At 38.2% G+C, this 72,089-nt stretch overlaps 2 non-coding genes across 2 annotated transcripts; both read right to left on the bottom strand.

The window, feature by feature from the left end:
* Nucleotides 1-32,922: 32,922 nt before the first annotated feature.
* TRNAD-GUC (transfer RNA aspartic acid (anticodon GUC)) lies at nt 32,923-32,994 on the bottom strand. Its single transcript has one exon. It is a non-coding gene; the product is annotated as a tRNA-Asp (tRNA).
* A 70-nt stretch (nt 32,995-33,064) lies between these two features.
* On the bottom strand, nt 33,065-33,137 carry TRNAA-AGC (transfer RNA alanine (anticodon AGC)). The gene has a single exon. It is a non-coding gene; the product is annotated as a tRNA-Ala (tRNA).
* Between the last annotated feature and the right edge of the window lie 38,952 nt (nt 33,138-72,089).

The raw sequence follows: 72,089 nt of genomic DNA, 5'->3' as shown, positions 1-72,089 counted from the left end.
CAGACGTGCAAAAAGAGTTCAACTGGTATGAACCCTTTCCCTATTGTTCATTGTATTCTGAGCATGCCGATAATTAGGTTTATATGCATAACTGTTAGTGTTCAATGTATATCTTTTTTGTTTTGGTCACTGTGAAATTGGAGCGATCTAAACACGTTCACAGAACTCTCGGTATGAGATCTTTCAATTGGTATCAGAGCCAGGTTTCTGATACTCCGATTTCATTTGTTGCAACAAAATAACAAAATTTTAGAAATATTTTAAGAAGAGACCTGAATAAGAATTAAGGAAATTTTGGTGTATAGGATTTGAATGAGGTATCCTTGAGAAATCTAGGAAAAGAGATTGCGGTCAATTTTCTAAAGGAAATCTTTAGCTTATGCTTGAGGACAAGCATTTTTTAAATTTGGGGGTGTGATAACGAGCAGAAATGCAGGTTATTGCAATGCTAAGTTACTAAACAATGAAGGTTTGCATTGATAAAAATATATAAAATTGCGTCCAAAAAGCATTAAGTTCATAATATTGCGGTCGCATGCGTCCATCACATGAAAATAGTTAACTTATGTATTTTTGTGAAAAATATGTGTTGACGCAAGACGGAAAATGCGATCACAAGAAATCAATGGTCGAACGCAGCATTACCTCAAGACTTTGGGGTGATTTGTGCTCGCAAATATCTGCTTAAGAAGGATTGCCGCATAGAGCCGGAGCAACTTGGTGGGCACATCTGGGTGAAAAGCATAATAAATCACGATGGGACAGAAAGCTGATGACGGTCGATTCCGAATTAAGTTGACAAGCCGCTAACAAACTACTGTAGCAAGAACACTAAACATTTCGGTGACAAATATTTGGCGCAACAGACAGATAATTAATGCCATCCGATTAGTGCAATCATAAGAGAGAAGAAGCCTTTCACCCCCGAAGCTATATAAATACCGAAGGAACCTTCAGTGAAGGAGTTCGTCTGGTTCATCGAGTTTGGACAGTTAGATAATTTTCCTTTAGATAGAAGTAGCCTTGTTCATAGTTTTCCTTTTTACTTAGAAGGCGGAACGAGAGACGGGAAAAGACGCCAGAAGATTGCTCTGGTCAGCTCGAGAGAGAACCCAGAGCGTGGAAAAGGAGAGAGAGGGTCGACTCTCGCAAGAGTGAGACTATCTTTTGAACAGAGTAGAGAAGAACAGTGTAAAAGCCTTGGGAAGCAAAAGATTGCTACCAGGCTCTTTATTCTCATTTCGCATTGTTAGTTTGTATTTCAACTCTATATCTATAAAATGGAACTTGCTTATCTACATCTGTTCACTCTCTTAACAGCACACATGAGTAGCTAAATCTATCGAATGGGTTGAGAAGAACTAAGCTAACATGACCTAGCATCTTCATTGCATGCGGTTATCTTGTCTTATGTTGTGCCCAACACCCCTTTAGAGCTACTCGAGAGAGAGTCTAAAGAAAGAACCCAAGACTTAAGAGAGCTAGGTTAGAATCTAGACTCGAAAGAGCAAGATTAGATCTGCATAAGCGAGAGATAGGGACTTAGAAATAAGCTCTATTTGCCAACATGCATCACATGCACCTTAGAGATAGGTGATGGTATTATGTGGTCGCCTTATATGTGTGTATGTCATTTGTCATCGCATAAACAAGAATAGAGGCTTATGTGTAGGTCCTATAGACTTTATCGCATATATCGCATGCGTTCTAGAACTAGAAGCCGTAGCATTTGTGTTGAGAGATGACTTGCTATTGTATGTGTGTTGCATGATCGCATAACATGAACGCATCCTAGGAAGTGTTAGCTGAACCCCTTCTCAACCCGTTCCCCGCATATTAATCACATCTTCCGTATTATCAACTTTTTTCATAACTCCACTGCATACATTTATTTTATACTGCAAACAACAACCCAAAAACATCTCTTTGATTTATTGGTTACCGCAAAGTCTTCTTAAAAATTATCACCGCATACCGTTTTCCTTAGTCCCTGAGTTCGACCCTAGACTTGCCAGGAAACTCAGTAGGATTTATACTTGAATTATGCTAAGAAAACTTGTTGCACAACACATTCCCATCACTGCAATTCATTCCAAAACACTCAGGATTGAGGTCGTCTCACCTATGGTCGTTTAGGTGAGATGCAAGTCTCTAGTATCAACGGCATTATATACAGAGTTTAGTCATCTCGTGGTCCAGGTCTTATACAAACTCTTTTTATAAGACACCCCAACTCCACGTCTCCACATGAATGGTCAGGATCTACCATCTGTAGTAGTTTACAACACTTGCAAACCTCTACAAAGCGGGTTGTATCTGTAGTGTCACCAAGATCAGGTATCCCACATTGATCCTTATACTACAGACTAATTTAGGTTATCACTTAAGGCATGATCTACTTTTATATCACATATACATGCTTAAGTTCATATAAGATAACCAAGGAGCTTTGTTTATTGGATATGAGTGTTGTGAACGCAGAGATGTGTGTGATGTTCTATGCTCACAATGATGCGATACTACTTCTAGATATGCGTTAATTATGGATGTTCACGTAGTATGCCAAACGTTGTCACAAGTTTCCTTACGATGGAACCAAGTGTAATTCCACCGTAAGTTTCTCAGTGTGATCCGAGGTCAAACACAGGGACTGTTTTAGGTTATTGTGGTATGTTCGTGATATATGTGACTAGGTTTTTCAATCTTTAAAAATGGGTTTGTACAAGTATATAAATTGCGGTAAAATAAAGTAAGCAGTAAAAATGCGATAATAAAATAAAAAACAATAAACCTAAGCTAGATGATACAAGATATAGGCTCATGATACAAGATGCTGGGGTCAAGGCTGGCTGTGAAGGTTATGTAAAGAACGTGGAATGCGGCGGCAAGTCTTATGAACAGAATAGAAAGAGAAAGATAAATAATATAAACAACGCAAGTTCTCAATTGCATTGAAGCTATAAATACTGTTCTGCTCTTCTCTTGACGTACACCTTTCAGTGATCGGCTGCGCTCCCACATGTATGTGGTGAAATAGAGACTAACGTAATGACCACCAAGGTTGCTTCCATGTCTAGAAGTACTACTTGCTTTAGTTAACGCATTCTTCTAACCTTCTCTCGATAGATCAAAATGGCATCTTCACTTCTGCTCTCACAGGTGAAGATGCCGTCTAGCATGCCTTAGCTAAACACATTTTATACCTTTAACACAGGGAATTAAGAAAACATCATGAAGAAAGTGATTAACGGGTGGACAGAAATAGACAGAGAATGGAATATGAAAGCTATCGAAACATTTAATATGTCTATTAAGCGTTTGATACATGGTGTGTGAATGAAGAAATAAAGAGAAAGTGAGATACAATGATTAAAGAGATCGAACAGATACAAACAAGTGCCAATGTCTTGGCACCGATTCGATGGAGATCTGCTTGCCGGATAGGATGGATCTGATGGTAGGAAGAGCTTCTCTCTCAGGCTTGCTCCACCGATAGCAGAGATCTATGCACAGAGCTTCCGATCGGGTGTTTGGCAGATTAGATCTGAGACTCACCTCTCGGCCTTGTCTCGTCTTCTTCCCAGATTTCTTCATTTAAGCACTCAACTCAGCCTTTTCTCTCAACACTTTTGCAGTAATTAGCCCCTTATCAAGTAGCATGAGTTTTCTTTGAAATCTATAGGGTATTTAATGTTGCAGGTCTTTGACTCCGGCCTTGTGGTCCCCATTGATTGTTATGGTAATTACGAAGATGGAAGAATAATTATTCCTTCTGTTATGCAATCACACCGTCAATTCTGCACAACCGTAGTTGTACACGTGTCTCAATGCTCCACTTTTGCGTTGCTCAGCTGCATCTTTCGATCGTGGATTTGCATGCGGTGTTGTTTTTATTATCGCATGCGGTTGAAATACAGCTCTGGATCGACTGTCGCATTGCGCCGTCATTGCGGTAATCGTCTCTTCATTGTTGATTGATGGGCACAATGTGACAGAGATGCATTGATCAATTTCTCGTGAGCCTTGAGCGCACACAGTGACTTGGTTTCTTGCAAAACAGAGTAAAATTCGACTTGTCTTCCATCTTGATGGTGTTAGTGGGTTTAATTGCGATCATTTATAATTATTGTAATTCTAGGCTAATTTTCATACAATCGGCGCATATTCACCAACTTTTGGCCGCAATATTTAGATAAGGTGGTGTAAATAACTTGTATTTCTACAATTTATCACACCCCCAAATTTAGATATATGCTTGTCCTTAAGCATATCTTCTACTCAGGCAATCATGCTCAATTCCTATCCTATATTTTAGCGACGATTGGTTGCTCTGAATGTTACACTTAGGCACATTACTTGACATCGCAATTTCCTTCTATTCTTGCTAATTCTTAGCAAGCCCTACTTTATTCTTCTATGTAACAAAATTCTACTCAAAGATGCTTTTCTATTTTTCAAAATAGAATGTTTATGTTTTCTTTGTCAAAACAACTTGATGTATCTATATGTGGTGAGCAAAACTTTGAATCATTTATTTATTTAGAGACTGTTTATCATGGTTACACTCTTCATTTTGGCTTGTCCCCACGAGTGTCATGCGAACATCTAACTACGGTTGTGTGCCAATTTCAACTTTAACTCATGATATTTAGAGGAGTTGTCTCTTGCATTATTTTATTTTTTCTATTTTTGTTTCTTTTCATACTGCGTTGTTCTTGGAAACCCACCTTCGTTTTGGTTTGCTCCTACGGGTGTCATACAAACATCCAACTACGAGCAGGCTTCTTTCACAACTAAACTCTTATCAGGTTGGGTACAGTTTTAAGGTTTTTCCTTGCGCTGACATTGGAGTTTTGCATAAATTTTTTTTTCGAAAAATGGACGCATTTTCTTAAATACTGCATATTCCTGATCTCATCTACTCAGACCTTCCCCACCCCCAAATTTAAAGATGAGCAAGGTCCTCATTGTGTTGTTTGGATAGATTAGACAAACACTTTGAAGAAAATTTCAAGAAGAAGATTTGAGCAGAATTTTGAAAGATAAAAGGTAAAGTACTGCTAAACTAAGAATTAACTAAGTGTTAGTCAGAATTTACTAAGTATGGGAAGTGTTTCTAAGTACAAACATATAATACATCATAGCAACGCAATGAAGATCGTAAAATAAAAGATTAAGAATGTCACAAAAATTAACAAAGGAAGATAAAGAAAAAGGCACAGACAAAAAGTGGAGTGAATATGTACTCTGATTGTATTGAATATTAACAAAGTATATAAATAAAGTACAAATGAACGCAATACAAAAATTTTTTATTGCCTGTACAAGAGTCAAAGAATTTGATTAACTTACAAAGAATAAATGAATTGAATACAAAGTATAGAATGGCTGCATAAAAAAAAATAATATTGGAAGAAAGTGTAAACATTAAGGTTGAGGAGCGGGGGGATCCGACGGGGGATGTTGAGTGGTGCAACAGAAGCGTCATCAAACAATAAGTGTTGCCTTAGATGCAGAGGCACCATTGGACCATGTAGATAGGCGGTGAGAAAATTAAAATACTCTTGATTACGCTCCACTATTTGTCTTTGGTGCAGGAAGATCCTATGTATACTACGCTGCACATTGATGAACGCCTCCCTTGAAGTCGCAGCACTATGTTGAATCTCATCAATGCGCTCCATTACTACCTCAATCACTGATTGAAGATGTTGTTGAGAGACAAGCTCTTTCTGTTGAGAGAAGAGGGTTCTCATTTCAGCTAACTCAGCAGCTATGGAAGTGAAGGATGGTTATGCTTGCGATGTCTCACCAGCATCGTTTTAGGGTTGGGCAGAGGTGCTTCACCCAAATCGTATGGGTCATCAATATGCGGCGGTGGAATGGTGGGTTGTGGTGATGAAGCTGATGGTGAAGTGGGGGTTGTTGGGTAAACAACAGGAGAGTTGGGGACAAGAAGAAAGTTTGTAAAATGTTTGTGTGAAGAGGAAGAGGGTTGCGCTAGCGGGCTCGGAGGGCTTGGAGGCCGGATAACTAAGGGAAGAGGGTCCATAGGTTCCAGATCTTTCGTTGGTGATTCCTGGACCTTCTCTTTTCCCTTATCTTCTCTTCCTTGTCTCTTGGGCCTTGGTTCTTGAGGCGCATTCAAATCGATCGAAGGCCTCTTTGCTGGCAGATCGGGGCAGTGTGGAGAATCTTTGAAGAGCATCCTCAAGATTTTTATGTTGATGAGGCCGTGGACTTTTGGCATGGGCTCCTCATCAACGCCTACACCCATAGACAGGCATAGACTTGAAACGATCCACGGGAAGAAGTATTGCCTCCGAACATGCCCCACTAATGCTATGATCTGCCCCGTGATCAACTGCCCAACGTCGATAGGAATGTCGTTGGCTATATATGCGGCCATGACTCGATCCCTTAATATAGTTCTGTCATGTGTCGTTCGGATCAGCTGCTTCTTGACCAAATAGACCCTAAGCCTTCCCTCCGATAGCAAGGACTTGGACTTCAAGGTGTGGATGCCTTTGAGCGAGACCGACCACTTCGTGCCCAGTTGCGTTAGTATCCTCAACGCGTCCTCCATCTGCTCTTCTGTGGGATCATCAATAATCTTGTTCCCTGGCGCATCAGGGTTGTCCTTCATTTGATAAATTTCATTGATGTCCCTTGCGTTGAAGGATACTGTTTCTCCCTTAAAGGTCACCGCATCCCTATTTCCATATAGCCGCCCGCGGTAAAAGCTTCGCACTACCTGAGGTACTATGATGGATAGACACTGGCAGAATGTGTCCCACCCATGTTTCACAATTACGCTCATGATGAGGTAGTGGATTCTGCACAGGAAAGATGCCCATCTCGATCAACATATCTTCGTTCTCCTTTTTCTTTGATGAGCACTTCTTGGCCACCGTGGATTCACTACTTTCTGTTATAGCCTTGCCTTTTGCCAACGCAAGGCGGGCTGCTTGTCTTTCTCTCTTTCCCGCTCTCTGTGTTGCTCTTCTTTCTCGCACTCAGCTATTTGCCTTTACTCTTATATAATTTTCGCTTATTGGCTTTGGGCTTCTTCCTCTTCTCCTCCAACAAAAATCTGTCCTCTTTTTCCTTCTTCCTCCTCTCTTCTTCTTCTTCTTCTCTTTCTTCTCTCGTAAATTCTTCTTCGAATTACTTAGAGGCCAGCAACAGACGTTGTTCCTCCTCGCGCTTCCGAATCCCTTCAAGTCGGGTAAGCTCATTGTTGCTTCGCATCTCTTCGACCTCCAATCTTCTTCTTCTATTTCCCTCTATGATGATGAGCTTTCCCCTCTCCATCTTTTCTTGCTTCTCCTCCTCTTCTTTTCTTTTTTTTCTCTCTCTCTTACCAAAATTAATCTTTGAGGGTCGACGTTGGACCCTTGCGGCGCATTCTCCCTGCGATGCCGTAATGGGGGGTTCCCTCTGCTTCTTCTTATTCCTCGATCGCAACCAATTGAGTTGGTATGGGTTGCACCGTTTCCATCAATTGTGTTGTCTCCCCCCTTACCTCTCTCACAGAGGTTGATTCTCTATCCTTCTCAGGGCTCGCAGCCCTTTGCCTTACTTCCTCTTCTTTTCTCAGGCGCTTCTCTTTACGCCGACGCAATCTCTTTTCTTCTTTCTCTTTCTTCTTTCTTTCTTTCCTGGCCTCCTCATCTTCACCATTATCCTTTTTCTCTCTATTCTTCTTTTCTTTGCGATGAGGGGAAGATTCAGCCTGCTCAGTCTTCTTTCCCTTGGTCTTCTTCTTTTTCTTCTTTTCTTTAGCTACTTCTGGTTGTGCTTCCCTTTCAACCTCCTCCAACGCAATGTCAGGAGTCTCCAACGCAACCTTGCCTTCCTTGACCTCCCCCATTGCAATCTCTTCTTTTTCTCTTTCTTTTCTCACAATCTCTTCTTCTTTTCTTCTTGGAGGTCCGTCATAGGCTTCTACGATGGCAGTCACCTCAAGAATCTCAGGGGCCAGAACTCCTCTTCCCGTCTTTTCTTCTTCAACCACCACTTCCTCCGCCACCACTACTCTATCCTTTACCCCCACCGTCTCCTCCTCTGTAGGCATTGGTTGATTTACAACCCCTGCCTCAGGCAGTCCACCTCCTAGCTCCAAGGTACTCAGGATGTTGCCAAACACCTCCGTATCATCGCGTCTCTTCCTTCCACTTTCAGTTGAGACGGAAGGTGTTGGCGTAGGCATGCTCTCGGTGCTTCATCTTCTCTTGAACAAAGGAGGCCTAATGAGCAGAGGGTTTCTCCAGGCTCTTCTGGCGAGTTTGGGGACAGTGTGGGCTTGGGCGGCAAGCCTGTGACTGGCAGCCAAGAATGCTGCCTCTCACATGGCCATTTGGCAGGGGTGGAAGGTGAAGCGGATTGGTTGGGAGTTTGGTCAGCCATGGATACGAGCTTGGAAAGGTCTGGGAAAAAGCTTGAGCTGCTGGGGAGAAAGAAAGGTCTGGGTGCAAGGCACTTAGGGTTTCCGATTTGCCAAAGTGAGGTAAAGGTCTTCCAACGAAGAAGAAGGCCTTATTTATAGGTTGGGCCATGGTGGGCCCAACGCAATTTTTGCGGCGACAAACCTCAAGCAGTTCAACAGGCACGTCGTTCCACCTCCCTCATTTATGGAATTTCAGATAAAGCTGTCCTTTTGTCTGCCAAGTCATAATTTCTTGGGGATACGAATCAATTGGACTTTCCCCCAAATTGCCAAAAGAATTTTTCTTTAATGTTTTATTTGAATGGCCGCAAGATAGAGATTAACGCATTGTGCTCACCAACACAACTGCATTTTCGCAGAAGACGGGAAACAACGCATATATCCCTGCAACACACCCTTTGACCAATGCATTTCTGGAGGATACCTCAACATAGTGCATTTGGCTAAGGACGGGCAAAAGACATATGCGAGCGCAACACACACCTCAACTTAATACAATTGAGTTAGGTGAACGCAAAACATTCCTTATTGGTTTGAGATACGTCCATTGTCGCCTTGCATATTTGTTGTAAATTGTTTTATTATTTTTATTATATATATATATATATATATATATATATATTTTTCTATCAATGCAAGTGCTATAACTTGCGACAATAAATTTTCCTTTATTACTCAATCATTCACCATTTAAAGCTCAATGCATTAATTACAGAAAAAGTCAAAGAATTAAAGACGAGACAGAATTAAATGCAAAGAAATAAATGAGGAAATAAATTCATAAAGTCAAAATTGAATTAAATGAAGAATTGAAGACAAATTTCAGAATGAGACAGAAATTTAATAAAGCATTAAACATAGTATTGAGATATGGACCGAAAATTGCATTGTCATGAGTGATCGCAATCCACATCTCTGCAGGCGATCAGATTTGCCTGCTCAATGTCTTAAGGACATTGCTCCTTCCCTATAGATCCCGGGGCTTCTGAATTGCTGGGCAATGTTCCCGGAGTTCAACTTCTTAGCTCAGAGGCTAGCTGGCCCACTTGGATCTGCAGATTCCTTATTGAAAACGTTTGTGCTTGCATCACTGCATCATTTTTATCCATATATTGCTTCAACAGCGTCTCTAACAAGCTTCCCGATGTGTTAGATGATGATGGTTGCTTGTTGTGCAGTCTTGATTGCCCTTGATTGTGGTGAAAAGGAGGATTCCCTCTACTGCCCCCTTGATGGTTAACTGCCCCCCCTAGGTTGAGATTACCTCCCAAACCAAAGTTGGGATGGTTACTCCAGCCCGGATTATAGGTATTGTTGAAGGGGTTGTTCTGGATAGCGCACACTTGCTGAAGGTTCAATGGGCACATGTCAGATCTGTGAGCCCCTCCACAATTGACACAACTGATTGCGGCCACTTGAATTGGTGCAGCAGGTTGCGCTGATTGTGGAGCAATGGCTCCTTGGTTAATTTCCATTGACTGAAGGATCGGGGTCACCGTGGCCATCTGCGCAGCCAACGTGGTCATTGTCTCTGCAGGGACAATGGTTGTTTCATTTTTTCCTCCTCTCGGCGCCTCGGCCTCCATATCCATCATTGATCCAGTCATCTATATTCTACAAGATGCGGCCGAGGAAGAATTTAGCCTCTATGTATGTCTTATCCATAAAACCTCCTGCTACAGAGGCATCAGCAACAGCCTGCGTCCCTCTGTTCAAGCCATTATAAAACATTTTTATCAAGACGCAATCGAGGATACCAATATGCGGGCAGTTTTTCACGAGTCTCCTAAATCGCACCTAGGCGATGCTTAGGGTCTCATTCTCCTTCTGTTCAAAGTTCAACACGTCCTTTCATCGTCTTGTGTTGATGACAAGTGGGGAGAACTTCTTCATTAATCGCTCCACTAGTTGCTCCCATGAAGTGATCTCATTTGGCTCCAATGAGTAAACCCACCTCTTAGCCTCGTTCCTTAAGGTGTAAGGGAACAGATACAGTCTTATATTCTCTGGGGTCACGCCAGGTAAGGAAAAATTGTCGCACATCTCGATAAAGCTGGTCAGATGGGTGTGTGGGTCTTCACCTTGCAGACCTCCGAACTGCCTGACATTTTGAATCATCTGCAGCATGACCGACTTAATCTCGAAACGCGCATTCTCTTCCACAATCGGCCTCAAGATTCCAGGAAAAAAGTCATACAAATTGGGTGCTGCATAATTGCGCATCAGGATGTTGCGATCAGCTGCCAGGAAGACAGGATCCTAAACCGGTTGAACATCCCCTTGGTTTACAACCGGTACCACATTATCATTGTTGTCCGCCGTGCTGGCTTCCTTCTTTTGCCTAATTCGGTTCTGACGTGCCCTTGCGCGGAAAGTATGCTCGATCTCAGGGTTAGCTTTAAATTCTGGTTCAGCACTAGGACTCATAAATCGCCAGGCTACTCTCCACGTTGAACAGCCAGTACAATGAGATCTATCCTAAAAAATACCAAAAACACACTAAAACTAAACCGTTAACCAGTCCCCCGCAACGGCGTCATAAACTTGTTGTGAACCCAGAGATGTGTGTGATGTTCTATGCTCGCAATGATGCGATACTACTTCTAGATATGCGTTAATTATGGATGTTCACGTAGTATGCCATGCATTGTCACAAGTTTCCTTACGATGGAACCAAGTGTAATTCCACCGCAAGTTTCTCAGTGTGATCCGAGGTCAAACACAGGGACTGTTTTAGGTTATTATGGTATGTTCATGATATATGCGACCATGATTTTCAATCTTTAAAAATGGGTTTGTACAAGTATATAAATTCCGGTAAAATAAAGTAAGCAGTAAAAATGTGATAATAAAATAAAATACAATAAACCTAAGCTAGATGATACAAGATACAGGCTCATGATACAAGATGTTGGGGTCAAGGCTGGCTGTGAAGATTATGCAAAGAACGTGGAATGCAGCGGCAAGTCGTATGAATAGAATAGAAAGAGAAAGATAAATAATATAAACAGCACAAGTTCTCAATTGCGCTGAAGCTATAAATACTGTTTCGCTCTTCTCTTGGCGTACACCTTTCAATGATCAGCCGCGCTCCCACATGTTTGTGGTGAAATAGAGACTAACGTAATGAATGCAAGGTTGCTTCCATGTCTGGAAGTACTACTTGCTTTAGTTAACGCATTCTTCTAGCCTTCTCTCGATAGATCAGAGTGGCATCTTCACTTCTTCACTCACTGGTGAAGATGCCGTCTAGCATGCCTTAACTAAACGAATTTTATACCTTTAACACAGATTAAGTACTTGTTTAATTCATATTAACTATCAGGGAATTAAGAAAACATCATGAAGAAAGTGACTAATGGGTGGATGAAAATAAATAGAGAATGGAATATGAAAGCTATGAAACATTTAATATGTCTATTAAACGTTTGATACATGGTCTATGAATGAAGAAATAAAGAGAAAGTGAGATGCAACGATTAAAGAGATCAAACAGATACAACAAGCGCCAATGTTTTGGCACTGATTTGATGGAGATCTGCTTGCTGGATAGGATGGATCTAATGGTAGGAAGAGCTTCCCTCTCAGGCTTGTTCCACCGGTAGCAGAGATCTATTCACAGAGCTTCCGATCGGGTGTTTGGCAGATTAGATCTGAGACTCACCTCTCGGCCTTATCTCGTCTTCTTCTCGGATTTCTTCACTTAAGCACTCAACTTAGCCTTTTCTCTCAACACTTTTGCAGCAATTAGCCCCGTATCAAGTAGCATGAGTTTTCTCTGAAATCTGTGGGGTATTTATAGGTGCAAGTCTTTGACTCCAGCCTTGTGGTCCCCACTGATTGTTATGTTAATTCCAAAGATGGAGGAATAATTATTCCTTCTGTTATGCAATCAGATCGTCAATTCTACACAACCATTAGTTGTACACGTGTCTCAATCCTCCACTTTTGCATTGCTCAGCTGCATCTTTCGATCGTGGATTTGCATGTGGTGTTGTTTTTATTATCGCATGCGGTTGAAATACAGCTCTGGATCGACTGGCGCATTGCACCATCATTGCGATAATCATCTCTTCATTGTTGATTGACGGGCGCAATGTGACAGAAATGCGTTGATCAGTTTCTCGTGAGCTTTGAGCGCATGCAGTGACTTGGTTTCCTACAAAACAGAGTAAAATTCGGCTTGTCTTCCATCTTTATGGTGTTAGTGGGTGTAATTGCAATCATTTATAATTATTGTAATTCTAGGCTAATTTTCCTACAATCGACGCATATTCACTAACTTTCGGCCGCAATATCTAGATAAGGTGGCATAAATAACTTGTATTTCTACAAGTTATCAATAAGTAAATGCCATAATTAAATAACAGTTATTTTATTCATTGAACAATGTGTATCTTTACAAAACAACGAGTCTCTGGGAGAATTAGGACACCAATCCCAAACCTTTCTCCTATCCTTAAATCGAGTAGGCATGAACTCTGTCTTGCACCCTATGTCCCCATCTATCTATCCGGTCTTACCCCTGAAATGGGAGTCTTATTTAGCCTGTGTTTTTGAGCCAACCCTCAACTATGCAAATCCAAGGGAAAGCCCGAATAAATAGGAGTTCATAGTCAGATCAAGATTATGATCGAGTTACCTAGGTCATCTAGGTGAAATAGTCAGTCTTAAACAGTAAACAATGTTATAAAGTAAGAGTGACTTATTTTTGGTCCTGATCTTATGCAAACTCATTGCATAGGATGCCCCCATTTCTCATGTCATAATATGTACAAATTAGGATCACATAGGATGCCCCCATTTCTCATGTCATAATATGTACAAATTAGGATCACATCGTATGTAGCACTTTACAACTCTTTGTAACAACTACAGAGTAGGCCACATCCAATGGTGTTACCAGAATAAGGTACCCAACCTCATTCATGTACCATAGATCATTTTGACTATTTACTCGAACTTGATCCACTCTTATGTCTCCACATAAAGTTCAAGTATTCATACAATAATCGTGGTTTTTAGTTTATTGGATTTAGACTTTCATACAATTTATGAGATCAATAACAAATATATTGATTATAGAAAATATTTATTATTTTACAAACTGCGAGTTTTTAGGACATAAAACCCAACAGGACAAACGTCACCGGTGGGGTGATCAGATGCTCCTTCGCTAGGATGATAAATTCTCAACCATTAGGCAAAACCAACTCTTGGAACTGAACCTAATAGCCACTATTTTTCGGTCCAGAACTACTAATCTTTAACAATTCCACATAAGTATGACCCCTTGCTTTCGGTGCCAGAGTCTCGCCTTAATGAGCCCACCGTAGGGAAGAAGTAGATTAGGACAAGAGACTAAGTTACCTTATCCTCTCAAAGGAGATCAAATAAAGAAATGTGCAAAACTACCATCTTTTAGGGGGACACTCCTAGGATGCCTCAAGGCGATGCGCAGTACCTTTATTCAACCCAACGAGGGAGACCGAGGGATATGTTGTCGCACCCGCTCCTACTTACTATGAACACTCTCTCCATCCACCTTGATATTGACCTACCCAAACACCATCCGTTAGGGGGACACGCCAAAGGTGCCTCGAGGCCGAGGGTAGATCTTACGATGTGAACTATTTAGGAGAAACGTGAAAGGGCTAAGTGAAGCATCTCATGTCCCAAGTACCTCCCACTAAATGTTCTACCTAGAGGTTCATTAACCTAGACAATCCGGATACTGATTTTAATCTTTGTCGTCTAAGCGATCGTTTAGCTTTTGCGCCTATCGTCTAGTGCACGTTGGGCGATCGTCTACCTTCGGCGTTTACTACACGATGGAGTCTTCCTAGCAGTTCAAGACCCGGTTCGCCTGTGAACCGATTCGCTCGATGAAAAATGTAATAGATAGGGTTATTTCATTCCGATTTTTTTTAAAGGCGCATCCTGGTCCATTAATCCTTAATTTTTTACATGCGATGAAATTACCAATTAAAGGAAATCTTAACGAAGAGCATCCATGAGCGCGTTCGAATCTTTTCGATTTCATTGTGATCGAAATTACCACACACATTCTATCAAACAGTTATGCAATTTACACTAATTAATGACATGCTTCGAATAATAAAAACATAAGGGAAAGAGTTCTCATACCAGTTGAAGACCCTCTTCAAATGTTGAACTCAAACGCAGTGGAAGAACCTCTATGCGAACTCTATCGTCTAGTAAATGCTGCAGCAGCACAATTTTATACACGAACGACAGCAATACGAACAGTCATGAACAAGAAAGCAGCAGGGACGACACCACCAATTGGAGCCCTTGGTATTCTCGAAGTGAGAATCCAAAGTGTGGTCTTTGGTGAATTTGGTAGAGGTCAGAGAAAAGACAAATCGTGTAGCCTGGGAGATAAAGAGCTATCGTATAGAAAGGGTGCTTATCGTTTAGAAGAAGCTACATGATTGTGTAGGTTTTACTAAGCGATCATTTAATAAAAGGTAGATGATCGTTTAGAAAACTCGGCACGCTATGCGATCATTTAGGAAAGCTAAATGATCGTTTAGGGATAGGCATGCGATCGTTTAGGTGTTGATGTGCGATTGTTTAGACGATGAGCAACTATCGTATAGGCTCTCAAACTGGGCGATCGTTACGTTTTCACATGGATTGCAAAATTTCAAACTTTTTGTAAAATGAAACAAATTTTCATTTTATTCTTCGGTTACAATAACCGACTTCAGATTCTCCCACTAACGCACAACCAAGGAGAGGTTTTCGGCCAATTATCATATAATTAACCAATTTAATAATTAATGAATATAATCATGTTATATTCTTACCTTATAGTTTGATATCACATATCTACTATAGTAATTTATCATCCACTTGATATAAATCATATTTATATCTAATTTCCTACTAAATAATGTATATCATACAGTTAGCCAACTATATCATATATAATTAACCAGTCCAATTATGTCATATATAACCGAACTCCTTTTTGTCAATTTGAACATTTCAAACTGACCCAAACATCAATTCTCGACTTTATCCAAGCTACCTACGAGACCTAATGGACCTGTGGCTCGAAGCTCTAATGGTACGTGAATAGTTGACTAAACTCTTTAGCTACGAGATCTACCATCTGTTAACTGCCAGGCATTCCACTAAAGACCAATAGTTGAACTCTTCTTACCACAGATATATTCTTATGTCCATCGGATATAACCAATCATGACTACGATGACCCTTCACAGATGCTCGTAAGTACAGCTGGGCCAATTTACCGTTTTGCCCCTGTAGTTACATCTCACTCCTTACGTACCACTGATTCCTCTAATGAATAATACAACATAGTCTAATTATGTGTGAACACATCTCAAGCCAAGAGAAGGTGTGTAGTGCCACATCGTTCAAGTCCTAGAATCAGCCTTTAAGGGAGTTATATATCTACTTACCCCTTCCTCGGGGAAGGAGTGAATTCCATCTTGTGTAGCTGAGTTCCATGCTCCCAAATCAGATGAATCCCCAAAATTGTAGGTTTGAATCGGTGACCTGGCCATTCACACCCATAGAAACCAAAGAACCACCCTCAATGGTAGGAGTTCTCAACTCACTCAAGATTGAGGTCATATTATCTATCGTCATTCATAAATCGTGTAGGCGATAAGCAAGTGGGAGGGAAAAAATGCTACCGCATAGCAGAAATGCTTATCGTTGAGGAGGAGCCACAGATTGTGTAGGATTTATTGAATGATCATTTAGGAAAAGGTATACGATCGTTTAGTAAAATACGCACACTATACAATCACTTAGAGAAGCTATCGATCGTGTAGGCGACACTGTGCGATCGTTTAAGTGGAGAGGAGCTATTGTATAGTCTCTCGTTTTATGTAAGCGATCGTTTACTTTCACCAAAGCACGCTTCTGAATTCTCTTCAGGCGATCTGATGACAGACAATCAAAATGAAAACCTTTTTCATTTTAATTCATCGGTTACATTAACCGACGTCCCCACTAACCCATGTTCGAACGTGAAAATTGGTTTAATTATCATATAATTAACCAATTAATTAATATAATCATATTATATTTTTATCCTATAGTTTGATATCACATATCTACTATAGTATTTTCTCCTCTACTTGATATAAATCTTATTTATATCTAATTTCCTCCAAAATAATGTATCTCATACATTCAGCCAATTATATCATATATAATTAACTAGTCCAATTATATCATATATAATCGAACTTCCTCTTGTCAATTTGAACATTTCAAATTAACCTAAATATTGGTTCTCGACTTTATCCAAGCTACCCAAGGGACCTAATGGACCTGTGGCTCGAAGCTTCAATGGTACGTGAATAGCTGACAACTCTTTAGCCACGAGATCCACCATCCGTTAACTGTCAGGCATTCCACTAAAGACCAACAATTGAACTCTTCTTACCACAGATATATTTTTGTGTCCATCGGATATAATCAATCATGAGTACGATGATCCTTCACAGATGCTCATAAGTACAGCTAGGCTAAATTACCATTATGTCCCCGTAGTTACATCTCACTCCTTAAGTACCACTAATTCCTCTAATGAAAAATATAACATAGCCAAACTATGTGTGAACACCTCTCGGGCCAAGAGAAGATGTATGGCGCCACATCGTTCAAGCCTCAAAATTAGCCCTTAAGGAAGCCATCTATCTACTTACCCCTGCCTCAGGGAAGGAGTGAATTCCATCTTGTGTAGCTGAGTTCCCAACTCCCAAATCAGACGAAACCCCAAAATGGTAGGTTTGAATCGGCGACTTGGCCACTCGCACCCATACAAATCAAAGAACCGCCCTCAATGGCAGGAGTTCCCAACTCACTCAGGATTGAGGTCATGTTACCTATTGTCATCCTAGTGAAGTGAAGTCTATGTTATGAACGGTGTTATATAACGAGACGTTAACACTTCGTGGACAGGTCTTATACAAAATCTTTGTATAGGACGCCCCCGCTCCATGTCCCCAACATGAATGATCAGGATCAGACCATCTGTGAAAAATCACAACACTTGTAACCATTCACAAAGCGGGCCGCATCCGTAGCGTTACCAGGATAAGGTTTCCCTCCTATATTCATATACTACATACCATTTTGGTTATCACTCAAGACATGATCCACTTGTATGTCACCACATACATGCTTGAGTCACATATAGATAACCAGGGATTTTATGTTTATTGGTTTGTGGTAAAGCAAAAAAAAAATAAGTAACTGAGCAAAAATACAAGATGTGAAGTAAATATCATATATTAACAACACAAGCGTTCGTACAAACTATTTACAAACTATAGGAAACGAGACTTTAGGGCATCAATCTTAACATATTGGTTTATGGTAAAGCAAATAAAACATACAACTGAGCAAAATCAAGATGTGAAGTAAATATCATATATTATACAACATAAGCGTTCGTACAAACTGTTTACAAACTATAGGACACAAGACTTTAGGGCATCAACCCCAACAATAATGTATGTCATATAGTTTTAAAACCCACCATAGGTTATGCATTTTTTTATGTATCGTTTTATATTATGTGTTATAATATATTAGTTTGCATGTTTAAATTACATAAAGCATGCTCATGCATCATATAATATAAGAGTTATAATATATGCATGCATTATAGCATATCCATGCATCATTTATATATAAATGTTATAATGTAAGGTTGAATATTTGTATGGAATGTATGCTATAGTTTAATTCATTACTTGTTTATATAAATGTTATATATTAGTAATGAATGAACATTGCATGAAGCATGACACTACCTTAGGTTAATTTATAATTGTTATAAATAACTTATGTATGTCTAGCTTGCAATGTTAGTTGGTTTTAATTGTTTCATTTCTTATAAGTGTTATAATTATTGAAATTAGAATAAATCAATAATAAAGAGTTGCATGAAAACATTAGGCTTTAATCATTTTTTAAAAGTGTTTTAAAATTTGATTGAGATAGACCTAAAATCACGTTTCTAATAAGATTAGAAATCGAAGTTTAATATTTTGGGGTAGCCTACAAAGAGGCACAACCTCGACCGTGGTTCCAACTTCTTGGGATTAGCCTCAAGCACATGTGTAGGGCAACTCCAAATGCGAAAGTGACGTAAACTAGCTTTACGCCCGTTCCACAACTCCAAAGGTGTTCTGGCAACACTCTTGGAGGGAATACAGTTGAGTATGTACACTGCAATCTCCACTGTGAAACCCCAAAACGAGTCCGGTAAGGAAGCGTAACTCATCATCGAGCGAACCATTTCTAGCAAGGTCCTATTTCTCCTCTCCGCTACACCATTCTGCTGAGGTGTACCCGACGCTGAGTGTTGAGAAATGATTTCATGTTCTATCAAATAGTCCTGGAATGTCGAGTTCAAAAACTCTCTACCTCAATCCGATTGAAGTGTTTTAATCCATCTACCTAATGCATTTTCAACTTCAACCTTGAACTCTTTGAACTTTTCAAAGGATTAGACTTTCGTTGCATAAGATAAATATACCCGTACCTGAAGTAATCATCAGTAAAACTGATAAAATACTCATAGCCACCTCGGGCTTGCATATTCATAAGACCACAAGGTTAGAATGTACTAACTTAAGAGGCTCCTTGGCTCTAGAACCTTTTCCAGTAAAAGGTCATTTAGTCATCTTACCCTCAAGGCAAGATTCACACACAAGTAAAGAATTTTCTTCTAACTAACTTAGAAGTCCATTCTTCACCAATCTCTCAATCTTATTAAGATTGATGTACCCTAAACGTAGATGCCAAAGTTGGGCATTTTCTTTTGGAGAAATTTGTCGACATTTTGATGAGTTACGACAGTTCTGAACATTTCAATATTATAGAGGGAATTAATGGCTAACAGCCTTAGCACATATAAATTCGATTTTGGATTTATTGTACAAATAAAAACACCATCTTTATGAATAAATGCTTTATTCAAATCAAAAGAAACAGTGTATTTACATTGCAATAAACACTTTACAGAAATAAGGTTTCTTTTTAGTTTAGGAACAATATATACATCATTTAAAATAAGAAACCTATTCTATAAAGCTAACTGGAGTCCTCCCACTGCCACAGCTGAAACAACGTGCCCGGTGCCTACTTGCATCGTCATCTCACCAGCCTTCAGCTGTTGCCAAGATCTAATCCCCTAAAAAGAAGAACAAACATAGTTAGTGGCACCTGAATCAATTATCCAGGCAGAATCATCATTCTCCACTAAACAAGTTTCAAGCACTAGTAAATCATATTTACCTTTATTCGCCTTGGCCTTAGCCTTGGCTGCTTTCTTCTTCTTCAGATACCGAGGATAGTTCCTCTTCCAGTGTCCATCTTGGTTGCAATGGAAACATTTTTCTTTAGCAATTTGTGGATGCCTCCTTGGGGCGACGAACGGTGGGTTAGCAGGTGCCTTCCCTTTTCCCTTACCACTCTTCTTCTTCTTTCCCTTTGCAGAGTTAGAAGTAGAAGGTGCAGGCTTCGTTCTTGAGGTCGAACCTCTATAAAATGTCCTGAAGGATGAAGCAACATTTGCCTCACCCTTTTGCCTCTCCATACTTTTCAGTAAAGATTGGTATGTTTGCAACTCGTTGAGGAAAGTTGTAAGGTTATACTTCACTTTGTTTAGAATCACATTGCTAACAAGTGCAGGAAGCTTTTCGGCAATGAATGCAGGATTATGCTAACCTGGCTGCCCTCATCGATGGTAGACCCATTCAACTCTGCCACATTGAAGTGGACCATCATGTTTAGCACATGTTCACGAACGGAGGTGCCTTCTTGCATTTTGGAGTTGAATATGTATTTAAGTACCTCATGCATAAGTCGTTCAGACGGTTGTCCAAAAATCCCCCACAGGAACTCCATGATCTCACAGGCTGAGACCATAGGCTCATGTTTATTGCCCAAGACGTTAGAAAGACTTGCCAAGATGTAGGCTTAGGCCTTCTCATTTGCCCTTGTCGATCGCTCGTATGCTTCCCGAACATTTCGAGCGAAATTTGGAGTGGAATAGAAGGACAAGCCTCTGTGAGAGAGAACCTAAGATCCTTGATGATTAGGATCATCGTGATCATGTGTTTCCATGTTGAAAAATTATCGCCAGTTAGTTTTTTGGTGCTTAACAACGATAAAGTGGCTGTAGCCATTTGAAAAGGTTGCTGAAAATACAAACAAAACTTTATTAGATTTTGCTAAACCACTTTTAAACCAATTAGTTTTGCAAAACAGTTTCAAGTACCCTAAGTTATAGACTTTTATTTTGCAATGATGCCCTAGTGAGTCAGGACAAAAGCCACCGGTGCGGTGATCAGTTGCCACTTCGTGGGATGAGACATTCTCGACCATTAGGAAAAACCAACTCTTGGAACTGAACCTAACAGCCAACATTTTTTTGATCCATAATCGTTAACCTTTAACTATTCCGTGTAAGTGTAACCCCTCGTTTTCGGTGCCAGAGTCTCACCCTGATGCGCTTACCGTACGGAAAAGACAGATTAGGAAAAGAGACTAAGTTACCTTATCCTCTTACAGGAGATCTGTAAGACCCTAACACTAAATCTAAGGTGGAAGGTTATTCGAAGAAGGAAAATCCTAAGTAATAAAGATATTGGGGCAATGGTGAAAGCATTAGTACTAAGTTATATCAAAAGGTGGCAAGTGGGTAGGAGTACGACCAATGCATATGGAGGGCCTAAGCACATTGAACGCAAGGCCTAAGAGTGCGTGGGAGGCTGGAAACAAGAAGACTTGAGCAATGGTTGTAGGCTTGCATGTTACTAATGCAAGGGCATGCACAAGGCATGCAGATGCGAACAAGGCATGCGTTGAACGCCCCTGCCTATACGTCGAGCGGGCATGCCAGGTGCCCAACCCATGCATCTAGCCCAAGCGCACAACCCATGTGTCGAGTAGGCCAAGTGCTGCTAAACTGCCCAGCCGTGTGTTGATGGAAGCACCCAGCCTATGCGTCAAACACTGCCAAGCCTGCCGAGCGCCCAGCCTATGCATCGATGACTTGCGTCGAATGCCCTTGCCTATGCATCGAGCGGGCATGCCAGGCATCCAGCCCATGCGTCGAGCGGCCAGCATATGCTACGAGTGCATTGTCGAGCAGCCATACCTATGCGTTAAAGCGCCCTGCCGAGTGACCGTGCATCGAACACCCTTGCCATGCGTCAAGCGCCCATGCGGCCAAGCACGCCCATGCGTCAAGCGATGGCCAACACTTATGCAGCACGCCCATGCATCGGTGGCCAGTGCTCATGCTAAGCGCCATGCATCCATGCCAAGCAAGCCGTGCGGCCATACCTAGTGAGCCATGCGTCAAGGATGAGCGGCCACTCTATGCGTTGATGATGGCTAACACATGCGATGGCTAAGTGGGATTGCTTGCTATGTGCTACGGACAAAAGGAAGGCTAATTGATGGGGAAAAGAACCCCAAGGGGAGATGGCAATATTTATGAAATGCGTTCATAAGCCTAACAAATTATATAGATGAACATGTTTAAGTATTTAAGTGATTGAGGTGGCGAAAGGAGGTTCACACAAAGCAATTCTATCACTCTAACCAGGAGGTGGACAAAGGAGATAACATGCAAAAGTGGTCTTGTCACCCTAAGCAGAAGGTGGATGAAGGAAGTTACATGCAAAGTGGGAATTTTGGCTGGAAAATTAAGGTGAGAACAACTCAAGGCTATGCTGGAATAGGCTAAGTGTTGACAGCTTTAAAAAGGGACAAATGGGAGTTGAGTTGTCACAAAGGGGTGAGCTTGGGATGGCTATAAATAGAGAGGTTCGGCGAGAACAATTCATTCATGCCATCACCAAAATCTCTGTGTTGAGAGCTTATTTAGAGTATTACGCTTGAGTATTTAGGCTGCCAAATTAATTGGGTTCCGAAGGAGCTAAAGTTACGTTGGTGAAACATTGAAGCCAGTCTGGACGCATACGCCCAGCCAGCCAACGCATCCAGCACAAAGCACGTGCGCCTTGCACTTTGTAGCGCTGCGTCCATCCATCGCAAGCAGCGCGCCTCGCACCAACACATCACGCACGCCAACCCAATGCAACAGCCCACCGTGCGACGCAACATGCACACTCTGCACACGGTCGAACGCCCAGCTGACTGCCAGACTCCATTGCGCCCACACAGTTCAAATAGCCTCTAAAAGTGCTGATTTTAGGATTTTAGAGTGGGGTAAGCTGGTACTTTTATTATATAATGGTATTTTTGGCTATGTTAGCATTATTCATTGATATAACAAGTGTTAATTAAGGTATTTTCATTGATATGGAGGAAATCTCAGAAAGATATTCTCAAAGTGATTTGAGTAGGAAATCTTGCTTACGGTGAGTGGTTATTTAGTTTTATGCATTGCTATATGAATAAATGCATAGGTAAGTACAAATTAATGCTTAAAATGCTATGTTACTTGCCATGATATTGTCTGTGTAATTTCTATGGAAACTAAGATTATACCCGAAATACATAAGTTTGCATGCTTAACAATGGTACTTGGCGGGAAAATATAGTCGGTCTCGGTCAGCGGGAAATGGTAGTCGATGACGACCGCCAGGAAATATGGTCAAGGTACCTAAGCATAACTAGCGAGAAAAGTGGGTTATAGGAAAATTTCCATAAAAAGTTGTTATGATTGTTAATATATGCATGATGTGAACATGCCAAGTATAGCATGTAATGGAGGATAATGATTGAATGAGATTACACGTGATCTTGCATAGATTATAATGAAATTGTGATTATGTGATTGACTTCCCAAAAATATGTTTTGTTAAGCTATTGTTATCTTAAAAAGGCACCACTCACTAGGCTTATTAGCTCACGCTTTTCCAAATGTTTTCTTCTATTCCCCCCCCCCCCCCCCCAGGTTGCAAAGCGGAGTGTTCAGGAAGGAGTCTACAACCACCAAAACACCAGGACTTGATAATTTCTCATGGCACGGCTCGGATCATGTAATAGAAGAATATAGGAAAATTTAGTTACATGTATGAAATTAGATGGTTATTGTAAACATGTTAAGGTTTTTAATAGATAAAGAGTGAAATGTTAAATTAAAATATTGTCTTCAAATGGTAGTAGTATGTCTTCATGCTCTTTTCCAAGTCTTGGGCTAAGACTAGGGATTGTTAATATATGCATGATGTGAACATGCCAAGTATAGCATGTAATGGAGGATAATGATTGAATGAGATTACACGTGATCTTGCATAGATTATAATGAAATTGTGATTATGTGATTGACTTCCCAAAAATATGTTTTGTTAAGCTATTGTTATCTTAAAAAGGCACCACTCACTAGGCTTATTAGCTCACGCTTTTCCAAATGTTTTCTTCTATTCCCCCCCCCCCCCCCCCCAGGTTGCGAAGCGGAGTGTTCAGGAAGGAGTCTACAACCACCAAAATACCAGGACTTGATAATTTCTCATGGCACGGCTCGGATCATGTAATAGAAGAATATAGGAAAATTTAGCTACATGTATGAAATTAGATGGTTATTGTAAACATGTTAAGGTTTTTAATAGATAAAGGGGGAAATGTTAAATTAAAATATTGTCTTCAAATGGTAGTAGTATGTCTTCATGCTCTCTTCCAAGTCTTGGGCTAAGACTAGGGAGGGGGTGTGACAAGATCAAATAAAGAAACGTGCAAAACTGTCATCCTTTAGGGGGACAATCCCAGGGTGCCTCGAGGCGATGCGTAGTAACTTTATTCAATCTAACGAGGGAGACCGAGGGACTGTCACACTTCCCGCTCCCATTTACTATGAACATTCTCTCCATCCACCTTGATATTGACCTACTCAAACACCATCCGTTGGGGGGACACGCCAAAGGTGCCACGAGGCCGAGGATAGATCTCACAGTGTGGACTATTTAGAAGAAAAGTGAAAGGTTTAAATGAAGCATCTTATGCCCCAAGTACCTCCCACTGAATGTTCTACCTAGGGATTCATTAACCTAGACAATCCAGCTACTGATTTTAGTATAAGTTGTCTTTTTAAACTCTACTCATAAACAACGTTTGTTTATGAAATATAAACAAATTCAAGTAGTCACATTTAAACAATTTAATGGGCTGTCCTTAACTTGCATGCATGCATCAAATCTATCTAATTCGCCTTTCCAGGTAAGTTCCTAGGTAGGGGTGTTACGTTTCCGTCAACTTAAATACCCCAGCCTAGACAGAACCCACCTTAGACAAAAGGTCCCTTATAGACAGATTTGCTACACTTTAACCTTTTATTAGCCAATTTAATCCTATTAAACTGATTAAAAGATTAAAGCCTAAGGGTTTCTAATTATATTAGAACCGTGATCTTAGGTCTATGTGATCCAAGTTTTAAACACTTTAAAACCATGAATTAAACCTAAGTGAGCATGCATGTTTTTCTTATTTCTTTTAGTTCTAATCTCTCTTTAACTTTTAAAAAGAAACAACTAAAACCATTGCGCATAACAAGGCGTTTATAACATTTATAAAGTAACCTATGTTTCATGCTTCATGTAATGTCCGGTCATTACTATATATAACTTTTATATAATGTGTGATAACCAAGCAAAACATGTTATCCTTCACCCTTATACTATAACAATTATAATATAAAGATGATGCATGTCAATGCTTTTTATGCATGTATAAATATAACTCGTATATTATATGATGCATGAGCATGCTCTTACATAATTAAAATCATGCTTTTCTAAATTATAACAATTGCAATAAAGAGATGATGCATGACCATTGCATAACCTAAGGTGGGATTTACTATATGTGCATACCATATGACATATAAAACATACATCGCATGTAATAAACAAAGGATTAATGGACCGGGATAAGCCTTTACACAAAACAAATGGGGGAATGAAAAACCCTATCTATTACATTTTTCATCGAGTAAACCAGTTCACAGGCGAACCGGGTCTTGAATCGCCAGGAGGTCTTCATCATGTCGCAAACTTCAGTAGGTAGACGATTGTTCAGTCCACACTAAACGATAGGAACATAAGATAATGATCGCGTAGATGACGACGAGGCTGCGAAGCCTGATCGTCCATGCGATCGTGCAGCGTGATGACAGGTACGATTTACCTTGAGTTACGAAGCGATCGTTTAGTCAGTTACTAAGCGATGAAGTTTGCTGACCTAAAGATCATCTAGCGCGCGCACTTTAAATGATACGTGAGCATTTCATCGTCTAACCGATGCGTGCAACTTGGTAAACGATTTACCTTGCAATGCTAAGCAATCGTTTAGTCAGTTACTAATCGATGAAGCTTGCTGACCTAAAAAATCGTCTAGCGAGGGCGCGTTTTAAACGATACTCATCGATCACGTGCCCGATCGTCAACACGATGCGACCAACTCTTGATCGCATCCTCATCGCTTAACCGATGCGTTCAATTGCGATTGCGTACTCCTTCATCTTTACGATGCAATGGACAGCGATCGTGTAGAACTTCTTCTACACGATGCGATCAACCCTAGATCGCCTTCTTCCTCGAAGAGCTACAACGCTTACCCAGAACTTCGACGAACGAGTCAAAACATCAAACAAACTTTGAATACAGACTCGATAATGATTATTTATGCCCAAAAACACAGGGGCCTTTACAAACAACCGCAAATGTAAAAGGATTTAAACAAACCGAGGCTATTCATCCCGAAAACATCCATTAATCTGGCACATCCATAGCAGATTTAACAATTAAAACAACGTAGAAATGCACCCACCATGAATGTATATGTTATTTCGTTGTAACAGATGAAATCGGAGTATCAGTAACCTAGCTCTGATACCAATTGAAGGATCTCATACCGAGAGTTCCATGAGTGGGTTCAGATCGCTCCGATTTCACAGTGACCGAAATACAAAAGATATACATTCAAGACATACAGTTATGCACATTAATCTAATTATCGACATGCTTAGAACACAATAAGTAACAGGGAAAGGGTTCATACTAGTTGAAGACTCTCTTTGAACTTCTGAACCCAATGCAACGGGAACCCTCCAACGGATCTACCAACACCTGACGGGTATGTCGATTGCATCAGCACGATCAGTACAAACATGAACACTACAATAGGGACGACACCACTACTAATAAAAGGTTTGTGGTAAAGCAAATAAAACAATTAACCGAGCAAAATACAAGATGTGAAGTAAATATCATATATTAACATCACAAGTGTTCGTACATACTATTTACAAACTACAGGACACGAGATTTTAAGGCATCAACCCCAATAAAGGCTGGGTATCTTATCCTGATGACACTACGAATATGGCCCACTTTGTAGGTGTTACAAGTGTTGTAAAGTGTTACAAATGATCTGATCCTGATCATTCATGTAGAGACATGTGAGTGAGGATATCTTATACAAAGAGTTTGTATAAGACTGAACCACGAAATGATTAGTCTCTTTATATAACATCGTTAATAATAGAGACTTACATTTCACTAGGATGACAGGTGACATGACTTGAATCCTGAGTGAGTTGTGAACTCCTGCTCATAAAGATGGTCCTTTGATTTGTATTGGTGAGAGTGGCTAAATTGCCAACTCAATAAGCCTACCATTTTGGGGTTTCGTCAGACTGGGGAGCTGGAAACACAGTTACACGAGACGGAATTCACTCCTTCCCCGATGCAGAGGCAAGTAGATAAATTTCTCCCTTAAGGGCTGATTCCGGGGCTTGAACATAATGGCCACACCCTCTCCTGACCTGAGAGGGACTTAGTCATAGTTGGACTATGACTTATTATTCATTAGAGAGATCAGTGGTACTTAAGAAATTAGATGTAACTATAGGGGCAAAATGGTAATTTTGGCTTAGCTGTACTTACGAGCAATTTGTGAAGGGTCATCACATTGTTTATTGGTTATATCCAAAAGACACATAAATTTATCTGTAGCACAAGAGTGCAGCTGTTCGTCTTTAGTGGAAGGACTGGCAGTTAACGGATCTTAGAATTTAATTAAAGAGTTTAATTAATTATCCAAGTACCGTTGGAACTTCAATCTACAGATCAATAAGGTCCCCTCTGTAACTCAACAGGGATTTAATTGAAAATTAATTTGAAGTGTTCAAATTAATTATATATGATATAATTAATTAAATTAATTATATATATGATATAATTAATATAATGTATTTGATACATTATAATATAAGGTAATATGAGAGGAATTTGAATATGATTCATATCCTAATTATATGAATGAGATTCACGTAATTAAATTTAATATAAATATGATTTATATTAAATATCATAAATACATTGAGAGGAATGAAATATTTGGATATGATCCAAATATCAATTATATGAATTAGATTCATATAAGTGAGTTTACTATAAATGTGATTTATATTAAATGTCATGTATGGTTGAGAGAAAATATATATATAGGTTATATTGTATTTGATACAATATGTAACTATAGATTATGTGTTATATGGGATATAACATATAGTTTATGTACATATAATAAAGTTTTTATTGTATGTACAATTATTATTAATTTAATTTTATTAAATTAATATAATTAATTAAAGGACTCCCTCCCCCTGATTTCTCTCAGCCAAATACGTGGTTAGAAAGGTTAGAGAAGGGATGGTACAAAAAATTCATTTTCCTCCTTAAAACACTAAGAGTGTTCTCTTTGAAAAACGAAAAGAGAAGAAAAGTTATTCTCCTCCCTCTCCTTCTCTCTATCTCTTTCCCTCTTCCAAAACCCTAAGGCGGAGCCCACACCTCCTGCCATTCTCAATCTCTGAAGAGAATACGGAAGGCTCTGTTTAGTGATCTCCCTTTTGGGGAAGGAGATCCATTTATGACTTGTTCGAGGGATTCTTGAAGAATAGTCTTCAAAGGTAAAAGTTTCTGAAACCCTAAGTTTTCCTTTATTATTGCATGCTATAATTTATGTAAATGTATATCTTGTTCTTGATTTACTGTAAAACCTACATTAAATGAAAAATGAATTTGGGATGATTTTGCTTCCCCTCACGGTTCTCTCCTCATAGAGTTCCTTCACCTATAGGTATTGTTTTTGCACATAGATCATAGAAAAATGTACATAACTCAACAACAACAATAGACACATCTTTTTTTTAAGTATGCTAGAACACCAATTGGAAGAAGCATTTGAAGTAGAACGTGAGAGTCGTGAGTTTTTAGTCTCCATAATTTTCCATCTTTCTCACTCACACATCTTGATATATTTGATACAAACCCATAAGGAAATTTGATTGATTTCATCCACTTACAGAATGCAACCTTGTCATTAGTAGTCAATGTGTATGCAGTGTGTGGCTTTACAACTCTATCCCCTACCTTTTACAGGTGTAGTTCTTTTCGTATATTTGGATCTACTTGTTAGGATTAGTGTCCTAATTCTCCCGAAGTCTCGCAGTTTGTAAACACTGTACACATTGTTATAAATATAATAAGAGTTATTTTATTTTGCATTTACTCATATCCAATAAACAAAGCTCCATGGTTATTGTATGAAAACTTAAGCATGTATATGAGATATACAAGTGGATCATGCCTTAAGTGATAACCTAAAAAGGTATGTAGTATAAGGCTTAAGAAGGGATATCTGATCCTGGTGACACTACGGATACGGCCCACTTTATAGAGGTTTACAAGTGTTGTGAACTACTACAGATGGTTGATCTTGACCATTCATGTGGAGACATACGAACGGGGGTGTCCTCTACAAAGAGTTTGTATAAGATCGGACCACGAGATGATTCGTCTCTTTATATAATGCCTTGATACTTGGGACTTACATCTCACCTAAACGACCGTAGGTGACATGACCTTAATCCCAAGTGTTTTGGGAAATCCTACCTTTGAGGGTAGTTCGGTAATTAGTATGGGTGAGAGTGGCCAGATTGCCAACTCAACAAGCCTACTTTTTTGTGGATTTGTCTGATTGGGGAGCTGAGAACTCAGTTACACAAGATGGAATTCACTCCTTTCCCAAAACAAAGGTAAGTAGATAGATTGCTCCTTTAAGGGCTAATTCCAGATATTGAACATAGTGGCCATAACTTCTCTTTGGAAGAGAGGACCCAGTCATAGTAGGACTATGACTTATGTTCATTAGAGGAATCCGTGGTACTTAAGGAGTTAGATGTAACTACCGGGGCAAAATGGTTAATTGGCCTAGCTGTACGTACGAGCGATCTATGAAGGGTTATCGCACTGATGATCGGTTGATATGGACACAAAATATATCTGTAGTAAGGAGAATGCAACTGTTGATTTTTAGAGTGCCTGATAGTTAACGGATGGTAGTTTCTATGGCTAAAGAGTTTAGTCAGTTATTCACATATCGTTGAAGCTTCAAGCTACAAGTCCATAAGGTCCTCTTGGTAGCTCAATGGATTCAAGTTGAGAATCAATTCTTGGGATTGATTTGAAATGTTCAAATTGACAAGAGAAAATTCAATTATATATAATATAATTGGTGTGATGTATGAGATACATCAAGTGGAGGATTAATGGAAATATGATCTACATTAAGTACCATAAAATAGAAAAAGAACTATGGTTCATATGTTTCATAAGATGAAATATTAAAACTATAGGTTATAAATATAATTTGGTAAGTTGGTTATCATATATATTTATAATAATATTAATTATTTGATAATTATCTCTTTTTCTCTAATAACCAATTGAGTGGGAGGTTATTGGTGGTTTTATGGTAACTATGAGAAAAAAGAAAAAATGTTTTCCTAAATTTAGGAGAGTTGCTTAATTCGGAAAGAACTCACGGATTGCTATCAAGTGAAAGTGTTTCACTAAACAATAGCTCATAGAGAGACTAAACGATCATAGAATATTACTATGCGATAGTTCACTCAGCTGGTCTACCTAAACGATCGCAAGGCATTGTCTATATGATAGGTTGCCTTCTTCTACATGGTTGAGCATTCGTCTATACGATAGACACTTCTCATCTCCCACTTGCTCAATCGTTTACTTCTTTTCCATTTTTTATCACGTTTCTTTGAATATTTACTAAGCACAGAAAAATTTAACAAGTTCACCTCTCGTAAGATATTTTATCCATCCATGAAAACTAGAGGAGGTCTACATTAACAAGTTCACCTCTCGTAAGATATTTTATCCATCCATGAAAACTAGAGGAGGTCTACATTCCACTTTTCCATCATATTGTTTGCTTTTACGCCAACTGTGATTATTTGGAAGCTAATGTTAATGGTCCATAAAACATTGCTTTCCTTTTAGCCTCAATGATGATGTATCCTCTTTACAAATAGGGCATGCTTGATAACCTTTGGTACTCAATCCAGATAGGTCACCATATGTAGGAAAGTCATTAATAATCCACAACAAGCTCGCGTAGTTGAAAGTATTCACTGCTGACACAATCAAAAGTGTGTGCATCGTCATTCCATAACTTCTTTAACTCTTCAATCAATGGTTGTAAGTAAATATCAATTTTTTTTCCAAGAGATTTTGGTCCCGATATAAGAAGGGAGACAATGAAATTTGTCTCTTTCATGCATTTCCAAGGTGGCAAATTGTAAGGAATAAGCACCACTGGCCACATACTATACAAAGTACTCATATTCCCGAATGGATTAAAGCCATCTAAAGCTAGTCTTAAATGAACATTTCATAGGTCTGAAGCAAATTGAGGAAACTCACGATCAAACTGCTTCCACCCTTCAACGCCAGCTGAATGTTGTAACACTCCATTAGTTTCAACACGTTTATATTTATGTCACCTCTTTTCAGGTGCAATATGTTTAGATGCAAATAATCGCTTTAATCTTGGTATTAAAGAAAGATGTCATAAAATTTTATGTGGAATCTTTTTACTTTTTCCATCTTCAACTTTGTACCTAGACTCACCACATACTGGACACTATTGTCAATCAATAAATTTTTTTCAATATAGGATGTAATCATATTTGCAAGCATGAATAGACCCATAACCTAATCCTAAGTCACGTAATTTTCTTTTAGGTTCATAAAATGAACTAGGTATAGATGCTCCAAGAAATGCTTCTTTTAACAATTCAAGTAACAAATCAAACGATTTGTTAGTCCAACCATTAAGAACCTTAATATGCATCAACTTTACCAAAAATAGCAATGAACAGAATTTTGTATAACTAAAGTACAACTGGTTACAGGCTTCATTTATTAAGTCTTCAAATAAGCTTGAATTGTTATCTCTTTCTTGGGCATTCGTGTGCATCTCATTCTCGTCATCTTCTTCATTTATATCGGCAATTGAACATTGTAGATCATTTATAATATTCAAAATTTCATGTACTTCATCTATAACATTCATCTCTGTTGTACTTAATCCATCATCATGTGTCGATTAAGATGTGTGACTCTCATATCCCTTAGATAAGTTGACTGCGTCTCCATGATATACCCATTGTCGATTGAGTAAAATTAATTATTTAACTATCAAATAATAATATTAATTAATTATTAATTACAAATATTTATAAAATGAGTAATTTATATTTAAAGTTACTTGATTACATAATTAGATGTATCAATTTGATGAATTTATATAAATATGATGTATTGATTAATAAAACAATCAAAATAAGTTTAGAAAAATAAATATAACATTTTATGATTAAAAAATAACGAAATTATAATTAATCAATGATAAACTAATTATAATTAATAGTATTAATACATCGGTTCTTTACGGTTTATTATATCCTCAATTAATTAATTAATTAATCTAGAGTAGTGAGATTCAATATTATAATTTAAAATTCAATATAATTTTCTAAATTATAAATTTAATATTCATATATTAATTAATTTGAATAATACGAAATAAAAGAATAAATTCATGTATTAAAAGATGAGAGATTAGGCATCAAGAATACCTACACTTTTGGATGGGTATCATCCATGGGTATAAGGATCGAAATGTGTGTGGCTAGTACCACACCGATGGTAATCTCTTATAGGTCGAGTGTGTTTCTCTTGTTTGAATTTTGGCATCAACATAATTTATTTACTCTTCTACCCTTTTTGAGAACTAAATAATTATAAAATATTTTATGTGAAATAACGAATGTGAAATACAAAAACATTTTATTCAATTAAAACTCAAATGTCATCTTTATGGTAAAAAAACAACAATATTTCTAAATTCAAAAAATATATCCTTATAATTATATATAAATATAAATATAAAATTTAACATTATCTTTGTCAAATATATATATATAAATAAAACTAAATATTATCTCCTTTTTCATATATTTTTATTTAAATATAATTAAAGAAGGCCCTTAGGACAGTTTAGTTCTTCCTTGATAGTCGAATCGAATAAAATGAAAAAAACGATAAAAACGCCGTTGCCGGGGATCGAACCCGGGTCACCCGCGTGACAGGCGGGAATACTTACCACTATACTACAACGACTTGCTTGTTAGAAGAGAAAAACAGTTTTAATTATATATAAATATATAGACTAAAAGGTAAGTAAAAAGAATGGAGATGCGGGGTATCGATCCCCGTACCTCTCGCATGCTAAGCGAGCGCTCTACCATCTGAGCTACATCCCCTGACAACGTTCAGAAGGACAATTATAATTTATATATAATATATATAAATCAAGTAAAATTATTTTTTTTTATTATAGATGATAAATAAACCTTATATCCACAGACACCATCCAAATTTCTCTCAAGACGACCAAGGAGTACCCCCACAAAGTTGGATGAAAATATATGGTTTTGCTCGATATGCAAAATTATTAAATTCTCATTAGAGCTTTATAAAAAAAAATTGGTAAAGATGAGAAAATTGTTAAACTATTTACAGATTTTAGTCTAAGAGACTTATTTGTTAGATGAGAAAAACGACCTCTCGGATGCTAAGCGAGTGCTCTACCATCTAAGCTACATCCTCTTTAGTTTAAGATTTATAATATATTAATTATATATAAGTATATAATTTGATAAAATTTAGGTTAGAATACATGAACATATTTATACATAAAAATCCTTATTTTTGCCAAAATGAAAATAGTTCAACTAATATATTTTTTGAGTGTTGTAGGGATGAAGTAAACCTTTGAATTATAGAGAGAACAATATTATCAATTACCACTCTACTTCAACGACTAATTTGTTAAAATAATAAAAGTCAATATATTTATATATATAATTGCTCATAAATTATATTGAACAAACCATATAAACGTCAGAATTATATTGAATAAATTGTTGTTCTTGCTAGATGATTGTACAAAGAAGAAACATCAAAGTCATCACATAGAGACTGGTATTGCAGCACTTAATTGTTAAAGTTTTTAAAATGGTTCTAAATGTATTTTTGAGCTTTTCCAGGTTACGTTTGGCATTGTCTTCGTTTTGTCAAAAAATCATTTGCAAAAAATCTTAACTCGTTTGGTAAAATATATTTAAATTAAATTTATTAAAACCACATTTAAAAATACAGTTAATTTCATTGTTACTTTTAAAAGCAGTATCTATTAGCTTTTAGATTCTCCTCAAATCAGGTAGAATTTTTAATTAATATTTTGTTTTCAATTTTATCCTTTAAAAAGAAGATTTATTTGATATATTATCTATTTCTCTCCTAATCAAGTATTTTTTTTAAAAATTTTTCATGAGTTAAATGCATCATTCTTTAAGTATATCATATTGATTTTTTAAAAAAATAAAGCTATTTTCCTTTATATTTAAAAATTAATTTATAGCAAACAAATTTATCATATTAAATAATTATTTAAAATTCTAAATTATAAAAAATTAAAAAATTTGATTATAAGTTTATTTTAGTTATCATATCTAAAATAATTATTTATTTATTTATTTACCAAATACTCTAACTATTTTACACAGTTGATTTTTTTGAAAGCACAACTACCAAAAAATTATTTTAAAAGTTTTAGTGTTAGTTGACCAAGGAAGAACGATGTGATTTGAATGTTAATCGTGATGTATCAATAATTAGGTAATCATAAATATGTTGGTCAAAATGATTAAATGCTTCATTCAAGCTCTTTTGAAAAATGGATCAAAATAGATGCAGTTTTGAAACCATTTTGCAAAATTATGGTTTTCTAAGGCACTACACGAAGCCACATGGACGTGCAGGTTGAAGAGACCCAACGGAAATTGGAATCTCTATTATATACATATAAATATAAATATATGTTTTTCTTTAAATTTAAATTTAAATTTGTTTTTTAAAATCTTGATCATTATACAAGTATGTTTTTCTAGAAAAGAAATAGATTTATTTTTATTTATTGTAGCTTATAAAAAAATGGAAGTTTCTTTTTTTTTTTTTTTTACCATATCAAATTGAATTAAAAAAAATGAAAAAAAACATAAAAAAAATTATTATACTATTAGAAATTAGTAAATTTAATTCATTCTCAAATTTAGACAAAACAAATAAACTAAAAAGAGTCATTCTTTCCATATCTAGAAACAAACAGGTTCAAATATTCCCAAATCGTCAAGTCAGTAAAAAAAAGCTATTGAATTAAAAAATTATTTGGCCAAATCTGCCTTAAATAATTTAACAACCCACATTATTTTAGTGAGTTAACTAACAATTTTCTAAAAATCATAGTGCCCCTTTTTCTTAAATTTTTTTATAGTAAAAACATAGAATCATTTTATTTTATGTGGCAATAAATAATCGAGTTCATTTGCAGTTCGGTAGGGTAAAATTTAGACAAATAAACAAACTTTAAAATTTTTTTAGGAAAAATATATTTTTGGTTCAATTTGAATTTATATGGTTTTAAGTTCCTGAATTTTCAAACGGAATATTTTAATTTAAGAGTTTGAAAGTTTTATTTACTTGGTTCCTAACATTAGTCATCAATTATCATGACCAGCATTATTTTTAGAAAAATTTTTACAAAGAAAAAAAATGTCAAACTATTTACAGAAATAATAAAAAAAAATATTAATAGACATTGGTAGACTTCAATTGACGTCTATCATATAGTATGAATGATAGATTCCTATTAGTATCTATAGTCTCTATAAAAGAAAATTAAATTTTGTTATTTTGTGAAAATAGTTTCCCTTATTTTTCTATTTTTGAAAACTCTCTTTTCTTTTAAAATTGGAAAAGTATCAATATCTTTTTTGTCCTGTTTTTCTTTTCGCAACAAGATTGACCTAAACAAATTGGGAATATTTGAACATGGTTTTTGGAAATAAAGTTTTGATAATTATTTGCAGACTTTCTTTTAATATTTTATATTTTCTTCCCTTTTTCTTTCTTCCTTTTGCCTTCTTTGTCTAGATCCCTTCTCTATATTTCGTCCCTAACAACGATAATGCTCTCCTTTCTTCTGTCTTCTTATATGACATACTTGTTAACAAACTTAAAATAGTTTTTCTTCTTTTTAAGTTGAAAACATTGACATGTTTGTGCTGGAAATTTCCAACAACTTCATCCAAATCCAACAAAGAGGCGCATTCACCATGTCGATCACCCCTAAACTAAGAACTTCGCTTCTTCAACTGACAAAACTTATACCGACGACACCTTGTTGAAGACCGATGCATCCTCGATGCTCTAATTCTAAACATTGGAAAACCCTAAACTTAGACCTTCTATTCCTTTATTAGATAAGGTAGATGATGAATTTTTTTCCTTTTATGTGAAGGAGATGGGTTTATGAGAGATAAATTGATTTTAGGTTTTTTTACCAACGAAAGATTTAATGATGGAAACTAAGAATACATAATTATACTATCATTAAGTGTGTATTTAACGTCGTGTGTATTTGTATTACTTTTCACTATAAGAATTTGGACTTTTGCCGACGAAGAAAACCATCGGAGAAAGACAAAAAACCGTCGGGACAATCTATCCTAACGAAAATCCAACCGTCGGTTGCATCGTAGGGAAAGCCTTGTTGGAAAAACCTTCTCCTACCCAAAAAAGCCTCGTCGTCGGGAAAAAAAAAGATATCTCAACGAAACAAGGATGGGGACTTTTGTCGACCCTAAATGATATCGTCGAAAAAAGTTATTTCTCACGACAGTAAGAATAATTTTTTATCGCTGGGAGAAGTCAGCTTCTACCGACGCTTCCTTTTGGCGTCAAGCAATGGTTACTTATCCCGATACTCAATCTACGATTCGACCGTCGCAAAAATTATCCCTTTATCGATGGTGACCTATTTTAGCGTCAGAAAAAAGGTAAAAAAAAAAGCATGAAATTACACTTTTTTCCGGCCCCTGTACCGTCGAGATTACATATTCAGGCATTGGAAATATCTTTTTTCTTTATTTACTAAATTATATATATATATATATATATATATATATATTACAAATGTCATACCTGTTTGAATCTTACAAATATCAAATAAACTAAAATAAAAATTGATAAAATTAATCAGATGTCTACAATATTAAATAATATCTAGAAAACATGTTTGAATCTTACAAAGATGTAGAATAAAAAACTACTAATAAGTTTCGTCTTAAATATAACATAACATCCACAAATTTTTAACCCCGAAATAACATTACATAATATCCACAAAGTACCTAGAAAATACAATTTCTACAACCTAACTTAGCTTGTTGTCTTCAACATAAATCTCAATATACCTACAAAATACAAATTTAAATAAGTTTAATGCTCAATATACCATATACCAATCTCAAAATGAATATAGAACTTAAAACTCAACTAAGAACATTAACGAATTGAAAGAAAACCAACTCAATTTACATTTTTCAATCTCAAACTCAATATAGAACTTAAAACTCAACTTAAACATAAATGTAATTATACATTTACCCCTATCCCAACTTTAAACCCAACATAAGAACATTAACAAATATAAATGAACTTTATGCAATTTCTCTTCCCTACCCTCATTTTAGCCTCAAATGTGTATTTACACATTTTAAACTCAAACTCAATATACAAATAACAATCTCAACATCAATATATAACTTAAAACTCAACTTAAGCATAAACATAATTAGACAATTTGTTGGATTTTTTGTCCTAAAACTCGTAGTTTGTAAATTGATAAACATATTCAGTTTTGTTTTTCGATAAAATTGTTATTGAAATTGTAATCTTGAATCCAATAAACTAAGGTCATGAGGCTATTTAATGTAGATTTGAACTTTATGTGATGACATAAAACATGGATCAAACTCGAGTATATAGCCTAAAATGGTTTATAGTATAGGGATAAGGTTGCACGCCTTGTTCTGGGGACACTATGGCTGTGGCCTACTTTTTTGTTAGTACAAACGATGTGATCTTGAATCGTTCATATAGAGATATATGAGTGGGGGTATCCTATGCAATGAGTTTGTATAGGATTGGACCACGACTTAGTCATTTTTGCTTTATAACACAGTTTACTGTATAAAACTGACTAATTCAAATTTGATGACCTAGGTAACTCGATCTCAATCCTGAGCTAACTATGAACTCCTATTCATTCGGGATTATCCTTAGATCTACATGGGTGAAAGCATTTCAACAGCGCTGGCTCAATAAGCCTCCCATTTCAAAGGTAAGACCAGGTAAATAGCTGGGGATATAGGGTGCAAGACGGACTTCACTCCTACCCATCTCTAGTGGTAGTAGATAGATTGTTCCCTTAAGTGCTGACTTCGTAATTAGAACAAGGAGCCCCACCCTCTCACTAGGTTGAGAGGGACTCGATTTGTTGGTTGCACCACAAATCAATTATTCTTTAGAGGTTCAGTGGAACGGAAGGAACAAGAAGTGTTCTCGGGAGTAAAACGATATTTTGACCCAGCCAAGACCACGAGCCTGTGAAAGATTAACTTACTGGTTATGGTTATATCAGATGGATAGAAATATATCTACAGTGAGGGGAGTGCAACTACGGGACTTTAGTGGAATGACCCGTTAGTTAACAAATGCTGATTAATTAGGTTAAAGAGTTTTACCGGTTAATCTCGGATTGTTGGAGCCCATGATCTGCAGGTCCATTAGGTCTCTTATATGGATTAAACTTAGAACAGTATGTTGGATTAATTTGAATTGTTCAAATTAGGAAGAGGGATTAAAATCGACAAGTATATACAATATTGCTATCAGTTTTTTGTATGGCGCTCTATATTCAAATGTTATTTGAACTTTGAAAATATGAATGCAGATTCATGTTTGGCAGGTAAAAAGTAGTCAAGAGGGTCAAAACTGTAAAAAGTCAAAGGGTTGACTTTTTCGCTAGGAAAAGTCAAAGTTTGACTTTGACCAAATGAAAAAAATACCATTTTGCCCTTGACTAGAATTAGTGGAATTATCCAATATTTTTGTTGGATAATCCCACTAACTCTAGTGGACTATGTGTAAATATTATAGAATGACACATAGCCCACTTTGGTTTAGTGCTTTGTGAGGTGTTGTTTTTTGGTGAGTTTTTACATGCATTAGATGCATGTAACAGTTTTATAAAAGGAAGTTTTCTTTTGAAATAAACTTCTTCTTTCTTTTAGCAAGCTTAATTTTCTATAATTTTGGTTTCCAAATTCTCACCAAAATTTCTTTTTTCTCACATTCACCTTGAACCTCCCTTTCTTCTCTTTTCATTCCTTATTCACTAGGTCCCACAACCCAGTTCTGAGTCCAGAGAATAGCAAGGAAACTCTAGTGGTGGTCTGATAGAGTTCGGGTCGAGATTCAGCGAGGAAAAGCATTTTTCGGGAGCTACAAAGGTTGTACACTATCCCTTTTAGTTTACTATTTTTTTTACATTTGCATGCTAATTTCCTTTTAATTAGAAGCAATTAGAGTGTAATTAGATCCTTATTCCGTTGCGTATGTCTCGTGTTTCATCACAATCACCCCTACACCAATGGGAACCCAACATAAGAACATTAACAAATTCAAATAAACTTTATTCAAAATGAATATAAAACTTAAAACTCAACTTGAGAATATTAACAAATTGAAATAAACCAACTCATATTAATACATTCAAATCTCAAACTCAATATAGAACTGAAAACCCAACTTAAAACTTAAACATAATTATACATTTATCCCTATACCAATTTTAAATCCCACATAAGAATATGAACAAATTCAAACGAACTTTATTCAATTCCCCACCCACCTCCCCCCAACTTATTTTAATCACAAATTCAATATAGCATATACCTATCTCAAAATTATTCTCAATCGAAATATAGAACTTAAAACTTAACTGAGAACATTAACGAATTGAAACAAACCAACTCATATTTACATATTTCAATCTCAAACTCAATATAGAACTTATGTGGAAACTTAACTTAAAAATAATTATACATTTACCCGTATAACAATTTTAAACCCAACATAAGAACATTAACAAATATAAATGAACTTTATGCCATCTCTCCTTCTCCCCACTCCTACCACCACCACCCACATCTCAAAATTAATATTAAACTCAAATTAAACTTAAACATAATATACATTTACCCATATACTAACTTTAAACCCAACATAAGAACATTAAGAAATATAAATGAACTTTATTCAATCCCTTCCCCACCCCCCAGCCTTAAACTTAATATAGCATATTCTCATATGAAAATATCAAACTCAATATAAAACTTAAAACTCGACTTTAGAACATTAACTATACTTTACATAACTATACGTTTATGCTGTAACCATAACTGCAAGATAACAACATATACAGTCTTCTAATTAGTTTACTACGAAAGTTGAAGAGCTCATACCTAGTCCAATTTATCTCCTTGTATTTGAGTTATAAGATCATAACTTTCATTTCATCCATCTCAGTTTGTCTTCTTTCTTCCAGTTCGTCCAATCTAGCCAATCTAGTCTTTAAGGATTGTATCTCTTGTTGTTGCTCCTCTATAACTTTCGAGGAGGATGCACTCGACAATAACTTATTTTTCTTGATTTTTTAGACTTGGGTGCCCTACCAGGGCTCACTCTTGTGCCCAACACCTGCTTACATATATCTTCCAGCACCTGCTCGCATATTTCTTCTTCTAATATTGGTTCAAACCCTCTCTAGGTGGAGGCTTCTCTCAGCTAGACCATTTGACTCTACATCAATAATTTAAACAAATAATTGTATGACATTGTATATAAATAAAGTTACACTGAGGAATAAAAACTTATATATGCATCATTAGTGACCTAATTAACAAATGAGTTGTCGCTCTTAGAATGTGTACGCTTAAATAAGCTTACTACGTCCATTGTTTGTCTGTCGAGTCTTCTCTGTAGAACAATTCACATAGAAGATATTAATAATACTTTCTTAGAAATCAAATATAGAAATACTTTTATTTCTATCATGGATTCTCGTATGCATATGTAGAACAAGCTGTATGAGTGAACTTTAGAGCTGACCAATTCTTTTGATTATTCTCTGCCACTTTCTAATAAAATGAGAAATTAAGAGAAAATTAGTAATTGAAATGCAAGTAAACTGAAATAAACACAAAAGTTCTTACTTTCCATTCAGTGGATTCAAACTTAGTGCATAGAAAGTATCAATCTTCGATAAAATCTTTAAGTCGATTAGGTGGGTGTTTTCGTGCCTCTTTAGGACTTGCATATTCTTTTATTGTATTTGTGTATTTCTGACCTATACTCTTTAACTGATTTTTTCATCTATTTATCGATGAAATCATTGACTAGTTGGTTGGACAAGTCAAACAGAAAATGGTTCTGAATTTAAAAAAAAGAACTAATTAGTATCCATAAACATGAATATATATAATTTGTAAAATATAAAATAACCATCATACCATTAGTCGATTTTTAACAAGCTCTCTAGTTTTTATTGGTACCTCTCTCCATGTTCAATAACGAACAAAAGGATTCCGGAACGTTGGTACCAATGACATGCTAAACTTTTTTGCATTATCACAAATTGGTTTCTCCCATACAGGGTCAATCTCGAAAGGAATTCTCCCAAATGCTTGGACATTTTTATCCAAATCAATATTCCAAGAGTATCCACGTGTCATCCTAGTATTATAAAATTGGCCTCTGAACAAATTATACATTGATTTAAATACAAATTAAATACAAACTATACAAATTATACGCTAATTTAAATACACATTATACATCTTTTTATAAAAAGAAAATATGTATCTAAAATAACTTGAATTATCTCCCACAGAGGATGATGCACCGATATGCTCGAAGTCTAGATACTCCATTAATGCCTCCTTATTGGTGTGACCTACCATTGTTCCTATGCAAACAAAAATATATATTATACAACAATATGTAAGTTGTGAAATGAAAAAGAAGATAAATATTTACATGATTATTTCTTATCATTAAGATGTTCATTGAGACTCAAACTCCTATCAGAAGATGGTTGTACATCCTCTTCCTCGTCATTTATGAAGTCAACATCAACTTGTTTAATTATCCGTTCTTCTACGACTATAGGATCAACATCAACTCTACATAAACTAGTATCATTCATTGATTCATCGATTATACAAGGAATATTATTCACAACTTCTAATAACTCAAGTTGGTCATTCTCATGTTCTTCTACTTCTGGCATTCCTACAATGCTTGTTTTGGACTACTTGCACCACTTTCCAATTATTGCCATATTCGGGATCGTTGAGGTAAAATACATGTTTAGCTTGATTGGAAAATACAAAAGGCTCGTTAACAAACCAATGACGAGCTGTATTAATTGATATATACCCCAAATCCATGTGTACTCTATTAGTCTCTTTAGGGTCTGAGTCGTTTACAAAGACATCCATGAGCAGAAGGGGATCATCCAAATTTCATTTTGATTGAAAACATAAATTTATAGTGAACATAGATTATGCATTTTAACAAAAATTATAGCATGCTTTTTAAACAAAAAAAAAAGGTTCAAATGATTATACCTTTGAAGAACACTTCTTCGCGTAAATCCCTCAAACTATCACGAACTCTACAAACAGCAACAAGAACTTGAAGACCCTCTTCAAGTAAATCATGAACCAAAAGGTTGAAGACACTACCACTTGGTATCCTCGACATGCTCAAGGTGAGAACCCAGGAGTGGTGGGCTCTGAATATTTTGGTTAAGAGGGAGTTTGAGAGTTTGGAGGAGAAAGACGATAGAAGAAGAAGCACTATCGTGTAGTTTCTACTTCAATCGTTTAGTGTAAAGACTCCTATCATATAGGCTCTGCTATATTGTGTAAATCACTTAGTAAGAAGAAGAAATCTGTCTTATTTTTATTTCTTTTCCCATAAAAAATCACTTAACCACCAACTAAGGTGGTTAGAGAGAAAAAGAGGATTATTATTCTAAATAATAAATAATAAAAATAAATATGATAACCAGTTTATCATATTATATTTAAATCTATAGTTTAAATATTGCATCACATACAATATAAACCATAGTCCTTTTCTCTATTTTATGGCATTTAATATAAATCATATTTATATTAAATTTAACAACTATAAATCTTATTCATAAGAAATATATTTGGAAGCAGATCATCCAAACCCCATTGTGAATGAACGCGTATATTTATAGTCATACAGAACAGATTATGCATAAAACTTAAACTACAACATGCTTCTGAAATAAAAACAAAGGATAAGAGATTATACCTTTGAAGAACCGTTCTTCAAGATAATCCCTCCAAGGAGCTCATTCACGAACCCAGCGAACAAGTCTCGAACTCCCTTGAACAAGCAGCAAGTAGCAACTCGATCCTCGAACCAAACCGGACACTACCACTTGGTGACATTGGTATTCTCGGTGTGAAAATCCAGGAGTGGTGGACTCTGGCTAATTTTGGTTAGAGGGAAAGTTTAATGTTTGGAGGAAGAAGACGATCGAGTAGACGAACAAGCGAAATCATGTAGATTAAGTCTACCGCATAGACAATGTAACTTGATTGTTTAGATATTGAAACTATTGGATAGTCTCTTTAGCAATCGTGTAGCAACTCGATTGTCAATTCTTAATTTACAGAATAATTAGAAAATTATTTCATTTATCCCACGTTTTCCATAAAAACAAATAACTACCCACTAAAGGTGGTTATGGAGAAAAAGAAGTTAATTATCAAATAATTAATAAATATAAATAAATATGATAACTAATTTATCATATTATATTTATAACCTATAGTTTTAATATTCCATCATATACAATATATAAACCATAGTTCTTTTTATCTATTTTATAGTATTTAATATAAATCATATTTATATTAAATTTAATAAATATGAATCTTATTCATAGAAAATTTATTTGAATCATATTCAAATATTTGTTCCTCTAATTAAACAATAATGTATCGAATACATTATATTAATTATTTCATATATAATTGGATTAATTTAATTATATCTTATATAATCAAATTCCCTCTTATTAATTTGAACATTTCAAATTAACCCAAAAACTGGTTCTCAACTTGAATCCATTGAGCTACCAAGGGGACCTTATGGACCTGTAGCTTGAAGCTCTAGCGGTACGTGAATAACTGACTACACTCTTTAATCACATTATCCACCATCCGTTAACTGTTGAGTACTCCACTAAAGACCGACAATTGCACTCTTCGCACTACAGATATATTTATGTGTCCATTGGATATAACCAATGAATAGTATGATGACCCTTCACAAATTGCTCGTAAGTACAGCTAGGCCAAATTATCGTTCTATCCCTGTAGTTACATCTAACTCCTTGAGTACCAATGATCCCTCTAATAAACAATAGATCATAGTCCCACTATGACTAAAGCCCTCTCGAGCCAAGAGAGAGTGTGGCGCCACATTGTGCAAGACCCGAAATCAGCCCTTAAGGGAGCAATTTATATACTTACCCCTGCTTCGAGGAAGGAGTGAATTCCATTTTGTGTAGCTGAGTTCCTAGCTCTCCAATCAGACAAATCCCCAAAATGGTAGGCTTATTGAAATGTTTGTTCATACAAGAGTTCACAAACTACCCCTGCTTTAGTGATCTGGTCACTCTCACCCATGCAAATCAAAGGACCGCCCTCATAGGCAGAAATTCACAACTCACTCAGGATTAAGGTCATGTTATCTATGGTCATCCTAATGAAATGAAAGTCTCAATTATGAATGGTGTTAGATAACGAGACTAAACATTTCGTGGTCCAGTCTTATACAAACTCCTTTGTATAGAATATCCCCGCTCGCATGTCTAATACATGAATGATTAGGATCAATCATTTGTAGCACTTTACAACATTCGTAGCACCTACAAAGTAGGCCATACTCGTAGTGTTACCATGTTAAGGTATCCAACCTTATCCATATACTACAGACTATTGAAGTTATCACTTAAACACGATCCACTTGTATGTCTCCACATACATGTTTAAGTCACAACGATAACCATGGATCTTAGTGTATTGGTTTGTGGTTAATGCAACTAAAATATCATATATTTCATACACTGAAGTGAACAAAATATCATATATTATTAATCAAAGAATGTTTGTTCATACAAGAGTTTACAAACTATAGGACCCTACGAGATTTAGGGCATTAACTCCAATAGAACAAATATGGTTAGTGGCCCCAAAGTCAATAATCCAGGCAGAATCATCATTCTCCACTAAACAAGTCTATAAAACAAGCAAATCATATTTACCTTGTTTGGCCTTTTATTCTCTGCCAAATATCTGGGGCAGTTCCTCTTCTAATGCTTGTCCTGGTTGCAATGGAAATATTTTCCCTTGTCAATCCTCACTGGTTGTCTACCCCTTGGAGCAGTAGCTTGTGGGTTAGTAGGTGCCTTCCCATTACCACCCTTCTTTTTCTTCCACTTTCTGGTGCCGGAGGAAGAAGGTGCAAACTTAGTTCCAAAGGTTGAACCTTTGTGGAACTTTTTAGATGATAAAGCAACATTTGCTTCACCTTTCTTCTCATTTCTTTTCAACAAGGATTGGAAAGTCTGCAACGCATCGAGTAGAGTTGTAAGTTTGTAGTCAATTTTGTTCAGGACAACATTGCTACGGAAATAAAGGAAGCTATCTGGTAATGATTCTAGAATTATGCTATCTTGACTGGCCTTATCGATGCTAGACCCGTTCATCTTAGCCACGTTGAAGTGGATCATCATATTGAGCACATGTTCCCAAACAAATAACCCCTCTTGCATCCATGAGTTGAAGATGTATTTGAGAGTGTTGTGCCTGCTGAGCAGACGATTGTCCGAACATTCCCCTCAGAGACTCTATGATCTCGCGTGTAATGACCATGGGCTCATGCTTCTTGGCCAAAACTTCGTTAAGGTTGGCCAAGATGTACGCTTGGGCCTTCTCATTCGCCCTTGTCCATCACTTGTATGCCTCCCGAACATTTCGAGGAGTAGTAGGAGCTGGAATAGGAGGACATTCCTCTGTGAGGATGAATTTGAGATCATCGATGATTAAAGTTGTGTTTATTGTATTTTCTCAACTAGTATAGTTCGCGCCAGTTAGTTTATCAGCAACAAGCAAACTTAAGGACGTGGTATCCATAATTAAATTGCTGAAAAATAACTTAACAAGTCTAATTGTATTAAACCAATTTTATAAAACCAATCAAGTTTTAGCAAAATAGTCTAGTGTACCCTAAGTAACATCTATTTTGCAATGATGCTTTAGTGAGGCAGGACAAAAGTCACTGTAGGGTGATCAAGTGCCCCTTAATTGAAATGAAACATTCTCAACCATTAGATAGAATAAACTCCTTGTAACCGAATTTAATAGTCACAATTGTTCAATCTAGAATTTGTTAACATCCTTAACAATTCTGTGAAAGTGTAACCTCTCCTTTTAGGTCCTAGAGTCCCGCCCTAATGAGCCAACCTTAGGGAAAAGCTGATTAGGACAAGAGACTAAAGCAACCCTATCTATTTTTTGAGATAAAATAAAGAGTTATGCAAAACTGCCATCCTTTAGGGGGGACACCTACGATGCCACGAGGAAATGCATAAAACTTTATCCAACCTAATGAGAGAGACCGAGGGATATATTGTCTCATGTCCTGCTCCCACTTACTATGAACATTCTCTCCATTCAGCTTGGTATTGACCTACCCAAATGCCACCCGTAAGGGGACATCCATGGTGCCTTGAGGCCGAGGATAGATCTCATGGTGTGAACTTTTAGGGACATACGTGTAGAGGTTAAAGTGAAGTATCATATACTCCATTTTCCTCCCATTGAAGGTTCTACCTAGGGTTCATTAACTTAGAAAATTTGGCTACTGATTTTATCTATGTGATTTGTTTAATTTTCTAAAGAAAACAACACTTGCTTTTGATTATTAAACAACTTTGATTCAAGTCTTATTGAACTCTTTAACAGACTTTCATCAAATTTCCATGCATGTAACAAATCTATCTAATTCACATTTTCAGGTAGGTTCCTAAGTAAGGGTGCGATGTTTCCATCAACTTAAGTACCCCAACCTAGCCAGAACCAACCTTAGACAAAAGGTCCCTTATTGATATATTTGTTACATATTTATTCTTTTATTAGGAATCAATTTAATCTTATTAAACCAATTCAAAGGTACACGAGGGGGTTATTTTTATGATCCAACGAAAAATAGGGTGTTTGTTTCAACAAATGCTACTTTCCTGGAGGAGGATCATATAAGGGAGCATAGTCCACGAAGCAAAGTCATGTTGCGTGAGCTTTCCAATGAAACTACTGAAACTTTAACAAGAGTTGTTGAAGAGCCTACTACATCAACAAGAGTTGTTGATGGGAGTTCATCCAGTAGGTCGATTCCACCTCAAGAGTTGAGGGGACCTTGACGTAGTGGGAGGTTGCGACCCCACCCATTTTCTATCTGGGTTTCACAGAAATCCCTTCTATGGTAGTAGATGGTGACGTTGAGGATCCGTTGTCTTATAAGAAGGCAATAGAGGATGTTGACCGGGATGAATGGGTCAAGGCCATGGATCTCGAGATGGAGTCGATGTACTTCAACTTAGTATGGGATCTTGTAGATCAGCCTGATGGGGTTCACCCTATAGGTTGTAAATGGATCTACAAGCACAAACGGGGTGCTGATGGGAAGGTACAAACCTTTAAGGCTCGACTTGTGGTAAATGGTTATACCCAGGTAGAGGGAGTCGACTATGAAGAGACTTTCTCGCCTGTTGCCATGTTAAAGTCGATTCGCATCCTCCTGTCCATTGTGGCTTATTATAATTATGAGATCTGGGAAATGGACGTCAAGACGGCCTTTCTAAATGACAATCTTGAGGAGACCATTTATATGGTGGAGCCCGAGGGATTCATAGCCCAAGGTCAAGAACAAAAGGTTTGCAAATTGAATCAGTCCATTTATGGATTGAAATAGGCATCTCGATCTTGGAACATACGATTTGATGCTGCGATCAAGTCGTATGGCTTTGACCAAAATGTTGATGAACCTTGTGTCTACAAGATGATATCCTACTCATTAGGAATGATGTAGGTCTACTGACTGCAGTTAAGAGCTGGCTAGCAACCCAATTCTAAATGAATGATTTGGGAGAGGCTCAGTTTGTTCTAGGTATACAGATCTTTCAGGATCGTAAGAATAAAGTGCTACCTCTGTCTCAGGCATCATACATTGATAAAATGTTGCTCAAGTACTCGATGTAGGACTCCAAGAGGGGCCTACTGCCGTTTCGGCATGGAGTCACTTTATCTAAGGAAATGTGTTCTAAGACGCCTCAAGAGGTTGAGGAGATGAGACGGGTCCCATATGCGTCTGCCGTTGGCAGTTTGATGTACACGATGCTCTGTACTTATCCAGGCATCTGGTACGCTGTGGGCATAGTCAGTAGGTATCAGTCTAACCCAAGCCAGGGTCACTAGACCGCAGTGAAGAACATCCTCAAGTATCTTCAGAGAACGAGGGACTACATGTTCGTGTATGGTTCGAGGGATTTGATCCTTACAGGATACACGGATTATGAATTTCAAATTGATAAGGACTCTCGCAAGTCCATATCAGGGTTAGTCTTTACTCTTAACGGAGGAGCTGTAGTATGGCGAAGCATTAAGCAGGGGTGCATCGCCGACTCCACTATGGAGGCAGAGAACGTAGCGGCTTGTGAAGCTGTTAAGGAGGCCGTTTGGCTCAAGAAGTTCTTGACAAACCTAGAAGTTGTTCCAGATATGTCTAGGCCATTACCCTTATTGTGATAATAGTGGAATAGTGGTGAACTCCAAGGAGCCAAGGAGTCACTGGCCGGTAAACACATAGAGCGGAAGTATCATCTGATCCGTGAGATAGTGCATTGAGGGGACGTGATCGCCATGCAGATCGCTTCGGATCACAATGTTGCTGAGATTTTCTTATGCTGCGCTTTTATGCCCTAGTTTATTGTTTTATACTAAGATTTTTGTACACCTCACTTCGCTTTAGGACAAGTGGGAGATTGTTGGGGTTGATGCCCCAAAGTCTCATGTCCTGTAGTTTGTAAACAGTATGTACAAACACTTGTGATGTTAATATATGATATTTACTTCACATCTTGTATTTTGCTCGGTTAATTGTTATATTTGCTTTACCACAAACCAATAAACATAAAATCCCTTGTTATTTGTATGTGACTCAAGCATGTATGTGGTGACATACAAGTGGATCATGTCTTCAGTGATAACCAAAATGGTCTGTAGTAAATGTATAAAGAAGGGAAACCTTATCCTGGTAACGCTACAGACATGGCTCGCTTTGTGGAATGGTCACAAGTGTTGTGACTTATCACAGATGGTCTGATCCTGATCATTCGTATTAGGGACATGCGAGCAGGGGCGTCCTATACAAAGAGTTTGTATAAGACCTAACCACGAAGTGTTAACGTCTCGTTATATAACACTGTTCATGGCAGAGACTTCATTTCACTAGAATGTCCATAGGTAACTTGACCTCAATCCTGAGTGAGTTGGGAACTTCTGCCATTGAGGGCGGTCCTTTGATTTATATGGGTGCGAGTGGCCAGGTTGTCGATTCGAACCTACCATTTTTGGAGTTCGTCTGATTTGGGAGCTAGGAACTCAACTACACAAGATGGAATTCACTCCTTCCTCGAAGCAAGGGTAAGTAGATAGATGGCTCCCTTAAGGGCTGATTCCGGGGCTTGAACGATGTGGCGCCACACACCTTCTCTTGGCTCGAGAGGTATTCACACATAGTTGGACTATGTTATATTGTTCATTAGAGGAATCAGTGGTACTTAAGGAGTGAGATGTAACTACAGGGGAAAAACGGTAAATTGGCCCATTTGTACTTACGAGCATCTGTGAAGGGTCATCATACTCATGATTTGTTATATTTGATGGACACAAAAATATATTTATGGTAAAAAGAGTTCAGCTGTTGGTCTTTAGTGGAATCACTGACAGCTAACGGATGGTGGATCTCGTGGCTAAAGAGTTTAGTCAACTATTCACGTACTATTGGAGCTTCGAGCCACAGGTCCATTAGGTCCCCTGGGTAGCTTGGATAGAAGCTCTTCCGTCTAAACGATCGTCTACCTCACGATTTCTCTAAACGATCGTATACATTTTTTCTAAACGATCATTCAGCTTTTCATACACGATGGTGTAGCTCTTCTATACGATAAGCACTTCTGCTATATGGTAGCACAGTTTCATCTCCCACTTGCTTATCGTCTACACGAAGCGTTGTCCTCCATCTTCCACCAAACTCACCAAAACCCACTCTTTGGGTTTTCACTCCGAGGATACTTGGGTTTCATTAGTGGTTGTGTCGTCCCTGCTATAGTGTTCGTGTTTGTACTGATCGTGCTGTTGCAGTCGACATACCCGCCAGGTGTTGGTAGATCTGTGGGGGGTTTCTGCTGCATTGGGTTCAGAAGTTTGAAGAGAGTCTTCAACTAGTATGAACTCTTTCCCTGTTACTTATTGTGTTCTAAGCATGCTGATAAGTAGATTAATGTGCATAACTGTATGTGTTGAATGTATATCTTTTGTATTTCGGTCACTGTGAAATCAGAGCGATCTGAACTCACTCATGGAACTCTCGGTATGAGATCCTTCAGCCTTATCCATCTACTACATACCGTTTAGGTTATTATTTATGTTGGGAATGGTATCCTAAATCTCCTTGTAATCTCATAGTTTGTAAACTCTGTATAAACATATTGTTGTTAATAAAATAAGTGTTATTTTATAAGCATATACTCAATCCAATAAACTAAGATCTGAGGTTATTTCATGTAATTTAAACAAGATATACAAGTGGATCTTGTTTAAATAGTAACCTAAACGTTTTGTAGTAGATGGATAAGGCTGGGTACCTTATCCTGGTGACACTACGGATACGACCCGCTTTGTAGGTGTTACAAGTGTTGTAAAGTGCTAATCTGATCCTGATCATTCATATGGAGATATACGAGCGAGGGTATTCTATACAAAGAGTTTGTATAAGACCAGACCACGAAATGATTAGTCTCTTTATATAACACCGTCAATAATAGAGACTTACATTTCACTAGGATGACCATAGGTGACATGACCTGAATCCTGAGTAAGTTGTGAACTCCTGCTCATAAAGGCAGTCCTTTGATTTGTATGGGTGAGAGTGACCAGATTGCCAACTCAACAAGCCTACCATTTTGAGGATTCGTCTGACTAGGGAGTTGGAAACTCAGCTACACAAGACGAAATTCACTCATTCCCAATGCAGGGGCAAGTAGATAAATTGCATTCTTACAGCTTGATTTCAGGTCTGGAACATAGTGGCCACACCCTCTCCTGACCCAGAAATTTATCTGTAATGGCAAAACGATATTTTGGTCTAGTTGTACTTACGAACAATTTGTGAAGGGTCATCATACTGTTGATTGCTTATATCTAATGGACACAAAAATTTATCTGTAGTGCGAAGAGTGTAGCTGTCAATCTTTAGTAAAGTGACCGGCAGTTAACAGATATTGGGTAAATTAGTTAAAGAGTTTAATTAATTATCCGAGTACCATTGGAGCTTCAATCTACAAGTCCATAACGCCTCCACTATAGTTCAACAGGGATTTAATCTTTGGATTAATTTGAAGTGTTCAAATTAATTGATACATTATATATGAAAGGAATTTAATAAATTATATATGAAAGGAATTTGATATATTATACACGAAAGGAATTTGAATATGATTCAAATACCAATTATATGAATGAGATTCATGTAATTAAATACAAATATGATTTATATTGAGAGGAATAAAACATTTGGATATGATCCAAATATCATTTATACGGATGAGATTCATATAAGTAGATTTAATATAAATGTGATTTATATTAAATGCCATGTATAGTTGAGAGAGAATAAAATCTATAGTTTATTTGTATTTGATGCAATATATAACTATAGGCTATATGTTATATTTTATATAATATATAGTGTATATATATAATAAAGTAGTTATTATATATATATATATTCTATCTTATTAATTTATTTAAAATTGATAAAAAGGGAAGGAGTTATAACTCCCTCCAATTATTCTCTCAATGACTAACGTGGAATTCAAGTTGGTTGAAAAAAAATCATCTTCTTCCTTAATTCTGACACAAAGAAGAGTTCTCTGAACAATCTTTTCTCTCCTCCTCTCTTTATCTTTCCCTCTTCCAAGGATTCAAGCAAAGCCCACAACTCTTACTTGAATCATTTAATCACAAAAGAGAAGAAAGGGTTCTCGACTAGTGGTGTCCGTGCGTGAAGAAGGAGATCCGTGAGGAAGGAGTTTCGTTCATGGCTTGTACGAGGGATTTCTTGAAGAAAGGTTCTTCAAAGGTGAAGTTTCTTGAAACCTATTTTCTTTGTAAAAGCATGTTGTAATTTAATTTTGAATGCATATCTATTTGAATGTTTACTATAAATTTTGTATTCAATAATTAATGGAATTTGGTCGATCCGCTTCGACTTAAGGTTCTCCTCATGTTGAGTTTCCTTCATTTGGTATCAGAGCTAGGTTGTAGGTTTGTGATTCCAAATTCCATTCGTTATTGAATTGTTTACAATAATTTGGGTTTTATAATTTGCATTACATTTATAAGATAAATGTTTGTGGACGTATTGTTGATGGATGTTTCGGGATAGAAATCTCAATTTCAGGCTTTCTTTAAATTTACAAATTTGGTTTGTAAAGAGCCCTTGCATTTTTGGGCATTATATTGCAATTGAGTCTGTATTTGTTAGTTTTGAGTCGCTCGTGAAGCTTCAAAGAAAGGTTGCAGATTGGAGTTTCAATGGAGAAGACGAAATAGAGGTTATTGAATGTGTAGCTAGAGCTAAACGATCGGATAGCTTTTGTTATGCAATCGTGTAAATTTTGCAACATGATCATATAGCATTTGCTAAATGATTGCATAGCTAATGATACGCGATCATGTAGAGTTTGCTATACGAATTTTGCTACACGATCGTATAGCATTTGCTAAATGATCGCATAGCTAATGATACACGATCATCTAGAGTTTGCTACACGACCGTGTTGTGTTGGCTACATGATCGCATAGGCACTCTCTTGCTAGACGATCACGCGGTATTGGATACTCGATGCAAGCCTGTGTGCTACACGATCGCGTAGACTATCCTGCTCATCGCATAGTCATTAGCTATGCGATCGCCTAGTATTTGAAACTCGATGCATGCTTGTGTGCTATACGATCGAGTAGACTATCATGCTTATCGCATAGTCATCAGCTACACGATCGCATAGTGTTGCATACGCGATCACATAATGTTGCATGCTGATCGCATAGTTGCTCGATGCACAGGTGTTTGCTACACGATCAACTACAAGGTGTTCTTTGTGGAGCGGTTCAAGACGAGCAGTTCAATACTCGGTTCACTTGTTTCGAACTGGTTGACTCAATTTTGTAATAGTTAGCCTTTTATTTTCTTGTTTGGAGATTTTCTATCCTAGTCCATCAACTTTTAGTATAAATATACATGTGATGTATGTTTTTATTATATGTCATAATATATGCCATATAGTTTTTAAAACCCACCATTGTTTATGCATTTATATTCATGCATCATTTTATATTATAAGTTTTATAATATATGAATATGCATGATTTAAATTACAAAAAGCATGCTCATGCATCATATAATATAAGATTAGTATATGTATGCATGCATTATAGCATATTTATGCATCACTTACATTATAAGTGTTATAATATAAGGTTAAATGGTTGTATGGAATGTATGCTATAACATAGTTCATTACTTAGTTATATAAATGTTATATATTGGTAATGAATGAACATTGCTTGATGCATGACATTACTTTAGGTAATCTTATAAACGTTATAATTTTATAAAGTATGTCAATGCTTGCAATGTCGGTTTTAATTTGTTTCATTTATTTTATAAGAATTATAAATAAGTGAAATTAAAAAATAAAATCAATAACCAAGAGTTGCATGCAAACTTAGGTAAATTCATTTTTTAAAATAGTTTTAAAATATGATTGAGATAGACCTAAGTTCACAAATTTCTAATAGACTAGAAATTAGATTAATCTTTTAAATCGGTTTAATAGGATTAAATTGATTTCAATAAAAGATTAAATTTGTAGCAAATATATCTATAAGGGACCTTTTGTCTAAGTTGGGTTCTGGCTAGGCTGGGGTATTTAAGTTGACGGAAATGGAACACCCCTACCTGGGAAGGTGAATTAGATAGATTTGCTACAAGTATGAAATTGATGATTAATATTCTAATTTGAATGTTTCAAATTAACTTATCCATTTACCAGCTAGTAGGGAGACCTCGTGGACCTATAGATCATGGGTTCCAATGATCCGAAATTAATTGGGTAAACTCTTTACACCAAATTAACCCTCATTCGTTAACTAATGGGTCACTTCACTAAAGTTCATAGTTGCACTCCCCTCATTGTAGATATATTATGTCCACTCGATATAACCATGATTAGTAAGTTAACTCTTCACAGGTTTTTCGTAATAATAGTTGGGTTAAATGTCTATTTTACCTCTAAGATTACCTCTTGTTCCTTAAGTCCCACTGAACCTTTAATGAACAATTGGTTTGTGATCCGATCAACAAACCGAGTCCCTCTCAGGCCAATGAGAGGGTGGGGCCCCTTGTTCAAGACTCGGAGGCAGAACTTAAGGTGTGAAACCTGGATTTCAATTTCCCTACTTAAGTAGAAAACTAAGGGAATTAACTAAGTGTAAGTTAAATCCTATGTTAAAGAGAAGGAAAATTCTAAGTGTTTAAATAGATTGTTTAGTAGCTTTGAGATTAGCCTTAACTAGTGAAAATTTGGTTAAGTATGAATCCAAAAAGAACCATGCATTGGAAGCTAGAAAATGGCTAAGTGTTGTGCCATGCGTTGGACATGCTCATTTGAGAGGTTATTTGGGCATTGAGGGAAGCCAAAAGGTGGCCGAGAGGAAAGGCTAGGTGTGGACAAGCAACGGCAGCCAATGTCTTGAGAGGTTAGCAAAGCATGTGGTAGCCTCAAGTTGTGCAGACATGGGCGCTAGGCGTTAGAAGTGCGCGCGCTGGACGATCGTGTAGTAATGAGCGGGCATTGAATGATCATGTAGCAAATGAGTGGCACTACACGATGAGGTAGGTGATCGTTTAGCAAATGCATGGAGTTAAGTGATGCGGTAGGCGATCGTGCAACACAGTGCGACACTAGACGATACGGAGAGTTACGCTAAACAATAGCTATGCGATGGGTGATAATGTTAAGTGATGGGGCATTGGCACTGCACGATCGACATCAGTGCTAGACGATGACGCTGGGCAATGGCGCTATGCGATGGGCATCAGCACTACATGATGGGCATCAGTGTGTTGTGCGTTGGATAATGGGCGACATTATTACTAGACGATGAGCTAGGTGATGAACGGAAGAGTTAGACGATGAGCTAGGCGATAGGACAAGCCATGGTGGATGCATGGTGAAATGTCTTTGCATTGCTAAGGTTGGCGGTACATAAGTATGAGGTTAGCTTGCGTCGGTCTTGAGCAAGAGACTAAGGACGTTAGTAAGCAACAAGGACATGCTAGCATTAGTCATAAGAGATACATTAGTAAGGGGCTAGGCGATGGTAAGATATACCATGAGACGTTGAGTTAAGACCTAGCTTGATCCAAAGGTTGTTATGCGTTAGTGATGTGCTATGTGCTAAGGACATCCAAGGGCATGTGAGCGCATAGGACAATGTTTGAGTAATAGTATGCGTTGGAAGAGTGTTGGACATAATCCTAGTTGAGCACATGAGCCAAAGGTAAGCCATGCGAAAGAGAAGGATATGCGGCCAAGGACATGCAATGTCTTGAGTTTAGTATGTCTGAAGTGATACGTTGATAAAGAAGCCATGGGCTAATGATGGTTAACCAGGAAAGGGTCTATAAATAGCTACATCAATTTCAAAGAATGGACGCTGGTCTGAAGAGACAACTTAGAGAAAATCTGGAAGAAAGATGAGACAAAACCAAAAGGGAAGTCTCTGGAGCAAGAAATTCATGCCCATTACCAAAGAGAAGCTCTGTCCAGAGATCATTCTACCTGGAAAACAAGCTTGAGAAGGAAGTTCTCCATCACATTCCTCCCACATGTCGGCGAGCACATCGACTCCAATCGGGATCTGTGTCAAGACATTGACACGCTTTCCTTATTTGTTCTCACTTTATATTCATCGGCAAGCACATCACCTGTGAAATCAGAAGTGAAGATGCTATTCCTCCTCTCGAAAGAAGGTTGGAAGAATGCATTAACTAAAGCAAGAAATATTTCCAGAGATGGAAACAACCTTGCGTTCACAACGTTCATCCCTGATTAACCATAGACATATGGGAACGTGGCCGATCATTGAGAGGTGTAAGCCAAGGGAAAGCAGAACCTTAGTTGTGTCCTCAACAGGATTGACGAACTTGCAATGTCCTTTCCCCCAACCCATTCTCTTCCTGACACACTTCACAAGACTTGCCACCATTCCATTAGATACTTGCACATCTTCATTGTCAATCCTCAATTTGTTTATTTAATTGTTTATTTATTTACTTGTCATCGCACTTTATTTTGATGAAACACGAGACATACGCAGCGGAATAATGATCTAATTACACTCTAATTTCTTTTAATTAAAAGGAAATTAGCATGCAAATGAAGGAAAAATAGTAAATTCATTTGGATAGGATACACCTTTGCAGCTCCTGAAAAATGCTTTTCCTAGCTGAATCTCGACCCGAACTCTTCTGGACCACCACTAGAGCTGACCTACTATCCTCTGGACTTAGAATCAGGTTGTAGGACCTGATGGTTGAAGAACCCGAGAGGGAGAAAGAGATGGAATTAGAAGATAGATTTTGGGTTGGGTTTGGGTTTTTATTTTTCAGCCCAATTTTGAAAACTATTTTGGCAAAAGTGGCAAAGTTTTTTAATCCAAATTGAAAAGCCCATATTTATAGAAAAAGGCCATGCAAAATTGCATGAAATAAATTCATAAAAACCCAATACCTAGAATCCACTATCTAAGTGGGTTTAATGTCTCCACTATAAGTCAACACCTAGCCTACTATTTTATTAGTGGAATTATCCAACAAAAGTTTGGATTTTCTCACTAACTTTAGTTAAAGGGCAAAATAGTCATTTTGTCAAAGTCAAACTTTGACCTAAAAGTCAACATTTTGACTTTTTAAGATTTTTTTCTGTGTTGATTAATTTTGACCTCCCGAGCATGAATCCGCATTCATTTTCTCGAAATTCAAATCATATTTGAATATAAGGTCGGTCAAAGTTTGACTTTTCAAAGTCAAAAGTTAACTCTTTGACTTTTTACATCTTTGACCATTTCCATTATTTCCGAGCTTCCGAATATGAACGTATTCATATTCTTGATATTTAAATCACATTTAAATATTAAAACTATATCTCTAAACTGAAAAACTGACCACTATATCACATATACTTGTCGATTTCTCTCTCTTCACCTAATTCGAACAATTCGAATTATTCTATCACAATGTTTTAAGGTTATTCCATACGAGCTAGTAGGGGAATCTAATGGACCTATAGATCATGGGCTCCAACCATTTGAGATTAGCTGGCTAAAACTCTTTTAGACGGAGCTAATCAACATTCATTAACTAACGGGTCATTATACTATAGTCCCGTAGTTGCACTCCCCTCACTATAGATATATTTGTGTCCATATGATATAACAATGATTAGTAAGCCAATCCTTCACAGGCTGTTAGTAATTTCAGCTGGGTCATAAAAACCGTTTTACCCCCAAGACTACAACTTGTTCCTTAAGTTCCACTGATCCTCTAATGAACAATTGGTTTAAGGACCAACCTATAAACCGAACCCCTCTCGAGCCAAGGAGAGGGTGGGGCCCCTTGTTCAAGACTTGGATTCAGTACTAAAGGGAACAACCTATCTACTATCCCTATAACGGGTGGGAGTGAATTCTGTCTTGCATCCTATGTTTCCAGCTATCCACCTGATCTTACCCTTGAAATTGGAGGCTTATTCGGCCAGCGATAATGAGCTGCCCTCTCCTATGCAGATCTAAGGATAACTCCGAGTGAACAGGAGTTCATAGTTAGCTCAGGATTAAGATTAAGTTACCTAGGTCATCAATTAACGAAATAGTCAGTTTTATACATAAAACGACATTTAGAAGTAAAAAGTGACTATTTCATGGTTCAGTCTTATGTAAACTCTTTACATATGATGCCCCCACTTTCATGTCTCCACATGAACGATTTAAGATCACATCGTTTGTACTAAACTACAAAATGGGCCGCATCCATAGTGTCCCCAGAATAAGGCGCCCAACCTTATTCATATACTATAGACCATTTTAGCAATATATTTGAACTTGATCCACATTTATGTCACTACATAAAGTTCAAACTACTTTAAATAGCCTAAGGACCTTAGTTTATTGGATTCGAGATTACAATTTCAATAACAATTTTATCGAAAAACAAAACAGAATATGTTTATTAATTTACAAACTACGAGTTTTAGGACATAAAATCCAACAAACTCCCACTTAGACTAAAACTCCTACTGGAGTATCACAATGTTGAATTTAAGTGAGGAACATATGAGTACAATAAACTAGGGCATATACCCAAAAGTTTTCCCACTTGTCCTAGTTTACAAACTTCGTAGACCTAGACTCTGTAGGTGATGTTTTGCTTAGAAGATATTTGGGTTACTACAACGTCTCCACGATGTATAATCTCCCGGATCAGATGGTATTTGAGCTAATATGCTTGCCGCTCTTGTGGCTTCTTGGTTCTCTTGAATTTGCAACCGCACCACTATTATCACAATATTGGGTGATAGGCAGATGCATATTTTGTACGACTTCCAAATCTGTCAAGAATTTCCTCAACCATATTGCTTCCTTTTCTACTTCACATGCAGCTATGTATTCAGCTTCCATTGTGGAGTCCGCAATATAGTTTTGCTTCACACTTCTCCACACTACTGCTCCTCCATTCAGAATGAACACTGATCCCGATGTAGATTTTCTTGCATCTTTATCGATTTGAAAATCAGAGTCAGTGTATCTAGTAAGGATCAAATCCTTAGTACCACACACGAGCATGTAGTTCCTCGTTCTCCTAAGATACTTGAGGATATTCTTAACATTAGTCTAATGATCATATCCAGGATTGGACTGATACCTACTGACTATCCCTATTGTGTAGCATATGTCAGGTCTAGTACATAACATTGCATACATCAGGCTCCCTACTGCGGAAGCATAGGGAATGTGTATCATATCCTCAACCTCTTGAGGTGTCTTAGGACATTCATCCTTTGACAAATGAATTCCATATCTATAAGGTAACAGACCTTTTTTGGAATTCTGCATCTTATACCTAGACAACATTTTTCTATATAAGTTGCTTGAGACATGGCTAGTGCTCTGTTCTTGCGGTTCCGAATAATCTGAATCCCAAGAACATACTGTGCATTTCCTAAATCTTTCATTTGGATTTGTGTATCTAGCCATTGCTTGACTTCAGTAAGATATCCTACATCATTCCCAATCAGTAGAATATCATCGACATATAAAATTAAGAATGCTATAGTAGAATTGATGAGCTTCTTGTAAACATAAGGCTCGTCAACATTCTATTCAAAGCCATAAGATTTGATCGCAGTATCAAATCTTATATTCCAAGATCTAGAAGCTTGTTTCAACCCATAAATGGATTTTTGAAGCTTACAAACCTTTTGTTCTTGACCCTATACAATAAACCCCTCTTGTTGAGCCATTTAGATACTCTCCTCAAGATCGTCATTTAGAAAGGCTGTCTTGACATCCATCTGCCAAATTTCATAGTCATAAAAGGTGGCAATGGATAAGATTATTCTAATTGAATTAAGCATGGCAATAGGAAAGAAAGTTTCTTCATAGTTTACTCCCTTTCTTTGGGTATAAATCTTTGCCACAAGTCGAGCCTTAAAAGTCTGTACTTTACTGGCTTAATCTCATTTTCTCTTATAGATCCACTTACAACCAATTGGTTTTACATCATTTGGTTGATCTACAAGTTCCCAGACAGAATTGAAGTACATAGACTCCATTTCGAGGTCCATGGCTTTGACCCACTGATTAGGGTCCACATCTTTCATCGCCTGTTTATAGGTTGATGGATCCTCTATTCCGTCATCAGGTATGACGACTTATGTTTCTGTTAAACCCAAGTAACGATCAGGCTAATGAACAACCCTCCCACTACGTCGAGGCATTCTCAACTCTTGAGAAGGATATGACTGACCAGATGTACTAGTTTTATCTGCTACTTTAGTAGATGAACTAGCTCTATCTGTAGCGTCTTTGGAAATTTCATTCAATACAGTCTACTGCGAGGTTGATGACTTCTTATGTGGTCTTCCTCTAAGAATGTGAAATTTTTCGATACAAATACCTTATTCTCTTGAGGATCGTAAAATAGACCACCTTCTGTTTCTTTTGGATAACCTACAAATAGGCATAGTTTTGAACGACATTCCAATTTTTTAGGATTTTGCACCAACACGTGTGTCGGGCATCCCCAAATCCTAAAGTGACATAAACTGCCTTTATGCTCTTTCCATATCTCATAAAGTGTTTCTGAAGCACTTTTAGAGGGAACGTTATTCAAAATATAGACAGTAGTTTCTAATGCATGTCCTCAAAAGGAATCAGGTAACTTAGCAAAGCTCATCGTTGAGCGAACCATGTCCAACAGGGCTCTGTTTCTTCTTTCAGATACACCGTTCTGCTGAGGAATATTAGGTGCAGAGAGTTATGACTTGATTCCGTGTTCTATCATATAGTCCTGGAATCTTAAGTCCATGTACTCCCCACCTCGATCTGATCGTAGTGTCTTAATTTTTTTTACCTAACTGGTTCTCAACCTCAACCTTATATTCTTTGAACTTTTCAAAAGAATCAGACTTGTGATGCATTAGGTAAATATGACCATACCTTGAATAGTCATCAATAAAACTAATGAAATATTCATACCCACCTCGAGCTTTGACATTCATCGGTCCACAGAGGTCCGAATGTACGAGCTCTAAGGGTATTGTGGCTCTGAGACCTTTTCCAGTAAAAGATCTCTTAGTCATTACATGGAGGTAAAGAATTGTCTTCTAAGTGATTTAGGAGTTCATTCTTAACCAATCTCTCAATCCTTTTGAGATTTGTGTGGCCAAGTCTTAAGTGCCATAGATAAGAATTAGAAGAAACTTTTTGTCTTTTATTTTGAGTTTCGGCTATTCTAAACATCTCAGTATTTAAGACAAATTTTGCTTTAGTTGGTCTTAACTTATATAAATTGTTTTCAAGTATAGCAGAACAAATTTGAATACCTTTTTTGAAAATGAATGCTTCATTAACTTCAAAAGATGTTTTATACATTTGTTCCAATATACATGTGATAGATTTTAAATTCCATCTCATTTTAGGTGCATACAAAACATCTTTAAGTATGATATATCTATCGTTGAAAAATACCTTGAAGTCACCCACTGCTTCGGCTGAGACAACCTATCCTGTTCCTACCTTGAGGGTGATCTCCCCTTCTTCAAGCTTTTTCCAGGAACTAGTTTCCTAAAAAGAGAAGCAAATATGATTAGTGGCTCCTGAATCCAATATCCAGGTTGAGGTACCATACTCCACTAAACATGTTTCAGCACCTAGTAAATCATATTTACCTTGTGCTTCTTTTGAGGCAGGGGCCTGAGGACATTCCTATCCATTTCTAGAGTTCGTCTTGATATTGACCAACTGCACAAACCATCCAAAGGGGGACGCTCCCAGGGTGCCTCGAGGCTATGCAAGAAGGTCTCACGGTGCAAACCAATGAAAGAGACCATAAGACATGTTGACACACATCTTTCTCTCGCTCATTATAAATACTCTCTCCATTCGCCTTGATATTGACCCATGCAAACACCATCAAAAGGGGGATGCTTCCAAGGAGTCTCAAGGCCAAGCATGAGTCTCACAGTGTGAATATTAAGGGTGAAACGTGAGTGAAAAAATGACATATCATATACATATTTTCCTCCCATTGAGTATTTTAAAAACCTAGGGTTTAATTTACTTGGGAAAAATACGGCTAGTTATTTTTACTAAGTGACTGTTTAAGTTTGCCCAAATATTAATCAACAACTGCATGTTTGTAGCGTATCTATCTAATTCACCTTTCTAGCTAGGTTTCCATGTAGGAGTGTTACGTTTTCATCAGCTTAAATACCCCAGCCTAGCCAGAACCCACCTTAAACAAAAGGTTGCTTATAGATATATTTGCTACAAATTAAATCTTTTATTGAAATCAATTTAATCCTATTAAACCGATTTAAAAGATTAATCTAATTTCTAATCTCATTAGAAATTTGTGAACTTAGGTCTATCTCAATCATATTTTAAAACTATTTTAAAAAACGATTTTACCTAAGTTTACATGAAACTCTTGGTTATTGATTTTAATTTCTAATTTCACTTATTTATAACTCTTATAAAGTAAATGAAACAAATTAAAACCAACATTGCAAGAATTGACATACTTTATAAAATTATAACATTTATAAAATTACCTAAAGTAATGTCATGCATCATGCAATGTTCATTTATTACTAATATATATCATTTATATAGCTAGTAATGAACCATGCTATAGCATACATTCCATACAACCATTCAACCTTATATTATAACATTTATAATATAAATGATGCATGGATATGGATATGTTATAATGCATGCAGATATATACTATAACTCTTATATTATATGATGCATGAGCATGTTTTTTGTAATTTAAATCATGCATATTCATATATTATAATACTTATAATATAAAATGATGCATAAATATAAATGCATAAAATATGGTGGGTTAGGGGTGGTCATTCAAACCACAAAAACCGAACCGTTTCTAAAAATCGAACCGAACCGAACCAAAAACTTAGTGAAACCGAAAAATTTGGTTCGATCTGGTTTGAAGAAATTTTTAAACCGAATTAATTTAGTTCGGTTCGGTTTCACTTTTGAAAACTGAATTTGAAACCGAACCGAACCGTTTTTAACTAATATATATTTATTTATTTATATATTTAAAAAAAAGAGTAAAACTGAATTTAAAATCGAAACGCTTTTAATTTAAAGAACAAAACTGAATTTAAAACCGAACCGAACCAAACCGCTTTTTAATTAAAAAATAATATAACATGGATTTTTTAAAAATGCCAAAACCGAATTTGAAACCGAACTGCATATATACGATTCGGTTCGGTTCGATTTAGTTTCACATTTTAAAAAATTTGGTTCGGTTCGGTTTGACCACCAAACCGAACCGAACCGAACTGTTTCCACCCCTATGGTGGGTTTTAAAGACTATATGACATACATTATGACATATAATAAAAACATACATCACATATATATTTATACTAAAAGTTGATGGACTGAGATAGAAAATCTCCAAATAAGAAAATAAAAAGCTAACTATTACAAAATTGAGTCAACCAGTTCGGAACAAGTGAACCATGTCTTGAACTACTTACCTCGAACCACTTCACAAAGAACACCTTGTAGTTGATCGTGTAGCAAAAGCCTATGCGTCGAGCAACTATACGATGAGCATGCAACACTATATGATGGCGTATGCAACATTATGTGATCGTGTAGCTAATGACTATGCGATGAGCATGATAGTCTACACGATCGTATAACATGCAAGCATGCATCGAGTATCAAATGCTAAGCGATCGCGTAGCTAATGACTATGCGATGAGAGGGATAGTCTACGTGATCTTGTAGCAAGCAAGATTGCGTCGAGTATCCAATACCGCACGATCATCTAGCAAGCGAGCACCTATGAGATCATGCAGCCAACCCAACACGATCGTGTAGCAAACTCTACACGATTGCATAGCATTAGCTATGTGATCGTTTAGCAATTGCTATATGATCAGGTAGCAAACTTTACACAATCGCATAGAAAAAGCTATCCGATCGTTTAGCTCTAGCTACACGATGCAGTAACCTTTGTTTCATCTTCTCCATCGAAACTCCGATCTGCAACCTCTTTGAAGCTTTACGAGCGACTCAAAACTAAAAAATATAGACGATTGCAACATAATGCCCAAAAACGTAGGGGCCCTTTACAAACCAACTTTGTAAATTTAAAAAAAGCTTGAAACTGGGATTTCTATCCCGATGTATCCGTCAACAATACATCCACAAACATTTATCTCATAAATGCAACGCAGATTATAAAACCCACCATTACTATAAACAATTCAATAAAACGAATGGACTTTGGAATCAGAAACCTACAACCTGGCTCTGATACCAATTGAAGGAAACTCAACATGAGGAGCACCTTGAGCGGAAGCAAATCGACCAAATTCCATTAATTATTGAATACAAAGTTTATAGTAAACATACAAATAGATATGCATTCAAAATTAAATTACAACATGCTTTTACAAAGAAAATAAGTTCCAAGAAACCTCACCTTTGAAGAACCTTTCTTCAAGAAATCCCTCGTACAAGCCACGAACGGAATTCCTTCCTCACGGATCTCTTTCTTCATGCATAGACACCACCAGTCGAGAACCCTCTGTATTCTCTTTTGGGATTAAAGGATTCAAGCAGGAGTTGTGGGCTTTGCTTGAATCCTTGGAAGAGGGAAAGATAGGGAGAAAAGGAGAGGGAAGATTGTTCAGAGAACCTTTCTCTTTTAGAGAACTCTTATGTGTGTCAGAATTGTGGAAGAAGATGATCTTTTTTTCAACCAACTTGAATTCCACGTTAGTCATTGAGAGAATAAGGGGAGGGAGTTATAACTCTTTCCCTTTTTATCAATTTTGAACAAATTAATAAAATAGAATATATATATATATAATAACTACTTTATTATATATATACACTAATATAACATATAACCCATAGTTGTATATTGCTTCAAATACAACATAAACTATAGATTTTATTCTCACTCAACTATACATGAAATTTAATATAAATCACATTTATATTAAATCCATTTACATGAATCTCATCCATATAAATGATATTTGGATCATATCCAAATATTTTATTCCTCTAAACATAAATCATATGTATATTTAATTACATGAATCTCATTCATATAATTAGTATTTGAATCATATTCAAATTCCTCTCATATATAATGTATCAAATACGTTATAATTAATTATATCATATATAATTAATTCCCTCAATTAATTTGAACACTTCAAATTAATCCAAAGATTAAATCCCTGTTGAGCTACAGTGGAAACCTTATGGACCTATAGATTGAAGCTCCAACAGTACTCGAATAATTAATTAAACTCTTTAACTAAATTACCCAACATCCGATAACTGCCGGTCACTCCACTAAAGACCAACAACTGCACTATTCGCACTACAGATAAATTCTATGTCCATTGGATATGACCAATCAACAGTGTGACAACCCTTCACAAATTGCCCATAAATACAGCTAAGCCAAAATACCGTTTTGCCCCTGTAGTTACATCTACCTCTTTAAGTACCACTGATTCTTCTAATGAACAATAAGTCATAGTCCCACTATGACTGTGTCCTCTCGAGCCAGGAAAGGGTGTGGCCACTATGTTCAAGACCCAGAATCAGCCCTTAAGGGAGCAATTTATCTACTTGCCCTTGCATCGAGGAATGAGTGAATTTGGTCTTGTGTAGCTGAGTTCCCAACTCCCCAATTAGATGAATCCTCAAAATGGTAGGCTTGTTGAGTTGGTAATCTGGCCACTCTCACCCATAAAAATCAAAGAACCGCCTTCATGAGCAGGAGTTCATAACTCACTTAGGATTTAGGTCATGTCACCTATGGCCACCTAGTGAAATGCCAGTCTCTATTACTAACTGTATTATATAAAGAGACTAATCATTTCGTGGTCTGGTCTTATACAAACTCTTTGTATAGAATATCCCCGCTCGCATGTCTTCACATGAATGATCAAGATCAGATCATTTGTAGCATTTTACAATACTTGTAACACCTACAAAGTGGGTCGTATCCGTAGTGTCACCAGGATAAGGTACCCAACCTTATCCATCTACTACTTAAAACACTGATAGAATAATTATCTCTGGAAAAAATGAAAAGAGAAGAAAAGTTATTTTCCTCCCTCTCCTCCTCTCAATCTCCTTCCTTCTTCCAAAACCCTAAGGTAGAGCCCACACCTCCTGCCATTCTTAATCCCTAGGGAGAATACAGAAGGCTCCGTTTGGTGATGTCCCTTTTGGGGAAGGAGATCAGTTCGTGACTTGTTCGAGGGATTCTTGAAGAATAGTCTTCAAAGGTAAAAGTTTCTGAAACCCTAAGTTTTTCTTTATTATTGCATGCTATAATTTATGTAAATGCATATCCTTTTCTTGATTTGCTGTAAAACTTACATTCAATGAAAAATGAATTTGGGATGATCTTGCTTCCGCTTAAGGTTCTCTCCTCATAGAGTTCCTTCACCTATAGATATTTTTTTGCACATAGATCATAAAAAAATGTACATAACTCAACAACAACAGTAGACACATCTTTTTTAAGTATGCTCGAACACCAATTGGAAGAAGCCTTTGAAGCAGAACGTGAGAGTCATGAGGACACTATGGATGCGACCTACTTAGTCACATGGGCGCCTTGTTCTGGGGACACTATGGATGCGACCTACTTTGTAGTTAGTACAAACGATGTGATCCTGAATCGTTCATATAGAGATATATGAGTGGGGTTATCCTATGCAATGAGTTTGTATAAGACTACTATTGGCCAAGCCTTCGAGACGATGTCATGCAATTTACCAAGACTTGCCTTGTCTGCCAACAATGTGCACAGCTGTGATGACTGCCCAGCTGTTCTTCAAACACATCGTGAAATTATGGGGTGTCCCCGCGAGCATTGTCAGCGATCGGGCCGGAAGATTCACTGGGACATTCTGGACAAAATTGTTCAAAATATTGGCGTCAACACTGAATATCTCCTCTAGCTATCATCCCCAAACTGACGGCCAGACGGAACGCTTCAATAATATGCTCGAGGAATATCTGCGTCACTTTATCGACGCTAGGCAGAAGAACTGGGTCCAGTTGTTAGATGGGGCTCAGTTCAGCTTCAATAGCCAGTAGAGTTCCGCGACCAGAAAAACACCCTTCGAAGTGGTGTGCGGTAGACAGCCACTCATGCCACACTTGGTGGACCACCTTTATGCAGGCAAAAGTCCTTAAGCACATAACTTCACTAAAGAGTGGAGCAAAACCTCTGATATAGCTCGTGTCTACCTAGAAAAAGCATCAAGAAGGATGAAGAAATGGGCTAATAAGAAGCGGAGGGCCCTCGAGTTTCAAGTTGAGGACAAGGTCTTATCAAGCTATGACCAGAACAGTTTCGTTTCCGAGGCCAGAGAGACCAACGACTAGTAAGGAAATATGAAGGTCCAGTGGAGGTAATTGAGAAGGTCGGGAGAACCTCATATAAGGTTCAGTTACCCTCATGGTTGAAGATTCATCTTGTCATCCATGTGAGTATCCTGAAGCCTTATCATCCCGATACCGAGGACGAACAACGAAACATGCTAAGGCGCCCACCAGTCACGATGAAGAGCTCCGCTGAGAAAGAAGTTGCACAAATCCTGAACAAACGTACGCGCCATATTGGAAGACCCAAATGAGAACTGACAGAGTTCTTAGTGAAATGGAAGGATCTCCCCGACGAAGAGATCAGTTGGGAGCGGGCCGAAGATTTGAAGAATACAGCTCCAGCCATCGCAGATTTTGAACAAGGTCAGTTGACGGGGACGTCAACCAATTAAGTGGGGGAGAATGTCACGGTCATTCTTGTACAGGGCCTGTTGCCCATGGCCGCATGCTCGATCCAACCCCCTTCTAGCATACTTTCATATCTTGTATTGTATTAGCTTAGTTAGCTTGCTTTCTTTACATTTTCATTGTAAGCGACCACTCGCCCTTTTGCATATGCAAGGGAGCCAGTTGGCTTTTTGTTCAGAATGCACTATATGAGGATAAGACTAACCATCACTTCCTCATACCCGGAGTAGTACTCAATAAAGCTGTTGTTGTTGCTTATTGCTTTCTAGTCTACTACAATCTTTCTTTCTTTATACTCACAAAAATTTCTTACGAAAACCTTTTCTCCAAACCCGTTTTCTAAAACCGTTTTCCCTAAAATGGGGGTGGAGATTGCGAGAGGCACTCGGTGTGCCACCGACAGTCCGTATTTGAGTTGGCTGACTTGTTCGTGAGTTGGAAAGAGTGCCGCACAATCACTAAGAGAAGCTTCCGAAAGAGCGATTGTGACACCTAGCGACACCCCAGCCAAGCCATGCGACACCCCCAGCTAGGCCATGCAACACCCCAGCCAAGCCATGCGACACCCCAGCATGCCATCGAAACACCCCCGCGGGGTCCCGGTGACCGTTTGGAGCACCAAACGAGCACCATTCACAAAACCGTCTGGCACACGCCTCTTTTTCATCGTTTTTAATGCCCGGGTCTATTTTCGCGCATTTTCGTGCCGGGAGGTTCAAGAGAGAAAAGTGGGCCCCACGGCCCCGGGGGCCGTTTCGGGCACCAAACAAGTTCCGTTCGCAAAACCGTCTGGCACACGACTTTTTATCATCATTCTTAACCCCTGCGTTCATTTTCACGCAATTCCACGAAGGAATGTTCGCGCACGACAAACAGACCCCTGACGCAGCCCGTGGGATCCCGGGGCCCATTTGGGGCACCAAACGATCTCCGTTCGCAAAATCGTCTGGCCCACGCCTCTTTTTCATCTGTCTTAACCCCTGGGTCCACTTTCACGCAATTCCGTGCCGGAAGGTTCGGTAGCAAAAAGTGGGCCCCGGGGCCCCGGGGGCTGTTTCAGGCACCAAACGGGCTCCGTTCCCAAAACCGTCTGGCACACGGCCTTTTTTCATCGTTTTTAACCCCTGGGTCCGTTTTCGCGCTTTTTCGTGACGGAAGGTTCGCGCACAAAAGTTGGGTCCCTGGGCCCTGCCCCGCGACACCCCAGCATGCCTAGCGACACCCCAGCCAAGCCATGCGACACCCACAGCCAGGCCATGCAACACCCCAGCCAAGCCATGCGACACCCCAGCATGCCACTACGACACCCCCGCGGGGCCGTTTAGAGCACCAAACGATCTTCGTTGACAAAATTGTCTGGCGCACGCCCCTTTTTCATCATTTTTAACGCCCGGGTCTGTTTTCACGCATTTTCGTGCCGGGAGGTTCGGGAGCGAAAAGTGGGCCCCACGGTCCCGGGGGCCGTTTCGGGCACCAAACGAGCTCCGTTTGCAAAACCGTCTGGCACATGACTTTTTATCATCATTCTTAACCACTGGGTCCGTTTTCGCGCAATTCCGTGACGGAATGTTCGCGCACGACAAACGGACCCCCGACGTAGACCGTGGTGTCCCGAGGCCCATTTGGGGCACCAAACGAGCTCCGTTCGCAAAACCGTCTGGCACACACTCTTTTTCATCGTTCTTAACGCCTGGGTCCGTTTTTGTGCAATTCCGTGCTGGAAGGTTCAGGAGCAAAAAGTGGGCCCCGGGGGCTGTTTCAAGCACCATACGAGCTCCGTTTCCAAAACCGTCTGGCACACGGCCTTTTTTCATCGTTCTTAACCCCAGGGTTCATTTTTGCGCTTTTTCGTGATGGAAGGTTCGCACACAAAAATTGGGTAGCCCCGCGACAACCCAGCATGCCTAGCGACACCCTAGCCAAGCCATGCGACACCCCCAGCAAGGCCATGCAACACCCCAGCCAAGCCATGCGACACCCCCGCGGCGCCCCGGGGCCGTTTGGGTCACTAAACGAGCTCCGTTCACAAAACCGTCTGGCACACGCCTCTTTTTCATCGTTTTTAATGCCCAAGTCCGTTTTTGCGCATTTTCGTGCTAGGAGGTTCGGTAGCGAAAAGTGGGCCCCAAGGCCCCAGGGGCCGTTTCGGGCACCAAACGAGCTCCCTTCGCAAAACCGTCTGGCACAAAACTTTTTATCATCATTCTTAACCCTTGGGTCCGTTTTTGCGCTTTTTCGTGACCCAATGTTTGTGCACGACAAACGGACCCCCGACACAGCCCGTGGGGATCCGGGGCCCATTTGGGGCACCAAACGAGCTCTGTTCACAAAACCGTCTGGCACACGCCTCTTTTTCATCGTTCTTAACCCCTGGGTCTGTTTTCACACAATTCCTGGATGGAAGGTTCGGGAGCAGAAAGTAGGCCCCGGGGGCTGTTTTGGGCACCAAAACGAGCTCCGTTCCCAAAACCGTCTGGCACACGACTTTTTTTCATCGTTCTTAACCCCTGGGTCCGTTTTTGCGCTTTTTCGTGACGGAAGGTTCGCTCACAAAAATTGGGTCCCTGGGCCCAGCCCCGCGACACCCCAGCATGCCTAGCAACACCCCAGCCTAGCCATGCGACACCCCCAGCCAAGCCATACAACACCCCAGCCAAGCCATGCGACACCCCAGCAAGCCACCGCGACACCCCCGCGGGGCCCCGGGGGACGTTTGGGGCACCAAACGAGCTCCGTTCCCAAAACCGTCTAGCACACGCCTTTTTCTCATTTTTAACGCCGAGTCCGTTTTCGCGCATTTCCGTGCTGGGAGGTTCGGGAGCGAAAAGTGGGCCCCATGGCCCCGGGGGCCGTTTCGGGCACCAAACGAGCTCCGTTCGCAAAACCGTCTAGCACACAACTTTTTATCATCATTCTTAACCCTTGGGTCTGTTTTCGCACTTTTTCGTGACGGAATGTTCGCGCACGAAAAACGGACCCCCGACAAAGCCCGCGGGATCCCGGGGCCCGTTTGGGGCACCAAACGAGCTCCGTTCACAAAACCGTCTGGCACACGCCTCTTTTTCATCGTTCTTAACCACTGGGTCCGTTTTTGCGCAATTTCGTGCCGGAAGGTTCGGGAGCAAAAAGTTGGGCCCGGGGCCCCGGGGGCCGTTTCGGGCACCAAACGAGCTCCGTTCCCAAACTCGTCTGGCACACGGCTTTTTTTCATCGCTCTTAACCCCTGGGTCCGTTTTCGCGCTTTTTCGTGACGGAAGGTTCGTGCACAAAAATTGGGTCTCTGGGCCCTGCCCCGCGACTCCCCAGCATGCCATGCGACACCCTCAGGCCATGCCATTCGACACCCCCAACCAAGCCATGCAACACACCAGCCAAGCCATGCGACACCCCAGCAAGCCACCGCGACACCCCGGGGGCCGTTTGGGGCACCAAACGAGCTCCGTTCGCAAAACCGTCTGGCACACACATTTTTTTCATCGTTTTTAACGCCTGGGTCCATTTTCGCGCATTTCATGCCGGGAGGTTCGGGAGCGAAAAGTGGGCCCCACGGCCCCGGGGGCCGTTTCGGGCACCAAACGAGCTCCGTTCGCAAAACCGTCTGGCACACAACTTTTTATCATCATTCTTAACCCTTGGGTCTGTTTTCGCACTTTTTCTTGACGGAATGTTCGCGCACGACAAACGGACCCCCGACGCAGCCCGCGGGGTCCCGGGGTTCGTTTAGGGCACCAAACGAGCTCCGTTCGCAAAACCGTCTGGCACACGCCTTTTTTTCATCGTTCTTAACCCCTGGGTCCGTTTTCGCGCAATTCCGTGCCGGAAGGTTCGGGAGCAAAAAGTTGGACCCGGGGCCCCAGGGGCCGTTTCGGGCACCAAACGAGCTCAGTTCCCAAAACCGTCTGGCACACGCCTTTTTTTCATCGTTTTTAACACCTGAGTCCGTTTTCGCGCATTTCCGTGCCGGGAGGAAAGTTCGAGCAAAAAAGTGTGGGTCCTGGGCCTGCCCCGCGCAACCTGCATGCTAGCGACACCCCAGCCAAGCCATGCGACACCCCCCAGCCAGGCCATGCAACACCCCATCCAAGCCATGCGACACCCCAGCATGCCACCGCGACACCCCCG

This window comes from Benincasa hispida, chromosome 5 (genome assembly GCF_027475165.1).
Source record: "Benincasa hispida cultivar pf3 chromosome 5, pf3_genome.v1.1, whole genome shotgun sequence".
NCBI classification, from domain to species: Eukaryota; Viridiplantae; Streptophyta; class Magnoliopsida; order Cucurbitales; family Cucurbitaceae; genus Benincasa; species Benincasa hispida.
Note: the sequence above shows the minus strand (reverse complement) of the source record. Positions and strands in the feature narration are given on the sequence as shown.